The sequence below is a fragment of the Coregonus clupeaformis genome, chromosome 7 (assembly GCF_020615455.1).
Source record: "Coregonus clupeaformis isolate EN_2021a chromosome 7, ASM2061545v1, whole genome shotgun sequence".
NCBI classification, from domain to species: domain Eukaryota; kingdom Metazoa; phylum Chordata; class Actinopteri; order Salmoniformes; family Salmonidae; genus Coregonus; species Coregonus clupeaformis.
Genome location: NC_059198.1, coordinates 71,616,437 through 71,688,525, shown reverse-complemented (window position 1 = coordinate 71,688,525; position 72,089 = coordinate 71,616,437). Strand labels below are relative to the sequence as shown.

The 72,089-nt window shown below is 44.9% G+C and overlaps 1 protein-coding gene across 2 annotated transcripts; it reads left to right on the top strand.

Annotated features, from left to right (window-relative positions):
- Window positions 1-21,397: 21,397 nt before the first annotated feature.
- gfod1 (glucose-fructose oxidoreductase domain containing 1) lies at window positions 21,398-58,525 on the top strand. Of its 2 annotated transcripts, none has more exons than XM_041879801.1 (2): window positions 21,398-22,162; window positions 55,965-58,525. In XM_041879801.1, the coding sequence occupies exons 1-2, from the start codon at window positions 21,910-21,912 to the stop codon at window positions 56,885-56,887; spliced, it is 1,176 nt and encodes a 391-aa protein (XP_041735735.1). In that variant the 5' UTR covers window positions 21,398-21,909; the 3' UTR covers window positions 56,888-58,525. The 2 variants fall into 2 exon arrangements, with proteins under 2 accessions (XP_041735735.1, XP_041735736.1); XM_041879802.1 differs by lacking the exon at window positions 21,398-22,162 and adding an exon at window positions 51,203-51,280.
- Window positions 58,526-72,089: the final 13,564 nt, after the last annotated feature.

The window sequence follows — 72,089 nt, the reverse complement described above, 5'->3', positions numbered from 1 at the left end:
CAAATACTTTCGAAAGGCAGGGCAGGATGGATATAGGTCTGTAACAGTTTGGATCTAGAGTGTCACCCCCTTTGAAGAGGGGGATGACCGCGGCAGCTTTCCAATCTCTGGGGATCTCAGACGTTACGAAAGAGAGGTTGAACAGGCTAGTAATAGGGGTTGCGACGATTTCGGCGGCTAGTTTTAGAAAGAAAGGATCCAGATTGTCTAGCCCAGCTGATTTATAGGGGTCCAGATTTTGCAGCTCTTTCAGAACATCAGCTGTCTGAATTTGTGTGAAGGAGAAGCGGGGGGGGGGGGCAGGCCACGGACAATGGTGAAAAACCGCTAACGGTAGCTGATAGCAAGTAGCTAGTTAGCTGGCTACTCCCGTCCGGTAGACCGAGAGGTAGCTAGCCGGGATATGGGCCTGGCTCTAGGCTAGCTCGAGGCTAACTGGTGCTTGCATCGGGGGCAGTGGTGATTAGCCAAACAGCAACATCCATTCGGTTGCGGCTAGCTAGTTGCGATCCGGTGATTAATGTCCAATGATTAAATTATTCCGGCAGAAAAATCCAATGTTCTGGGTGAAATACCGCTAACTGTGGTGTAGTGTATTAAGGATTATGATTTGATAAGGTTTCAAGTGGAACCTGAGAGGATGTTTATTTAGTGTCAAAGGGAATGGGTTTAGTGTGACGCCCCATATAGAACAGAGGGAGTGTGTTGTAGACAGGGGATTGGACAGTAGAGGGCGCCACCCATATTTTGGGGAATAGTATAAGTACTGGGTTTAAACGAAGAAGAGCAGAGCAGACATTGTAATTTGGAGGACACTGCTCTCCGGGTGATCATGACATCCGTAAACTTATGCTGAAATCTTGTGATATGAATAAAACTTATGATCAAAGTTCAGTATGAGCGGACTTTGTTTAACAGCAATAATTAGCAACTTTGACTCGACACTACAGTGGCTAATAGCAAGTAGCTAGTTAGCTGGCTAGCTAGTTTCAACTGGAGATTCTAGATAAAAGGTAAGTCAATAATAGAATCCGTTCCACATTGAGTGAGGCGGGTTGCAGGAAAGTATATTTTGTAGAAGGATGAAAAGTCTGATAGGGAAATATGTATGAAAAATACAAAAAAACAGGGTATTTACAGGCTATTTACAGACGCACAACAAAAACAGGACTGCACTACTACGCCATCTTGGATTTACGGGCGACACAGTAACCATCTCCAGCCATTATGACAAATTCTATAGGCATCATATTAAGGAATGGTGTAGGGGCAAAAAATCGTCACTTGTGAGCGACTGGCTGACACCCAAGGTTTCAAGAGGGATGGCCGTTTTGCTATCAGGGACGACCGATCGGCGGGGATTCTCCATGTCACTATGAGTAACCTCACGGCAGAGGACAAGTACTAGTATTTGTGTGTTGTATCCTGGTCCGTCTACAAGGACATCTACTATCCAGTTCATCTCTATGTCAAACCAGGTGAAGGTTTTTGGTGTGTGTTTGTGTGTGTGTGCTGACACTCCTATATTCTCATGTTGATGGACAGAGAAAATGTTTTGAGAGTGCATTCAGGCTTCTATGCTTGTGCTCCTAACACTGGACTTCTATCACCAACAGGTCCCAACCAGAGCCAAGGAGAGCCATGGTACATGGAAGTCCTTGCCCTCATCCCTACCTCTGTACCTCTGGTCACTCCTCCTAGCCAGCCAGACAGACCGACCAGACACCCCAGTCAAATGCCACCCGGTCACATGGCCCACAGTAGGACATGACCGACGTCTGTCTGCAGTAAATCAACAGCACGAGCATCTCATACATACAGTGGGGAAAAAAAGTATTTAGTCAGCCACCAATTGTGCAAGTTCTCCCACTTAAAAAGACGAGAGAGGCCTGTAATTTTTATCATATGTACACGTCAACTATGACAGACAAAATAAGAAAAAAAATTCCAGAAAATCATATTGTAGGATTTTTTATGAATTTATTTGCAAATTATGGTGGAAAATAAGTATTTGGTCAATAACAAAAGTTTCTCAATACTTTGTTATATACCCTTTGTTGGCAATGACACAGGTCAAACGTTTTCTGTAAGTCTTCACAAGGTTTTCACACACTGTTGCTGGTATTTTGGCCCATTCCTCCATGCAGATCTCCTCTAGAGCAGTGATGTTTTGGGGCTGTCGCTGGGCAACACGGACTTTCAACTCCCTCCAAAGATTTTCTATGGGGTTGAGATCTGGAGACTGGCTAGGCCACTCCAGGACCTTGAAATGCTTATTACGAAGCCACTCCTTCGTTGCCCGGGCGGTGTGTTTGGGATCATTGTCATGCTGAAAGACCCAGCCACGTTTCATCTTCAATGCCCTTGCTGATGGAAGCAGGTTTTCACTCAAAATCTCACGATACATGGCCCCATTCATTCTTTCCTTTACACGGATCAGTCGTCCTGGTCCCTTTGCAGAAAAACAGCCCCAAAGCATGATGTTTCCACCCCCATGCTTCACAGTAGGTATGGTGTTCTTTGGATGCAACTCAGCATTATTTGTCCTCCAAACACGACGAGTTGAGTTTTTACCAAAAAGTTCTATTTTGGTTTCATCTGACCATATGACATTCTCCCAATCCTCTTCTGGATCATCCAAATGCACTCTAGCAAACTTCAGACGGGCCTGGACATGTACTGGCTTAAGCAGGGGGACACGTCTTCCACTGCAGGATTTGAGTCCCTGGCGGCATAGTGTGTTACTGATGGTAGGCTTTGTTACTTTGGTCCCAGCTCTCTGCAGGTCATTCACTAGGTCCCCCCGTGTGGTTCTGGGATTTTTGCTCACCGTTCTTGTGATCATTTTGACCCCACGGGGTGAGATCTTGCGTGGAGCCCCAGATCGAGGGAGATTATCAGTGGTCTTGTATATCTTCCATTTCCTAATAATTGCTCCCACAGTTGATTTCTTCAAACCAAGCTGCTTACCTATTACAGATTCAGTCTTCCCAGCCTGGTGCAGGTCTACACTTTTGTTTCTGGTGTCCTTTGACAGCTCTTTGGTCTTGGCCATAGTGGAGTTTGGAGTGTGACTGTTTGAGGTTGTGGACAGGTGACTTTTATACTGATAACAAGTTCAAACAGGTGCCATTAATACAGGTAACGAGTGGAGGACAGAGGAGCCTCTTAAAGAATAAGTTACAGGTCTGTGAGAGCCAGAAATCTTGCTTGTTTGTAGGTGACCAAATACTTATTTTCCACCATCATTTGCAAATTAATTAATTAAAAATCCTACAATGTGATTTTCTGGATTATTTTTTCTCAATTTGTCTGTCATAGTTGACATGTACCTATGATGAAAATTACAGGCCTCTCTCATCTTTTTAAGTGGGAGAACTTGCACAATTGGTGGCTGACTAAATACTTTTTTTCCCCACTGTACATACAGTTGAAGTCGGTAGTTTACATACACTTACGTTGGGGTCATTAAAACTCGTTTTTCAACCACTCCACAAATTTCTTGTTAACAAACTATAGTTTTGGCAAGTCGGTTAAGACATCTACTTTATGCATGACACAAGTAATTTTTCCAACAATTGTTTACAGACAGATTATTTCACTTATAATTCACTGTATCACAATTCCAGTGGGTCAGAAGTTTACATACACTAAGTTGACTGTGCCTTTAAACAGCTTGGAAAATTCCAGAAAATGATGTCATGGCTTTAGAAGCTTCTGATAGGCTAATTGACATCATTTGAGTAAATTGGAGGTGGACGTGTGGATGTATTTCAAGGCCTACCTTCAAACTCAGTGCCTCTTTGCTTGACATCATCTGAAAATCAAAAGAAATCAGCCAAGATCTCAGGAAAACCACCACATTCATCTGTACAAACAATAGTATGCAAGTATAAACACCATGGGACCACGCAGCCGTGTTTACCGCTCAGGAAGGAGATGCGTTCTGTCTCCTAGAGATGAACGTACTTTGGTGCGAAAAGTGCAAATCAAACCCAGAACAACAGCAAAGGGCCTTGTGAAGATGCTGGAGGAAACGGGTACAAAAGTATATATATCCACAGTAAAACGAGTCCTATATCCACATAACCTGAAAGGCCACTCAGCAATGAAGAAGCCACTGCTCCAAAACCACCATAAAAAAGCCAGACTACGGTTTGCAACTGCACATGGGGACAAAGATCGTACTTTTTGGAGAAATGTCCTCTGGTCTGATGAAACAAAAATATAACTGTTTAGCCATAATGACCATTGTTATGTTTGGAGGAAAAAGGGGAATGCTTGCAAGCCGAACACCATCCCAACTGTGAAGCACGGGGGTGGCAACATCATACTGTGGGGGTGCTTTGCTGCAGGAGGGACTGGTGCACTTCACAAACTAGATGGCATCATGAGGAAGGAAAATTATGTGGATATATTGAAGCAACATCTCAAGACATCAGTCAGGAAGTTAAAGCTTGGTCGCAAATGGGTCTTCCAAATGGACAATGACCCCAAGCATACTTACAAAGTTGTGGCAAAATGGCTTAAGGACAACAAAGTCAAGGTATTGGAGTGGCCATCACAAAGCCCTGACCTCAATCCTATAGAAAATTTGTGGGCAGAACTGAAAAAGCGTGTGTGAGCAAGGAGGCCTACAAACCTGACTCAGTTACACCAGCTCTGTCAGCAGGAATGGGCCAAAATTCACCCAACATATTGTGGGAAGCTTGTGGAAGGCTACCCGAAACGTTTGACCCAAGTTAAACAATTTAAAGGCAATGCTACCAAATACTAATTGAGTGTATGTAAACTTCTGACCAACTGGGAATGTGATGAAATAAATAAAAGCTGAAATATATCATTCTCTCTACTATTATTTTGACATTTAACATTCTTAAAATAAAGTGGTGATCCTAACTGACCTAAAACAGGGAATTTTTACTAGGATTAAATGTCAGGAATTGTGAAAAACTGAGTTTCAATGTATTAGGCTAAGGTGTATGTAAACTGAGAGAGAGAGAGAGAGAGAGAGAGAGAGAGAGAGAGAGAGAGAGAGAGAGAGAGAGAGAGAGAGAGAGAGAGAGAGAGAGAGAGAGAGAGAGAGAGAGAGAGAGAGAGAGAGAGAGAGAGAGAGAGAGAGAGAGAGAGAGAGAGAGAGAGAGAGAGAGAGAGAGAGAGAGAGAGAGAGAGAGAGAGAGAGAGAGAGAGAGAGAGAGAGAGAGAGAGAGAGAGAGAGAGAGAGAGAGAGAGAGAGAGAGAGAGAGAGAGAGAGAGAGAGAGAGAGAGAGAGAGAGAGAGAGAGAGAGAGAGAGAGAGAGAGAGAGAGAGAGAGAGAGAGAGAGAGAGAGAGAGAGAGAGAGAGAGAGAGAGAGAGAGAATGTTTTTCAGTCTGTTTGTGATACTGTGTCATACCACACACAGATGACTCACCTTGACATGACCCTGCTGGGCTGGGCCTCTTGCTTAGACATGAGAATGGGTAGTCATGAGTGTGAAGCTGCACGTAGCCTATGTGGACTGCTTTGGTCTCTGTTACTGTAGGTGGGTTAACTTGTAAACTATGCCCTTTACTAGTCTGTCTTCCTATACCAACAGGTTTATATGGACGGTCACCAGATGGATTATTTTTGCCATCCTGCTATTCTGCACTGTGACTGCTTCAAGGTGGAGAAGAAGGGAGACACATAACAACCCCAAGCCCTGCACCCCTCACTCCCGAGTTGAGTTGCCCTTACCACTTGTCTAAAGTCAGGTATTCTCCTTTCCCCATAAGATTAAGGTTTGGATTGGGGTTAGGGTAATCTGATCCTACATCTGTGGTTAGAGGCAACTTTTCAAATTCTCACTACACTGGACCACGAAAGAACCATAACCTTGAACTTTGGCCTTGAATGACCTTTGGCCTCCTCTCTTACTGTATATCAATTGTCAGCACAAGCTGGGCAAAGTACTGCCACTGTTTTCCACCTTAGTTTTCTCTGTTGTTTACAGAATCAATGACACACTCTGCCAAAGACAAACTGATATAGACACTGTGGATTATGTCAGCAAGTCCACAGTGGTTACAAAATAAATGGAAGATGTGGTGCTGAAGGCTGAACTAATCTGTATATTGACTTATTAGGCTTATGTGACATTCAGCTTTTTCCATTCAGACAGAGAAACGATTTGATTGTTGTTGTTGACTTGTGTCAATTCCACAGCTTGTCAGTTCAACATAGAGATAGTGGTCAAACTATTCAACATCTGCCAAAGCAGACATCTCTGTGCGCTTGCTCGGTAGGCCTAGAAATACACTTTATATACAAAGGTATGTGGACAACCCTTCAAATTAGTGGATTCAGCTATTTCAGCCACACCCGTTGTTGACAAGTGTATAAAATCGAGCACACAGCCATGCAATCTCCATAGACAAACATTGGCAGTAGAACAGCCTTACTGAAGAGCTCAGTGACTTTCAATGTGGCACCGTCATAGGATACCACCTTTCCAACAAGTCAGTTCGTCAAATTTCTGCCCTGCTAGACCTGCCCCGGTCAACTGTAACTGCTGTTATTGTGAAGTGGAAACGTCTAGGCTCACACTTCACCATCTGGCTGTCTGACGGACTAATCTGGGTTTGGCAGATGCCAGGAGAACGCTACCTGCACAAATGCATAGTGCCAACTGTAAAGTTTGGTGGAGGAGGAATAATGGTCTGGGGCTGTCTTTCATGGTTCAGGCCCCTTAGTTCCAGTGAAGGGAAATCTTAACGCTACACCATACAATGACATTCTAGACGATTCTGTGCTTCCAACTTTGTGGTAACAGTTTGGGGAAGGCCCTTTCCTGTTTCAGCATGGCAATGCCCCCGTGCACGAAGTGAGGTCCATACATAAATGGTTTGTTGAGATCGGTGTGGAAGAACTTGACTGGCCTGCACAGAGCCCTGACCTCAACCCCATCCTGCCCTGCCTTTCGAAAGTATTTGAAAGCCAAGTTAACAAACAGATCACCGACCATTTCGAATACCACCGTACCTTCTCCGCTATGCAATCCGGTTTCCGAGCTGGTCATGGGTGCACTTCAGCCACGCTCAAGGTCCTAAACGATATTATAACCGCGATTGATAATAGACAGTACTGTGCAGCCGTCTTCATTGACCTGGCCAAGGCTTTCGACTCTGTCAACCACCGCATTCTTATTGGCAGACTAAATAGCCTTGGTTTCTCAAATGACTGCCTCGCCTGGTTCACCAACTACTTCTCAGATAGAGTTCAGTGTGTCAAATCGGAGGGCCTGTTGTCTGGACCTATGGCAGTCTCTATGGGGGTGCCACAGGGTTCAATTCTTGGGCCGACACTTTTCTCTGTGTATTTCAATGATGTCGCTCTTGCTGCTGGTGACTCTCAGATCCACCTCTACGCAGACGACACCATTTTGTATACATCTGGCCCTTCATAGGACACTGTGTTAACAAACCTCCAAACGAGCTTCAATGCCATACAACACTCCTTCAGTAGCCTCCAACTGCTCTTAAACACTAGTAAAACTAAATGCATGCTTTTCAATCGAACGCTGCTGGCACCCGCCCACCCGACTAGAATCACCACTCTCGACGGGTCTGACCTAGAGTATGTGGACAACTACAAATACCTAGGTGTCTGGTTAGACTGTAAACTCTCCTTCCAGACTCACATTAAGAATCTCCAATCCAAAGTTAAATCTAGAATCGGCTTCCTATTTCGCAACAAAGCCTCCTTCACTCATGCTGCCAAACATGCCCTCGTAAAACTGACTATCCTACCGATCCTTGACTTCGGCGATGTCATTTACAAAATAGCCTCCAACACTCTACTCAGCAAATTGGATGTAGTCTATCACAGTGCCATCCGTTTTGTCTCCAAAGCCCCATACACTACCCACCACTGTGACCTGTACGCTCTTGTTGGCTGGTCCTCACTACATGTTCGTCAGTCAAACCCACTGGCTCCAGGCCATCTATAAATCACTGCTAGGCAAATCCCGCCTTATCTTAGCTCATTGGTCACCATAGCAGCACCCACCTGTAGTCTGCGCTCCAGCAGGTATATCTCACTGGTCATTCCCAAAGCCAACACCTCCTTTGGCCGCCATTCCTTCCAGTTCTCTGCTGCCAATGACTGGAACGAATTGCAAAAATCTCTGAAGCTGGAGACTCTTATCTCCCTCACTAACTTTAAGCATCAGTTGTCAGAGCACCCTACCGATCACTGCACCTGTACACAGCCCATCTGAAATTAGCCCACCCAACTACCTCATGCCTATATTGTTATTTATTTTGCTCTTTTGCACCCCAGTATCTCTATTTGCACATAATCTCTTGCACATCTAGCATTCCAGTGTTAATACTAATTGTAATTATTTTGCACTATAGCCTATTTATTGCCTTACCTCCATAACTTGCTACATTTGCACACACTGTATATATATTTTCTGTTGTATTTTTGACTTTATGTTTTTTTTTTACCCCATATGTAACTCTGTGTTGTTGTTTTTATCGCACTGCTTTGCTTTATCTTGGCCAGGTCGCAGTTGTAAATGAGAACTTGTTCTCAACTGGCTTACCTGGTTAAATAAAGGTGAAATAAAAATCAGTGCCCGACCACACTAATACTCTTGAGGTTGAATGGAAGCAAGTCCCCGCAGCAATGTTCCAACATCTAGTGGAAAGCCTTCCCAGAAGAGTGGAGGCTGTTTTAGCAGTAAAGGGGGGACCAACTCCATATTAATGCTCATGATTTTGGAATGAGATGTTCAATGAGCAGGTGTCCACATACTTCTGGTCATGTAGTGTACCTCATATTATAATTTCAGAGTGAGTAGCAGTGAAATAAAGCGAACTGACAGAATCCGGGAGATGACGCCCGCTGTGTAGTGTCCATGCGTAGGAGCAATGCAGCGTACAGTGAACTCAGTCATGATGAAATTCAAATCCTCGCTGGCTCCCAGGGCATTGTGCTCTGCAAAGAATTCAAAGTAGCTCAAGTCCGTCATATGATAAGATATGCCAACTGCCAATGAGGTTCTAAGCTTTTGCTTTTTTTGCTTTAGCCTGTAGTATTATCCAGCATGGCAGCATCACATGGTTTATCAGTCTCTCTGAGACATCCAATAACTTCAGAACAAAGTTGACTACAAATACAAAGTTGCCAATGTCTTTGCAATTGTTACAGACAAGCGACGCATAAAAATATGCTTTAAATGAAAATCGAAATGACTGCATTAAAATATTAACAGTAGGCTATTGACCTATTTCAATCATATTGAAATATATTTCATGTTCAATCAATTGAGTTCTATTTTGCTACTTGTAGGCATGTTAGGCTACATGATGTGTAGCCTAACATGTGTGCAATGACATGCCAAATCGGTGATTTAGTGCATTTTTATTGGGTAAGCATTAGAATAAGCCGCCTCAATATTTGCAGCCATAGGTGGTAATATCTCTCTAGGAGCTGATCCGTTGTCAGTATTGTGAAACAGTTATAATGTTAAGGAAATATTTGAATGGAGACAGCTGATCCGAGAGCAGCACTCCCTTTCAAACATGTATGTGTACATTTATTTTGTGTGTACATTTATTTTGCAACTCTTGCGCACACAATGCAGGCGGTCTGGTGAGCATGTTAGGCTTACGAGTGTTTTAACAATGCATCTTTCCTACAACAGCCAAAGATGTAACATTCGTTTCCCAAAACACCCCACATAGAGAACGGTCGCTAGATTAAAATATTACTATAACATTATAATTATTTCGCAATACTGATGACGGAACAGCTTCTAGAGAAATACAGTCCAGTGGCTTCAGAAAGGATTCACACCCCTTGCTTTGTTGCAAACAGGGTGCATATTTTGGAATATTATTATTCTGTACTGGCTTCTTTCTTTTCACTCTGTCAATTAGGTTAGTATTGTGGAGTAACTACAATGTTGTTGATCCATCCTCAGTTTTCTCCTCTCACAGCCATTAAATGTGCAACCAGAGGAAAAAAAACTCTAGACCACCTTTCCTCCATACACAGAGACGCATACAAAGCTCTCCCTCGCCCTCCATTTGGCAAATCTGACCATAACTATATCCTCCTGATTCCTGCTTATAAGCAAAAACTGAAGCAGGAAGCACCAGTGACTCGGTTAATAAAAAAGTGGTCAGATGACGCAGATGCTAAGCTACAGGACTGTTTTGCTAGCACAGACTGGAACATGTTCCGGGATTCTTCAGACAGCATTGAGGAGTACACCACATCAGTCACTGGCTTCATCAATAAGTGCATCGATGATGTCGTCCCCCACAGTGACCGTACGTCATACCCCCAACCAGAAGCCATGGATTACAGGAAACATCCGCACTGAGCTAAAGGGTAGAGCTGCCGCTTTCAAGGAACGGGACTCTAACCCGGACGCTTATAAGAAATCCCGCTATGCCCTCCGACGAACCATCAAACAGGCAAAGAGTCAATACAGGACTAAGATTGAATCGTACTACATTGGCTCTGACGCTCGTCGGATGTGGCAGGGCTTGAAAACTATTACAGACTACAAAGGTAAGCACAGCCGCGAGCTGCCCAGTGACACAAGCCTACCAGACGAGCTAAACCACTTCTATGCTCGCTTCGAGGCAAGCAACACTGAAGCATGCATGAGAGCACCAGCTGTTCCGGATGACTATGTGATCACGCTCTCCGTAGCCGATGTGAGTAAGACTTTTAAGCAGGTCAACATTCACAAGGCCGCAGGGCCAGACGGATTACCAGGACGTGTACTCCGAGCATGTGCTGACCAACTGGCAAGTGTCTTCACTGACATTTTCAACATGTCCCTGACTGAGTCTGTAATACCAACATGTTTCAAGCAGACCACCATAGTCCCCGTGCCCAAGGACTCTAAGATAACCTGCCTAAATGACTACCGACCCGTAGCACTGACGTCTGTAGCCATGAAGTGCTTTGAAAGGCCGGTCATGGCTCACATCAACAGCATTATCCCAGAAACCCTAGACCCACTCCAATTTGCATACCGCCCCAACAGATCCACAGATGATGCAATCTCTATTGGACTCCACACTGCCCTTTCCCACCTGGACAAGAGGAACACCTACGTGAGAATGCTATTCATTGACTACAGCTCAGCATTCAACACCATAGTGCCCTCTAAGCACATCACTAAGCTAAGGATCCTGGGACTAAACACCTCCCTCTGCAACTGGATCCTGGACTTCCTGACGGGCCGCCCCCAGGTGGTAAGGGTAGGTAACAACACATCTGCCACACTGATCCTCAACACGGGTGCCCCTCAGGGGTGCGTGCTCAGTCCCCTCCTGTACTCTCTGTTCACCCATGACTGCATGGCCAGGCACGACTCCAACACCATCATTAAATTTGCCGACGACACAACAGTGGTAGGCCTGATCACCGACAACGATGAGACAGCCTATAGGGAGGAGGTCAGAGACCTGGCCGTGTGGTGCCAGGACAACAACCTCTCCCTCAACGTGACCAAGACCAAGGAGATGATTGTGGACTACAGGAAAAAAAAGAGGACTGAGCACGCCCCCATTCTCATCGACGGGGCTGTAGTGGAACAGGTTGAGAGCTTCATGTTCCTTGGTGTCCACATCACCAACGAACTATCATGGTCCAAACACACCAAGACAGTCGTGAAGAGGTCACGACAAAGCCTATTCCCCCTCAGGAGACTGAAAAGATTCGGCATGGGTCCTCAGATCCTCAAAAAATTATACAGCTGCACCATCGAGAGCATCCTGACTGGTTGCATCACCGCCTGGTATGGCAACTGCTTGGCCTCCGACCGCAAGGCACTACAGAGGGTAGTGCGTACGGCCCAGTACATCACTGGGGCCAAGCTTCCTGCCATCCAGGACCTCTATACCAGGCGGTGTCAGAGGAAGGCCCTCAAAATTGTCAAAGACTCCAGCCACCCTAGTCATAGACTGTTCTCTCTGCTACCGCACGGCAAGCGGTACCAGAGTGCCAAGTCTAGGTCCAAAAGACTTCTCAACAGCTTCTACCCCCAAGCCATAAGACTCCTGAACAGCTAATCATGGCTACCCGGACTATTTGCACTGCCCCCCCACCCCATCCTTTTTACGCTGCTGCTACTCTGTTAATTATTTATGCATAGTCACTTTAACTCTACCCACATGTACATCTTACCTCAACTACCTCAACTAGCCGGTGCCCCCGCACATTGACTCTGCAACGGTACCCCCCTGTATATATAGCCTCCCTACTGTTATTTTATTTTACTTCTGCTCTTTTTTTTCTCAACACTTTTTTTGTTGTTGTTTTATTTTTTGTTAAAAATAAATGCACTGTTGGTTAAGGGCTGTAAGTAAGCATTTCACTGTAATGTCTGCACCTGTTGTATTCGACGCATGTGACCAATAAAATTTGATTTGATTTGATTTGATTAAACTCTGTAACTGTGTTGGGCTCATGAGTGGTCTGTATCTTTGTAGTGACTGGGTGTATTAATGCACCATCCAAAGTGTAATGAATAACTTCACCATGCTCAAAGGCATATTCAATGTCTGCTTTTTATTTATTTATTTACTACCAATAGGTGCTTTTCTTTGCAAGGCATTGTAAAACCTCCCTGGTCTTTGTGGTTGAATCTGTGTTTAAAATTCACTGTGCGACTCAGGGATCTTACAGATAATGTATGTGTGGGGTACAGAGATGAGGCAGTCATTTAAAAAAGGAATGTTAAACACTATTACTGCACATGGAGTGAGTCCAAGCAATATTTTATGTGACTTAACAAAAGGGTTGACTACTTATTGACTCAAGACATTTCAGCTTTTCATTTTTAATTAATTTGTAAACATTTCGACAAACATAATTCCACGTTGTCACGGTTTCGGCCGAGGCTGCTCCTCCTCCTGGTTCGGGCAGGCTTCGGCGTTCGCCGTCCCCGGAATACTAGCTGCCACCGTTGTATGTTTCGTGTGTTGATTGCTTTGGTCTGTCTGGTACACCTGTGTCTGTTTGTGTCCTAATTACGTGTCCTATAAGTTCCCTGTTTTGTGTTAGTTATATTGTGTGTTGTTGTCCGCGTGTCGTTTGAGCTGCGTGTTTTGCGCTCTACATGTTTTGTTTTACGCATGTTGCGTACTGTTCTCGCCTCTGTATTTCGAGGTCGTGTAGTGATTATTGTTCACTTTACTATAGTAAAGTTTGTTGGACTAAACCTCTGTGTCCTGCGCCTGACTCCTCATCACATCCACATCGGTGCCAAATTGACAGAACAACACACCATCTATGGAGTCAGCAGGATCAGCGACGACAACCTGGTCGCTAGAAGAACGGCTCAGTCAGCAGGACTCCATGATCCGGCAACTGGAGGCCGTTCTGGGCGAGGTGTCCAACACTCTGCACCGGTTGGCTAATGGAGAGGTGCCCACGTCCTCATACACCATCCCATCACCACCGGTCAGTCCTCCTCTCTCAGCGCCGGAACCCAGTGGTATTCGGCTCTCGCTCCCGAGGGCATATGACGGTTCTGCAGCCGGGTGTCAGGGGTTCCTCCTGCAGGTAGAACTATACCTGGCTACTATACACCCAGCGCCCTCGGGATACGAGAGCGTCTCCGCCCTCATCTCCTGTCTATCCGGAAAGGCGTTGGAGTGGGCCAACGCCGAATGGAGGAGAATAGACGCAGCTACCATCACCTACGCTGAGTTCTCCCGCCGCTTCCGGGCAGTCTTCGATCACCCACCTGAAGGGAAAGCGGCGGGGGAGCGTCTGTTCTACCTCCGACAGGAGAAGAGGAGCGCACAGGAGTTCGCACTGGAGTTCCGGACGTTAGCTGCGGATGCAGGATGGAATGAGAGGGCCCTCATCGACCAGTACCGGTGTAGCCTGCGAGAGGACGTTCGTCGTGAGCTGGCCTGCAGGGACACCAACCTATGCTTCGACCAGCTGGTGGACATCTCCATCCGGCTTGACACCCTGCTGGCCACCCGCGGACGTCCCGAGTGGGGGTCGTCCATTCCATCCTCCAGCACCTCCGAGCCAATTCCTATGGAGCTCGGGGGTGCTGGCGCTAGAGAGAGGAGGAGGGAGAACCTGAGGGGGGCCACCCCCTGCACCAACTGTGGCCGTGGAGGACACACCGCGGCCAGGTGCTGGGGAGGGTCTTCTGAGAGAGGGGACAACAGGTCACGCACTGGGGAGTCATTTCAGGTGAGTAGGCGCCCCACTTACCCAGAGCTCTCTGTTGGTCACATGAGTATTCCTGTGCGTTTTCCACAGGTGGCACCTCATTCCCAGCATAAGGCGCTAGTAGATTCAGGCGCAGCTGGGAACTTTATTGATCGGGCATTTTGTGCTAGGTTAGGAATTCCCCTTCGGCCGGTAGAAGTTCCATTCCCTGTCCACGCATTAGACAGCCGGCCGTTGGGGTCGGGTCTGATCAGGGATGTCACAGCACCGCTGACGATGACGACGCAGGGGGGTCATGAGGAAATCATTCAGTTCTATCTGATTGACTCTCCTGCGTACCCAGTGGTGTTGGGGCTTCCCTGGTTAAGCACCCACGATCCTACCATAGCGTGGCAACAGAGGGCTCTTATGGAGTGGTCTGCCCAGTGTGTAGGGAGATGTCTAGGTGTTTCCATAGGGGCGACCTCGGTAGAGAGTCCGAACCAAGTGCCCGCACTGCGCATTCCTCCCGAGTATGAGGATTTAGCACTAGCGTTTAGCAAATCGAGGCAGCACGGCTACCTCCTCATAGACAGGGGGACTGTGCGATAAATCTCCAGACCGGAGCAGCTCTTCCCAGGAGTCATGTGTATCCCCTGTCTCAAGAGGAAACTGCGGCTATGGAGACTTACATAGCCGAGTCCTTGGCACAGGGATACATACGGTCCTCTACTTCTCCGGTCTCCTCGAAGTTTCTTCTTTGTGAAGAAGAAGGACGGGGATTGCGCCCGTGTATTGATTACCGTAGTCTCAATCAGATCACAGTAAAATACAGTTACCCACTTCCACTGATTGCGACGATGACGGAGTCATTACGCCGAGCGTGGTTCTTCACAAAGTTGGATCTCAGGAGCGCGCATAATTTGGTGCGCATTAGGGGGGGGATGAATGGAAAACAGCATTTAGCACCACCTCGGGTCATTACGAGTATCTCGTCATGCCATACGGGTTAATGAATGCTCCTTCAGTCTTCCAATCCTTTGTTGACGAGATTTTCCGGGACATGCATGGGCAGGGTGTAGTGGTGTACATTGACGACATTCTAGTGTATTCTTCTACACGAGCCGAGCATGTAGCCCAGGTGCGCCGAGTATTGAGACGACTGTTGGAGCATGACTTGTATGTCAAGGCAGAGAAATGCCTGTTCTTCCAGGAGTCCGTCTCCTTTTTGGGTTATCGGTTGTCCGCGTCTGGCGTGGAGATAGAGGTAGATCGGGTAGCGGCTGTGCAGAATTGGCAAACTCCAACCACCGTAAAAGAGGTGCAGCGGTTCTTGGGTTTTGCTAATTACTACCGGAGGTTTATCCGGGGCTTTGGACAGGTTGCAGCTCCCATTACGCCCTGCTAAAGGGGGGTCCGATGCGCTTGCGGTGGTCAGCTGAGGCGGACAGGGCATTTGTCAAGCTGAAGAACCTGTTCGTCTCGGCCCCGGTGCTGGCGCATCCGGATCCCTCTTTGCCTTTCCAAGTAGAGGTGGACGCGTCCCGAGACCGGTATTGGGGCAGTCCTGTCACAACGGTCCGGCACGCCACCTAAGCTCGCCCCTGTGCGTTCTACTCTAAGAAGCTCAGCTCGGCGGAGCGCAATTATGACGTTGGGGACAGGGAGCTGTTAGCTGTAGTCCAGGCCTAAAGGTGTGGAGGCATTGGCTTGAGGGGGCTCAACACCCTTTCCTCATTCTGACTGATCACCGTAACCTGGAGTACATCCGGGCAGCTAGGAGATTGAACCCTCGTCAGGCTAGGTGGAACATGTTCCTGACCCGGTTTGTTTTTAAGATCACATACATCCCTGGGTCCCAGAACGGTAAGGCAGACGCCCTGTCCCGGCAGTATGACACGGAGGAGAGGTCCATTGAGCCTACTTCCATACTGCCGGAGTCTTGTCTGGTGGCTCCGGTAGTATGGGAGGTCGATACGGAAATCGAGCGGGCGCTGCGTACCGACCCTACTCCCCCCGAGTGTCCTGTGGGGCGGACGTACGTTCCGCTCGAGGTTCGTGATCGGCTTATTTCTTGGGCTCATACATCACCCTCCTCTGGACATCCTGGTATTGGTCGGACGGTGCACTGCCTTAATGTGAAATACTGGTGGCCAACGTTAGCCAGGGATGTGAGGGTTTATGTCTCCTCCTGCTCGGTGTGTGCCCAGTGTAAGGCACCTAAACATTTGCCCAGGGGTAAGTTACATCCTCTGCCCGTTCCACAACGACCATGGTCCCACCTCTCGGTGGATTTTGTGACCGATCTACCCCCGTCCCAGGGTAATACCACCATTTTGGTCGTTGTGGATCGGTTTTCTAAGGCCTGTCGTCTCCTCCCACTGCCGGGTCTCCCTACTGCCCTACAGACCGCCGAGGCCCTCTTTACCCACGTGTTCCGGCACTATGGGGTCCCCGAGGATATTGTGTCCCGACCGAGGTCCCCAGTTCACCTCCAGAGTCTGGGGGCGTTCATGGAACGCCTGGGGGTCTCAGTTAGCCTTACCTCGGGTACCACCCAGAGAGCAATGGGCAGGTTGAACGTGTGAACCAGGATGTGGGTAGGTTTTGAGGTCCTATTGCCGGGACCGGCCGGAGGAGTGGTCGAGGTATATCCCCTGGGCAGAGATGGCCCAGAACTCTCTCCGCCACTCCTCCACCGGATTAACACCTTTCCAGTGTATTTTAGGGTATCAGCCGGTCCTGGCACCGTGGCACGAGAGCCAGACCGAGGCCCCTGCGGTGGACGAGTGGATTCGGCGCTCGGAGGAGACGGGGACGCTGCCCATGTCCATCTGCAGCGTGCCATCCGTCAACACAAGGCGAGCGCCGATCGCCACCGCAGTGAGGGGCCGTGTACGCACCGGGAGATCGAGTCTGGCTCTCGACTCGAAACCTGCCCTCCGCCTGCCCTGCCGGAAGCTGGGTCGGCGGTTTGTGAGGCCCTTCAAAGTCCTGAGAAGATTGAACGAGGTGTGTTACAGATTACAACTGCCTATTGAGTACAAAAATATTAACCCCTCGTTCCATGTGTCTCTTCTCAGGCCGGTGGTAGCTGGTCCACTCCAAGAGGAGGAGATAGGAGAGACCCCTCCACCCCCCTTTGGACATCGAGGGGGCACCGGCGTACAGGGTCCGGACTATATTGGACTCGAGGCGCCGGAGGAGTGGTCTCCCAGTATCTCGTGGAGTGGGAGGGGTACGGTCCGGAGGAACGGTGCTGGGTGCCTAGGAGGGACATCTCGACCCATCCCTCCTGACAGAGTTCCACCGTGGGCATCCCACGCGCCCGGGTCCGCGCTCCTCCTGGCCGTCCCCGAGACCGGGGTCGGCGCACGGCTGGAGCCGCAGCGTCAAGGGGGGTACTGTCACGGTTTCGGCCGAGGCTGCTCCTCCTCCTGGTTCGGGCAGGCTTTCGGCGTTCGCCGTCCCCGGAATACTAGCTGCCACCGTTGTATGTTTCGTGTGTTGATTGCTTTGGTCTGTCTGGTACACCTGTGTCTGTTTGTGTCCTAATTACGTGTCCTATAAGTTCCCTGTTTTGTGTTAGTTATATTGTGTGTTGTTGTCCGCGTGTCGTTTGAGCTGCGTGTTTTGCGCTCTACATGTTTTGTTTTACGCATGTTGCGTACTGTTCTCGCCTCTGTATTTCGAGGTCGTGTAGTGATTATTGTTCACTTTACTATAGTAAAGTTTGTTGGACTAAACCTCTGTGTCCTGCGCCTGACTCCTCATCACATCCACATCGGTGCCAAATTGACACACGTTGACATTATGGGGTATTGTGTGTAGGCCAGTGACAAAAAGTGTGTGTGAATACTTTCTGAAGGCACTGTATTACCAGCTACAAATATTGAGGTGGCTTGTTCTAATGCTTACCCAATAAAAATGAACAAAATCACAGATCTGGCACATCATTGCTGCTGCGCACATTAGCCTACACATCATGAAATATAGAGACAAATTACAGACAGCCTACAAGTAGAAAAATCAAACTAAATTTATTCAACATTAAATGTATTTCAATATGATTGAAATAGGCCTACTGTATGTGTATGTGACTATTGCCCTCCAGGTTCCCTTGGAGAGTTCATCAATGAGCTTGACGCCTTGATAAGTTCCTTTCCTGAGGATGGCTCACCCTTCACAGTTTTGGGGGATTTCAACCTCCCTACATCTACATTTGACTCATTTCTCTCTGCCTCCTTCTTTCCTCCTCTCCTCTTTTGACCTCACCCCTCTCACCGTCCCCCTACTCACAAGGCAGGCAATACGCTTGACTTCATCTTTACTAGATGTTGCTCTTCTACTAATCTCACTGCAACTCCCTCCATGTCTCCGACCACTACTTTGTATCCTTTTCTCTCTCGCTCTCCTCCAACACTACTCACTCTGCCCCTACACAGATGGTAACGCGCCGCCGCAACCTTCGCTCTCTCTCTCCCACTACTCTCTCCTCTTCCATCCTATCATCTCTTCCCTCTGCTCAATCCTTCTCCCTCCAATCTCCTGATTCTGCCTCCTCAACCCTCCTCTCCTCCCTTTCTGCATCCTTTGACTCCCTGTGTCCCCTATCCTCCCGGCCGGCTCGGTCCTCCCCTCCAGCTCCGTGGCTTGATGACTCATTGCGAGCTCACAGAACAGAGCTCCGGGCAGCTGAGCGGAAATGGAAGAAAACTAAACTCCCTGCCGACCTGGCATCTTTTCACTCCTCCCTCTCTACATTTTCTTCATCTGTTTCTGCTGCTAAGGCCACTTTCTACCACTCTAAATTCCAAGCATCTGCCTCTAACCCTAGGAAGCTCTTTGCCACATTCTCCTCACTGCTGAATCCTCCCCCCCCACCCCCTCCTCCCTCTCTGTGGATGACTTCGTCAACCACTTTGAAAAGAAGGTTGACGACATCCGATCCTCGTTTGTTATGTCTAATGACACTGCTGGTCCTGCTCACACTGCCCTACCCTATGCTTTGACTTCTTTCTCCCCTCTCTCTCCAGATAAAATCTTGCGACTAGTGACTGCAGGCCGCCCAACAACCTGCCCGCTTGACCCCATCCCCTCCTCTCTTCTCCAGACCATCTCCGGTGACCTTCTCCCCTACCTCACCTCGCTGATCAACTCATCCTTGACCGCTGGCTATGTCCCTTCCGTCTTCAAGAGAGCGAGAGTTGCTCCCCTTCTCAAAAAACCAACACTCGATCCCACTGATGTCAACAACTACAGACCAGTATCCCTTCTTTCTTTTCTTTCCAAAACTATTGAGCGTGCCGTCTTTAGCCAACTCTCTTGCTATCTCTCTCAGAATGACCTTGATCCAAACCAGTCAGGTTTCAGGACTGGTCATTCAACTGAGACTGCTCTTCTCTGTGTCACGGAGGCTCTCCGCACTGCTAAAGCTAACTCTCTCTCCTCTGCTCTTGTCCTTCTAGACCTGTCTGCTGCCTTTGATACTGTGAACCATCAGATCCTCCTCTCCACCCTCTCCGAGCTGGGCATCTCCGGCGCGGCTCACTCCTGGATTGCGTCCTACCTGACCGGTCGCTCCTACCAAGTGGCGTGGCGAGAAGCTGTCTCCGCACCACGTGCTCTCACCACTGGTGTCCCCAGGGCTCAGTTCTAGGCCCTCTCCTTTTCTCCCCTATACACCAAGTCACTTGGCTCTGTCATATCCTCACATGGCCTCTCCTATCATTGCTACGCTGACGATACACAACTAATCTTCTCCTTTCCCCCTTCTGATAACCAGGTGGCGAATCGCATCTCTGCATGTCTGGCAGACATATCAGTATGGATGACGGATCACCACCTCAAGCTGAACCTTGGCAAGACGGAGCTGCTCTTCCTCCCGGGGAAGGACTGCCCGTTCCATGATCTCGCCATCACGGTTGACAACTCCGTTGTGTCCTCCTCCCAGAGTGCGAAGAGCCTTGGCGTGACCCTGGACAACACCCTGTCGTTCTCTGCTAACATCAAGGCGGTGACCCGATCCTGTAGGTTCATGCTCTACAACATTCGGAGAGTACGACCCTGCCTTACACAGGAAGCGGCACAGGTCCTAATCCAGGCACTTGTCATCTCCCGTCTGGATTACTGCAACTCGCTGTTGGCTGGGCTCCCTGCCTGTGCCATTAAACCCCTACAACTCATCCAGAATAACGCAGCCCGTCTGGTGTTCAACCTTCCCAAGTTCTCTCACGTCACCCCGCTCCTCCGCACACTCCACTGGCTTCCAGTTGAAGCTCGCATCTGTTACAAGACCATGGTGCTTGCCTATGGAGCTGTGAGGGGAACGGCACCTCCGTACCTTCAGGCTCTGATCAGTCCCTACACCCAAACGAGGGCATTGCGTTCATCCACCTCTGGCCTGCTGGCTCCCTTCCTCTGCGGAAGCATAGTTCCCGCTCAGCCCAGTCAAAACTGTTCGCTGCTCTGGCACCCCAATGGTGGAACAAGCTCCCTCACGACGCCAGGACAGCGGAGTCACTCACCACCTTCCGGAGACATTTGAAACCCCACCTCTTTAAGGAATACCTGGGATAGGATAAAGTAATCCTTCTACCCCCCCAAAAAAATATAATAAAAAAAAACATATATATATATATATATATATATATATTTGTAAAGTGGTTATCCCACTGGCTATAGGGTGAATGCACCTATTTGTAAGTCGCTCTGGATAAGAGCGTCTGCTAAATGACGTAAATGTAATGTAAATGAATGCAGTCATCTCGGTTTTCATTTGTAGCATATTTTCATACGTCACTTGTTTGTGTCAATTGCAAAGACATTGGTAACATTGTATTTGTTGTAGGCAACTTTGTTCTGAAGTTATCGGCGGTCACAGAGAGACGGATAAACCATGTGAGTTTAGCGGAGATCTTCTGAGTATAAATTGACGCGGGAGGACAAAAAACCATCGAACGACGCATTTAGCTGTTCTACGAGTGGTCTGAGGCAGGCGTTAGATTACTACCATTTTCAAGTGCAACGTTAATAACGATGGTTTTCGTTAACAGCTCGGAGATTGAACGAATTTAGCCTTAAGATGCTTTTGGGAAACCGGGCCCTGGTCTTTAAACTATACTCCTTCGTTGCACCTGCTGAGACTATGGTGGGCGTCAAACTCCAACAGCTTCATGCCAGGAGCGAGAGGGTTAAAACGGGGAGGGGATCACTCTCCGGAGCCTGACGTATCCAGCACAGTCCATGCAGAACTGGGTTGCAACGTCAATAAAAGCGGCATAATACCGCTGGATCATCGGGGTTGGATGTGTTTAAATACAGTGATCCTCCCAGGCCTATTGAAGGCGACTGGAATGCTTTTTCACACCCCTACGATGCTAACAGGAAATTCTGAATTATTTTCTTGGTTTCTTTATCTGTACAGCGGGCGTTGCAGGAAAGACAGAAGGTGACATGCCCTTCATCGGCGAGTGCGGGGCGCGTTATTAGCCGGACGCGGATAATTCAGAGTGGTGCATTTGAATGTGTATATCTACAATACGCGGATTTTCGTTTAAGTGTTGTAATAACGGCGGATAGGACAATATCTATGACAAATCGAGCAAAACGGATGTTAAAATGCGAGGTGCCCTGTCGATTTGCGCGGGTGGATGGCCAATCTGATGTTAAAAATTGCGTTTCTCCCGGCGTCTGCCGCGTTGCTATGCTGTGAAGCTGGTCGTGAATACCGGGCACTCGAGCCATGCTTCCCGGGGTCGGCGTGTTTGGCACCAGCTTGACCGCGCGGGTGATTATCCCTCTTCTGAAGAACGAAGGATTCGCTGTCAAGGCTCTATGGGGACGGACTCAGGAGGAAGCAGAGGAGCTGGCCAAGGAAATGAACGTACCGTTTTATACCAATAGAATCGACGACGTTTTGCTGCATCAGGATGTGGATTTGGTGTGCATCAACCTGCCTCCACCTTTGACGCGGCAGATTGCTGTCAAAACATTAGGTGAGTCGGGGATGCTGTGACATGCGCTTCCTTGGTGCGATAACCTATATATTGCGTTTGAAGTATTCGCCATTTATTTCACAAGGACAGTTATACAGCTTTTTACAACATTGACATTTATTATTCTCAATGAACAGACGTCGAGTAGGGTATGCTATTTGCAGAGAAGTGTATCTGATGTTGCCGACAGCTGTGGCAGTCTCTCCCAATCAGCTGTAATCTAAATGAATGAAAATGAGCAGCCTATAGACATGTCACTAATGAAAAATCACTTTAAAATCGCTTACAAATAGGCCAGGGTATTTTGAGTAAAATACTACTCCATCCTAGCATTGGGACACAATGTCCGTGCTATCTTAATTACATCTTCTTCAACATGAACCAGTTGACATTTGGTAGAGCAGGAACTTTTGCAATTGAGTCTACAGTTATTACATAATTATGACAGCAATGACTGGCTGACTATTTGAGAAGGGTGCAACTGCAGCCCGCAATTATGTGTGTTCCTGCATGTGGGCATTCCTGCATATGCAGGAACCCCTCTTTATTCTTGTCAATTTTTTTAAGCTACACTACATGACCAAAAGTATATGGACACCTGCTTTTCAAACATCTCATTCCAAAATCATGGGCATTAATATGGAGTTAGTCCCCCCTTTGCTGCTATAACAGCCTCCACTCTTCTGGGAAGGCTTTCCACTAGATGTCGGAACATTGCTGCGGGGACTTGCTTCCATTCAGCCACGAGCATTAGTGAGGTCGTGCACTGATGTTGGGCAATTAGGCCTGGCTCGCAGTCGGCCTTCCAATTCATCCCAAAGGTGTTCGATGGAGTTGAGGTCAGGGCTCTGTGCCAGTCAAGTTCTTCCACACCGATCTCGACAAACCATTTCTGTATGGACCTCGTTTTGTGTACGGGTGCATTGTCATGCTGAAACAGGAAAGGACCTTCCCCAAACTGTTACCACAAAGTTGGAAGCACATAATCGTCTAGAATATTGTTGTATGCTGTAGTGTTAAGATTTCCCTTCACTGGAACTAAGGGGCCTAGCCCAAACCATGGAAAACAGCCCCAGACCATTATTCCTTCTCCACCAAACTTTTTACAGTTGGCACTATGCCACTATGGTGAAGCGTGATTCATCACTCCAGAGAACACGTTTCCACTGCTCCAGAGTCCAATGGCGGCGGCGGTGGCTGCTTGGCCATGGAAACTCCTTTCATGAAGCTCCAGACGAACAGTTTTTGGGCTGACGTTTCTTCCAGAGGCAGTTTGGAACTTGGTAGTGAGTGTTGCAACCGAGGACAGACGATTCTTACGCGCTACGCGCTTCAGCACTCGGTTGTCCCGTTCTGTGAGTTTGTGTGGCCTACCACTTCGTGGCTGAGCTGTTGTTGCTCCTAGAGTTTCCACTTCACAATAACAGCATTTACAGTTGACCGGGGCAGCTCTAGCAGGGCAGAAATTTGACGAACGGTCATGAAGGAACCAATGGGATACTCGTGGGGGGGTGTTCCTGCAGGTGCCCACATGCAGGAATACCCTGAATTGCGGCCTGCTGTTGCACACTATTGAGCCAGCAGAGGGCAAAACAAATCACAAATTTGCCCTAATATAAAATGTATCAATCATTATAATCCACATAATGATTCACATTTCCTGTTGCTGCAGGATTCTTTTCCTGCTATAGCAAACTGGCTCAAATTAAAATCCAACATCTGTAGCTAGCATATGGGTCAGAGGAAATTACGGACTTTAAGGGGGAGTTGAGCAGAGTACTCTTGCTTACACTAAAACTAGTAGTAATTACAGTGTAACAGTGGCGTTTGGTGCCATTTTAAGATGAGGGAGGTTTTTTTTATGAGCATGGCCTTATTTCTATTACAGCATATTGGGTGAATGTCATTCATATTCGATTCACCCAGGTCAATGTAACATCAATAGGTTTAGGCTACTATACCCATCATGAGGTTGCTACAACCAAGCCTTTGAATGAAAGTTTACAACGTAGGTGCACAGGTCAATATACTTTTTTGTAATCAAGATGACAGACAGTGACACATTCAATACCGCCTTGCACACTCTTGCCTGCATCTAGCTGATCTTGAGTGTAATCATTAGTCCAACAGTTGCAAACGAGAGTTTCTATTGGACAAATTCAGGTGTGTTTATCCACGTTTTGTTACGTTTGCTTCCATTTAAGAAACGTTTTTCAACAGAATCGGTGGAATGAATAAACCCCTGATCACACGCAGTTCACTTTCATAGGAGCCACATACAAACAGCATGATCACTTTGCTCTTTGTAGCTAACATAGCACCCCTCTCTGTTTGAGGAGGCTAAACTACAGTCGTGGTCAAAGGTTTTGAGAATGACACAAGTATTGGTCTTCACAAAGTTCGCTGCTTCAGTGTTATGAGATATTTTTGTCAGATGTTACTATGGTATACTGAAGTATAATTACAAGCATTTCATAGGTGTCAAAGTCTTTTATGGACAATTACATTACATTTATGCAAAGAGTCAATATTTGCAGTGTTGACCCTTCTTTTTCAAGACCTCTGCAATCCACCCTGGCATGCTGTCAATTAACTTCTGGGCCACATCCTGACTGATGGCAGCCCATTCTTGCATAATCAATGCTTGGAGTTTGTCAGAAATTTTGGGTTTTTGTTTGTCCACCTGCCTCTTGAGGGTTGACCACAAGTTCTCAATGAGATTAAGGTCTGGGTAGTTTCCTGGCCATGGACCCAACATTTCGATGTTTTCTTCCCTGAGCCACTTAGTTATCACTTTTGCCTTATGGCAAGGTGCTCCATCATGCTGGAAAAGGCATTGGTCATCACCAAACTGTTCTTGGATGGTTGGGAGAAGTTGCTCTCGGAGGATGTGTTGGTACCATTCTTTATTCATGGCTGTGTTCTTAGGCAAAATTGTGAGTGAGCCCACTCCCTTGGCTGAGAAGCAACCCCACACATGAATGGTCTCAGGATGCTTTACTGTTGGCATGACACAGGACTGATGGTAGCGCTCACCTTGTCTTCTACGGACAAGGTGTTTTCCGGATGCCCCAAACAATCGGAAAGGGGATTCATCAGAGAAAATGACTTTACCCCAGTCGTCAGCAGTCCAATCCCTGTACCTTTTGCAGAATATCAGTCTGTCCCTGATGTTTTTCCTGGAGAGAAGTGGCTTCTTTGCTGCCCTTCTTGACACCAGGCCATCCACCAAAAGTCTTCGCCTCACTGTGCGTGCAGATGCACTCACACCTGCCTGCTGCCATTCCTGAGCAAGCTCTGCACTGGTGGTGCCCCGATCCCGCAGCTGAATCAACTTTAGGAGACGGTCCTGGCGCTTGCTGGACTTTCTTGGGCGCCCTGACACCTTCACAACAATTGAACTTCTCTCCTTGAAGTTCTTGATGATCCGATAAATGGTTGATTTAGGTGCAATCTTACTAGCAGCAATATCCTTGCCTGTGAAGCCCTTTTTGTGCAAAGCAATGATGACGGCACGTGTTTCCTTGCAGGTATCCATGGTTACCAGAGGAAGAACAATGATTTCAAGCACCACCCTCCTTTCTGTTATTCTAACTCAGTCAGCATGACAGAGTGATCTCCAGCCTTGTCCTCGTCAACACTCTCACCTGTGTTAACGAGAGAATCACTGACATGATGGCAGCTGGTCCTTATGTGGCAGGGCTGAAATGCAGTGGAAATGTTTTTTTGGGATTAAGTTCATTTTCATGGCAAATAGGGACTTTGCAATTAATTGCAATTCATCTGATCACTCTTCATGACATTCTGGAGTATATGCAAATTGCTATTATCAAAACTGAGTATTTGTGTCATTCTCAAAACTTTTGACCACGACTCTAGCTAGCTACGCTAGCTAAGTGAGTGAAAGTGAATAAAATACCATGAAATATAGCTAGCTCTCTCTCTTGCTTCTCCTTCATTTTTGAAGAAATGTATTTGTTCAAAACTGTTTAACTATTGTCTTTCTCTCTCTTTGAGTCAACTACTTACCACATTTTATGCACTGCACAGATAGCTAGTTGTAGCTAATGCCTTCAGTACTAGATTCATTCTCTGGTCCTTTGATTGGGTGGACAAAATGTCAGTTCATGCTACAAGAGCTCTGATAGGTTGGAGGACGTCCTCCGGAAGTTAATTACTGTGTAAGTCTATGGAAGGGGGTGAGAACCATGAGCCTTGTACCCAGAGGAGTATCAATGTACCCAGAGGAGGACGGAAACTAGCTGTCCTTCGGCTACACCATGGTGCTACCCTACAGAGTGCTGTTGAGGTTTCTGTAGACCTTCATTGCAGAACAGTATGTTTTAATCATTTATTTGGTGACGTGAATATATTTTGTATAGTTTTATCTTAAAATGATAGCTTTTTTAAATGTTTCACTTTTTATTTGTATGAAATTCACTGAGGAGGATGGTCCACCCCTTCCTCCTCTGTCCTCTGAGGAGCCTCCACTGCAGTGTAAGCTACTACACAGGTATAAGAGCAATGTGAAATGTGTTTGGTTATCGTTGATGTGTGAAGATTACATTTTACTTGTCATTTACCTTTCTTTGCACTGTTGCCAAAGCAGCAGCAGCAGCTGACAGGAGCACCAGATGGCAGCCTCAAGTATACAGCAGTGGTAGAACTGGATGGTGGCGTCTCTTGGGTAGAAAATGCTTGGGGTCGTTAAGGTACATTGACCTTAGTAACACAGATGGAACAATGAGACAGATGTTTCACCGGATGTATAAATCTGAAGCATCCGGTTGGCATTTCCACACCACCAAATATGGTGATGAGAGGAGGCCCAGTGGCCGGCAGTGGGAGAAGATGGAGCGAGATGGATTTTGGCCTACATTCTGCACATTTTCTTATTGATGAAACATTTGATCTCAATACAGTTTTCTGTTCCCAAAACTAGGATCTGTTACGAACAAAGTGGACTAAGTTTTATAGACTTTACCCTTTGCCAAAGTGTGTTGTTTAGAAGGAGTGCAAGGGCCAATTTAGTTATTGCACACGCGCACTTCACAGAGTAGGCGTTCCCTACCCTTTTGGTGGTACCTTAAGTTGTCATGCTGGCCACGTTAGACAAGTATAACCAGAGCCTGAAGATATCAACAGTCACTACGCAGCTGAGTCATCAATGTGTCCTCATTGTAACTTTTGGAGTGAATTGATTGTACTAATTTGTTAAAGGTGTGTCGATATGCATGGTCTGTCATAACTTGAACTTTATTCTGGCGTGTGTAAATAAAGTTGCAACCAACTGTGACCGCTCACATGTAAACATGTCCTCTAGCTTCTGTTTTGACATTCTTTCGTATAGCCCCTATTCCATTTCCCACCCCAGTTCTGTTGGTTTGGGTAAATGTAGTGACAGTGCTAGCAGATTATTGATGAGAGCAAGGTAAGCCTCTGTTTACTCCATGACTGGGCTAATGTGAATTAATAGAAAGTCTGCACGCACACCACCTAGGATTTTGTTCCATTTATAGCTGTGGTGACTGTCCTCGTGTTCCCTCCCCACCTGAACAGGTACAGACATTTTGAGTTACTTTACATTCTTGTTTCTCAAGTTCGGATGCAGCCCTGTAGGAAAATGTTGTAACTGGCTACATAGTTTATGCTATGATGTCAACCTGGAACGCTGTAGCCAGGCCCCTCCTTGACCAGTTTCCTCCATGTCTCATTGTGTCAAACATTCTTGCTGGAACTCTGTCTCTCTCTCTCTGACATGAAGAGGAGGAGGGTCAAGATACAGGTCCTGTGACAGTGGCCCATGATGGCTCTGGAAAGTTCTGTGGCCACCAACCATGCTGGCATGGAATAGTGGCCGTTGAATGTAAAGCTACTTCCCCTTTACAGGGTGTGTGACAGGGCAATGCTTATCGCTCTCACACCGGCTTGTTTACCTCGTGCGTCGTGTCGATAAGCCCTAATCAGACTGTCGGAGAACTGGAATTTGCACTTGGAAGGCATTTACTGACTCTGTCTAACCCAAACCATAGATGGGGCCGGCCTGACGATGGACATTGAACCAAACTAAGGGGACCAGGGTAAAACACTGGCATGAGCCAAGTGATGTTTCCCAGAGCAACCGGTATTGTTATGCGGTTTTACCCTTCAGTGTAACAATTTGGTCACATTACAGCAAACTGGTCTAACCAACAAGGCCACATCTCTTCTTCAAAAGTGATTTCTTCTTTGTTTTTTCCTTTCCTCCTTCATACTATAGCATTCCTAAGGCATTTGAGGTCGGGAGTCTGAGACATTTCTCAGGGAATTGGCGCTCTGGCGTGCAAATGCGCTGGTTGGGATTAGTAGCTCATCTTCCAGTCTGCGTTTAAAGGACTAGCGTTAGCATCTAGAATTTATTGGCCGTTAAGGATTAGAACTTCCTTGCTCACTCAAGTTTTACCCAAATTGATTAGCATTTCTGCTGCACTCAAGCCCAAAGAATTTCAATTTGCTGCTGTGCTTTCTAGGGAGGAGATAGAGGATAAGATCAGATTGTGTGAATGTAGGACAGATGCTAGAAGCAATCGGAGACTGGAAGCAAATGTAATTTGAGGAAGAGGTGCAGGTGCACTTTCCCTCCCTTTTGCAGATTTGTTTTGTAGGCGGGTAGAAAATATAGGCGGGAAGATATTTAAACCTGTTTTGATGCACACTCCCCTTCTAGCACATTAATCTAGTGTAGAGTGCGTGTGACACAGGTATCTGAGAGCCTTGAGCCTTTCTGTGCAATTCATGAATGAACACAAAGAACACAAAGCCAAGTAGTGAAACCACAGTGTTGACTTGGTACAAGAATTAGCCTACAAATGACATCTTATCAGTACGTTGACCAAAGTATCACCTGTTAATCCTTTGGCCTATCTGTCTCCTCTCTATGGCATGTCAACCTGTCCGTCTATTTCTAAGTGTCTCTGGTCAGTTTAGACTGCTCACTCCCACTATGAAGTAGTGTCAGAGGAACAGAAACCCCATGGAGACGTGATGGGTGAGGTGAACTAGTTGGGCCTGGGAGGGAGGAGGTGGTTGACAGACTTATAGTCTCCTCCACATCTCATTTACGGTGCAGAGCATTCGATTTGACTGCGGGAGGGCAAGGAGACCCACAGCTCCGCTAAAACCATTGACAACTACACTTCCCATACATCTGGTACCTACCAACTCTGCCTGGAATGGATATCATCATGTACCTTGCAGTTACCTCACGTGCGTGTGGGTTACGCCAGCTGCAACCAGCAGACCTCCGTGACACTTTCTGTCGGCCTCTTTCAGGCTAAAAGCCGTGCAATTGCTCATCCTAGTCTGGTGGATATACTCCACTTACCTATCATGCTGTGGATAAGTCTGAAGGAGGTCTTTCTAGGGAGCTTGGTTATGTGACTGTACTAGAGCAGCCCTCCACATGATATCTTCCTCTGAGAGAATGATGATGTCCAAAATGTAAAACGGGTGTGACAAGCCTTCAGGGCAGCCAGAACATTGTGGTCTAGATGAACTATTGGTCTTCGACTTCCTTCCATGCCCCTCTGTTCTAGGTCCCTATTGTGAAGACTCAAGCTGTGTTGTGTGTTCATTAGCTTTTTTGGCTCAGTGCTAGCCGGACGTATAGGAGACCGAATGACAGTTCCATTCCCATGCTTTTCCTCAATGTCACCACTTGTTCGTTGGGAGTTTCCCACCCCTTCATGTTCACTCCTGTTGGATGTCCATTTACATGCTAATAGAAGCTGCAGAGAGAGAGTGAGAGAAAGAGAGAAAGGGCCCTGGTCTTAAGGTCCTGTGAAATTGCCTTTGTTTGCTAACTGAATTGCAGAACAGGAGCTCTTTCAGCATACCTTCTCCCGGTGCTGAAAAGTGAGCATTACTCAATTGGGGGAAGAGTTTACTCATCGAAGCCCGTCCATCTCTATGAAATGAGGGTCTGTTCTTTCGCTGCTTTGTGCCTCCACTTGTTGTTCATGTTTTTGAAAATGCCTCAATGGCTACATTTGGCCATGCATCCCACAAACGCAGTGATGCCTAGATGCATAATGACTTATTTTGCTGCTGCCACTCATTAGTTCTATTCATGTTGTGACACGCTGCTCAAATTGCCAGAAGTTGTGCCCGTCATCCAAATATCCATCTAAAGATGTTCTGCAGCATTGCCTTGTTGCCAAATACTGTATCTGCTGACTGTTGTGGGGGCATCTTGATTGATGTTCCTTGACCAGAAGTGAAGCGTAGGCATTTGCCCTAAACCACTCCTTCTAGGTGAGGTTAAACAGGGCTAATCTTGTCTACACAAAGTACAGACTTGCAGCTACTGTACCAGTCAGTAAGAAATCAGGGAGGATATCATTTTTCTGCACACACTCATAGACACAGAACCTATTGTTATAAGCTATTGAAAAGTGATTTATTGTTGATAGGGATCTCTCTTTTTTTATTCCTGATATTATCATTACCAAGGTGGAATCCTCACATAACGGCGATTCCATGCCTGCATAGGCCAAAAATATTTTGGGTATCTCCGATTGTATTCAACATAAAAATGTTAATATCTCAAAGGTACTGTTAGTTTTTGTCATTTTAAGACATTCTTTTGAACAATATACTCTACAAGTAAATTACATTTCCAGAGTGGGCTCTCTGCTAAATCTAATCAATTTAATGGGAAAATGGTTTCAAATGGAACTCCCTCTGCTGGTGATTTGCTGAATGTGCAATCCTAAAGGAGGGCTGTGATTGGTTAATGACCTATAAAGTAAATTTCTATTTATAAACTGGGTGGTCAAGCCCGGAATGCTGATTGGCTGAAAGCCGTGGTATATCAGACCGTATACTATGGGTATGAACCAAAAATATTTGTACTGCTCTAATTACGTTGGTAACTAGTTTATAATAGCAATAAGGAACCTCAGGGGTTTGTGGTATATGGCCAATATACCACGGCTAATGGCTGTATCCAGGCACTCTTGAGTTGCGTCGTGTGTAAGAACAGCCATATACCACACCTCCTTGGGCCTTATTGCGTAAGCATGGGTCATATAATTAAAAAGTACCAGAAAGCCCACTCTGGAAATCTTACTTGTTTGAAGAATAAATTGTTACAATGTCTAAAAAATAAACAACAAAAAGGGTACTTTTTGAGACTTTTTTTATTTTAAGTTGAATAAATGAATGTGATATTGGATTTCAGAATCTACACATACTCTATATTTTAGAGCACACTATAAGGAGTATAATGACACCAATATGTTGTCTATTATGTACGGTTCACAGATCATAAGGTCTTACAGGAGGCATGTATAGGTCTAAAAGGGCCTAAAATGGCCACGTTCATCATGAAAAGATTTGGCATGGGTCCTCAGATCCTCAAAAAGTTATACAGCTGCACCATCGAGAGCATCCTGACTGGTTGCATCACTGCCTGGTATAGCAACTGCTCGGCCTCCGACCGCAAGGCATTACAGAGAGTAGTGCGTACGGCCCAGTACATAACTGGGGCCAAGCTTCCTGCCATCCAGGACCTCTATACTAGGCAGTGTCAGAGGAAGGCCCTAAAAATTGTCAAAGACTCCAGCCAACCTAGTCATAGACTGTTCTCTCTGCTACCGCACGGCAAGCGGTACTGGAGTGCCAAATCTATGTCCAAAAGGCTTCTTAACAGCTTCTACCCCCAAGCCATAAGATTCCTGAAAAGCTAATCAAATGGCTACCCAGACTATTTGCATTGACCCCCCCACCCCCTCTTTTACGCTGCTGCTACTCTCTGTTTATTATCTATGCATAGTCACTTTAACTCTACCTACATGTACATATTACCTCAATTACCTCAACTAACCTTATCTATTTTTTTTTATCTAACACAAATTTTTCTTAAAACTGCATTGTTGGTTAAGGGCTTGTAATTAAGCATTTCACTGTTGTATTCGGCGCATGTGACAAATACAATTTGATTTGATTTGACTAAAACAAATGTAAAAAGCATGTCAAACATCCTTTCTCCCAATTAAGTTAATTACAATGTGCAAATTGCCAGAACAATCTGAGATACCAAAAATATTTTCGGGCTACGCTGGTGTGGAATCGCCCATAAATGTCTGAAATATCCTTTATGTGCATTTGCACGGGAGCAGCCGCACTCGTGTTTCATAATTGGACAATGGGGAATAGAGACAGGTGGCAGGCCCATATGGGGCAGTCCCATGAGGGGAGAGCAGACTTCACTACTCTGGAAGGCCCCCAACATTCACCTGCATTAGTAAAGGGCCTTAACATAAAATTTGGTCTGACAGTGCAGTACCCCAGTCAGATTAACAATTATAGGATGGTATTAGTAATGCGTAATTAATAATGTGTCTACAACTGTGTTTTAATGCTTATACGTGGGGTTTGTAACACCACTGAAAGAAGAGACTTCTCTTAACACCTACTGTAAGAACAGGAAGGCCATGTTTGTATCAAATCTAGCCGCAGTACATATCTCACTTCCTGTTTGTGTGTTCATGCTCCACTATTTATTTGAGAGACGTGAATTCAAGTGCACCTTTGCAGGGTGTCTTGCTAGCAGCAATGAACAACAGGAAAAAGGAAGTTCCCTGCTATGACAATGCAGATTATGGCCACAGCCTACATACACCATTGGCGGCTGTCGATGAGAGCCTATTCAGGGTGCGACATCAGAACAACAATGCTTCAGTGCCGTACTCAAAACTGAGTGATTCGTATTTGCATACCCTGATCTTGCTACTTGGGCCTAGACGTTTTCTTCCAATCTACCAGCAACACAATTTTTCAGAACATCCACTTATATTCTATTTCTACTCCTTGTCACCCCCAAGCCATTCATTTCCATCCTACATGGACCAGTAGTTGTGGTAAGTTTCTCTCATTGAGGTCAAGCATCCTGGCAGTCCTGCATTGTAGCAGGATCGTGATTTCAGGCCTCCATTGTCTCTATGCTTCCTCAGAATGCAGGTGACCACAAAACCCCAGGCAGTGATAAGCAGCCAGAGACTTCCATCACAGAAGACCAGTCTCCGGGTCCTTCGATGTCTGCTCTATCTCTACAGCACTGTCTGACCCAAGCAACCTGCAGTCAGCCCCAAAGCTGAGAGTGAAGCTTCTGTGCTCACATCACACACGTGCCCCCCTCTCCCGTGAAAGACAGACATGTGTTTTCCCCCTCAAAAGAGATTGTCTTCACGGGGGGGGTTGTCCAACATTATATATGCAGATAGATTTTCATTTCCTGCCATTGTGGGATGCAAAATAATCATGACATTTTGATTTTCTATTAATGGTATTCAGCGACTATGTAGGCGCTGACTCTAGAAATGTCCTACATTCGTCATTGCCATTGATGCAGAGTCACTTCACTTTTTCCTCTGTCTCGTTCATGGAGTGTTATTTTAATGTCAGGCCTTTTTGAAGGGTACCCATCTCCAATCCTCCGTACTACCATTTTCCATGAAGGGCTTAGTAATGAAGCAGTCCTAAGCTCTGTCCTCTGACACACTGACCTGCTGTGCATTGATATCATTCAGCAGACCCTGATTAACATTCGATAGAAGTAGTGCAGGCCTCTTATATAGACAAGGGAGGATGCAGTCCAACACAGACCCTATAGAAATGGTAGATTCTGTTTAGAATAGAAAGACTGTCCATGCTGCAAGCTTGAAACACATTTCCTTTTTTTTTTTTTGTACCATCTAATTTACTTACCACCCTGACATGGACTTTTTCTTTAATTGTGTGGTCTGTGGAATGACTGTGTGTCCCACAGTAACAGCAGTTGAGTCAGGTTGACATCCTCTTAGCAGGGAAAATTGAATTGCATTTAGTTTCTGTGTGCTTCGTTTTTGTCTGCATAGTTCTCTGTCAGAATGAATTGTGGTCCGTAGGCATTTTAGACATTCAAGAAGAGTGATTGGTGCTGTAGTCAGTATATGAGCAGTATTTTTTTCTCACAGCCTTCTGGGTTGGTCTGCATTGGAGTTGGAAGGCCGAATTTACACAGCAGCAAATAAATCAGGGCCGTATCCTAGAGAACCCACTAGAGAGGTGGCCAAGCCTGTAATTCGAGTGTGTGATTGTTTTTATTTTCACTCTGCTCTGTGACACTGAGCACGGTAAAGGCCTCTCTGCTGTCACAATGGAGGCTGTAGAGTAGAGAGATGCTACTGCAGACTGGAACTGTAGAAGAGATAATGCAGTAGCGAGGAGGGTTTTCTCATGCTGGCTATTTATCTTGCTAATGGATTTTCTAGCCGTTCAAATGCACAGCGTTTCTTGAAGATAAGAATGTTTTGATATATATGTTGAAGACGAGGCATTTTCTAGTGTTGAGCCCTCTGTGCTGAAGAACTGCTGCATAACCCTCAAATAATGTTGTTTGTTTGCTCATCTGAATGATCCTCTCCCTGAGGTGCAGTGCATATGTCATTGTGTTTATCCGACATCTTGAGGCAGGAACCACACAAATTATTCATTGTGGCATTCCTGTCAGCAATGCTTTTCTTTCACACAAACGTGCGGCTATCTGCTGAACTCTGTGCCATAACACTCAGCCAAGGCATTTTAAGAATGGATCATCCTGATTAAATTGTTGCTGTAAATTACCAAATGGCCAAAGCAAGAAGAGCATTTAAACCCAACCTATAGTATATAAATGCCTTGCAATGTGTCAAGGAGGTTATCTGGGGTCATTTACATCAAAATCAAAGCTTATCTTGTAGGGCCGGGAATTGCCAGGGACCTCACGATACGATATTATCATGATACTTAGGTGCAGATACGGTTCTCAAGATTCTATATGTATTGCAATTCGATACTGTGATTTTATTGCGATTCGATGTTCCAAACATATTGCTCACCATATGTCTGCTGCAGAGGGACAAGAGAGAGCCATGAGAAAACAACTTTTGATCAGTCATGGAGATCAAAGTGCTGAAAACGAATTGGCTCCATATTTAAAAAGAAGATGGAGTACAAGCTATGAAGGACAAATAATGGAGTTTTGGTGCAGGTACAGCCAACTAGCACAAAAATAATATTGCGATATTGTCAAAACTATATGTTACGATATATCGTCAAAAAGAATATCCCAATATGTAACTGTAGATTTTTTTCCACCATCACTATTATCTTGTAACCTTGTCTTACATTTAGCCTGTGACAGAATAATGTCTCTATGTTCTCTTTGTGGTAGTAATCAGTCATCCTAAATGGTTGTTGTTCTCCGCACTGATTGTCCATAGAGGCTGAAAGATTGCCAACCCTCTTTCCTGTAGAGATATGATATCTGTGTACTCTCACTCTCTTGCTCTTTAACCCCCCTATGTTCCTCTCTCTCTCTCTCCCTTTTGACCCTGAGTGGCAGGATGACAGAGGGCATCACCATGCCGACAATGACAACCCCCCCCCCCCCCCATCCCCGTACCAACTGACTCCTCTTTCCCAGTTACCCAGCCGAGCGTTCGTTGTGTTTCTCTCCTCCCTTTTTCACTGAGAAAGAGGAAGTTCATTTGGAGTCGTCTTTGCAGAAAGGACTGGCAGTGAGGCGTACAAGGCAAGTGAAGCTGTATTCACCCACAGCTGTTATACTGCCTTTTCCCTGCAGTCACTGTGAGTCGATGGAGATGTCTGGCTCCATTAGCCAGACCTTGCTGTTTTCATTCAGTTGCCTGTAGGCTTTTGACATTGATGGTTATTAATGAATGTCTCCATACTTTCATTAGATGGATTTATGAGAATGATTTGTATTGAACTCTGTAAATATCACTCTGAGGGTGAGAAGGTTGAAGGGCACTGTTGTTAGTGAACCGTCACTGTGGGATCTGTCTTATAGGATGATCCAATTTCTCAGGAGCCTGAATATGTTCCTCCCTCTCGCTGGACTGGACTGTCCCCCCTCTCTCCTCCTTTGCCCCCTCCTGTAGTCCGACTACTTTTCCACTGCTGCTTTTACCATATTTTAAAATGAGTTTAGGATTGAAGTGAATGACAGTCACGTGTGAAGGGGCAAACAGAGTCACATGTCCAACCAGCCCTTGTCTAAGGAGAAGGATGGGGGTCCTAAAAGGTCACTTTTGTTTTTCTTTTAATCTCATTACCTCCAGCCATGTTTGGAGGACAAATGTACTGTTGGTTGTATTTTATTAAGTTAAATAGTATAGTACTACAAGTTTTTGTTACTGGAAAAAGTCACTCTCTGGCTGTGAGGGACCAAAGATATTCCCGTAGTCCATAGTTCATCTTTGCTTTAGCATTCAAATCACCACTCTTTCACCTCAGACACCTTCATTTATTTCTGGAACAGTTTTGAAAGCCGTTCCACTACAAAGGCAATGTCAAAACGAGGGTTGAGTTAACTTGAAGTGACAGCACGGCTTGTCCCAAAAGTTGGGCCTTATCGTGCACACTGGACTGTATCCTTAGTTGACCTGACATGCTCCTTGTCTAGCCTGTTCTCTAATGGTGAGCAAGCTGCTCACCATCATCTCCTGTGAAAGGATGGGCACCATTTCCCAGTAGACAAAGGAACTGATCAATCCCCTAAATTGTTCAAGACGACCGGCAACCACCACACCACTATGTATTATTTTCGACATGGGGGTTATGTGCTAGGCTGTTCCCCCCCTCCCCAATGTTGTGGCCAATTACTCACTCTCTGCTGGGCCATAACAAACACTAAGTAGCCTATAATTGTTATGATATTTATGCTGGCAGATTAATTAAATGGAGAGTGCTTAAGGCCAATATAGATAGCTAATTTACATAGTTAGCGCCTGCCCGACATGCGTTCATTAGCATGAAAATGGACAGAGTGACTCACTGAACAGTAGATATATTAGAGCATCATTAATTGCCTTTGTGTGGTTCCATGTTTTATGGGACACGTGTAATGCTGTTCCACAGGAGATGGCATGAAGGGAAGTCTAATGATTACAGTGGCTTGCGAAAGTATTCACCCCTTTGGCATTTTTCCTATTTTGTTGCCTTACAACCTGGAATTAAAATTGATTTTTTGGAGGTTTGTATCATTTGATTTACACAACATGCCTACCACTTTGAAGATGCAAAATATTTTTTATTGTGAAACAAACAAGAAATAAGAAAAACAAACAGAAAATGTTGAGCGCGCATAACTATTCACCCCCCCCCCCCCAAAGTCAATACTTTATAGAGCCACCTTTTGCAGCAATTACAGCTGCAAGTCTCTTGGGGTATGTTTCTATAAGCTTGGCACATCTAGCCACTGGGATTTTTGCCCATTCTTCAAGGCAAAACTGCTCCAGCTGGATGGGTTCCGCTGGTGTAAAGCAATCTTTAAATCATACCACAGATTGTCAATTGGATTGAGGTCTGGGCTTTGACTAGGCCATTCCAAGACATTTAAAAGTTTCCCCTTAAACCACTCGAGTGTTTTTTTTGTTTTTTTGGGGGGGGGGTAGATCAGCTTAATATTGCAGATAGATTGTAACTTCCATCAATGTAATTGTCTGCATCACTTCCAATCCCCCATGTTTTTTATATATATACTCCCCTTTATTACTTTTCAACCCCGCCATCCTTTCCCTACTTGGGGTAAATTAGTGAACAACAATGCCCAGGCCTCTACTTCCAGCCTATACTTACTATCTACACCTTATGGACACAGTCAATTTTACAATAATTCTATTTTATTTGTTTTTTTTTGTTTTTGCTCCTGAACTACTTCTACTCTCAACCTCTCCGATCATTTTCATGATGTCCATCCGGTTTGCTTCTATATGCCATATCTTTCTAACTGTGCTCTTTCCCAAAAGCTCCCAACATACAACCTATATACTTATTATGGACACAGTATGCTTACATTATTAGTTATCTTGTTATTATTTGTTATTTGTTATTAGTCCCATCCTTCAACTCCATTCAATACCTCCCATCTATCTCTTAACACCATCCATATAGGATTTCTATTTGCCATATATATTTCAACCGTACTGTGATGTTCTGAACCTTTCTATTCTCATTGCTTCTACAGATTGTGAATTAAAAATAAACATTTTTGCTAAAACTATTATTATATTATTGATCGATTGACTATGACTTTTCAGATCACCCAGTAATGCTATCTGCAAGGTTAGCTCCAGGTAAATATTGCAATCCTTTAGCCATTCCTGGACCTGTGTCCAAAAACAAGCTACAAATGGACAGAACCAAAACAAATGATCTAATGATTCTGTCTCTTCACAGCAAAATCTGCAGAGCTGGGAAGATTGTATCCCCCATATAAATAACATTCTATTGGTAGCAATAATTTTATATAATCATTTAAATTGAAAGATTCAAATTTTTGAATCCGGTGTCGTTTTGCGTGTCAGTTCATAAACACTATGCCATGGGATCGGTACGTCAAAAATCTCTTCCCAACTATTTTGCAATCTATATGGGACGGCTGTCAATCCTTTGGTCCTTAAGTGAAACTGATATACTTATTTATTTATCACAGATTTCCTTAACCAATTATGTTCTTTAATGCAAGGCCGACAGACAAGTTCCTTACTTTCTCCCCCTTCCACTTTCCTCTTCCACTTTTGCGGTAAGGCTGCAATTATTTGGTTGTAATTTTGGGTAGAGCAGACATTTCCATATGTTTTTGTTAGCTGCATGTGCGACATAACTCCACCAGTCCTACCGATGATATCATTTATGAAGATTATACCTTTTTTAAACATTCTGTCAAAAAATAAAGGTTTTTTGTCAATTAGTATATTTGAATTTAACCACAATATTTGTTGCATTATTTGTTCTGTCGTTTCTGGAGAATTAAATTGAAATTGCAACCAACTTTCTATGGCTTGTTTTAGAAATAGTGATATTTGGGAGATTATTTCCTTTTCAAATAACTGAAAATGAGTTGTTGTAATCTGAATAAAGGGAAAAAGGCCTTTCTTGAACATTGGGTGAGACAATCTTACTAATTTGCTTGAGAACCAGTTCGGATTTAAGTATAACTTTTGTATGACTGAAGCTTTTAGTGATAGGTCTAATGCTTTAATATTTAATAATTTCTGTCCTCCGAATTCATATTCATTATATAAATAGGCCCTTTTAATTTTGTCTGGCTTGCCGTTCCAAATAAAATTGAATATTTATTTCTCATATAATTTAAAAAAGTGTTGCTTTAGCAGTATGCTTAGGGTCATTGTCCTGCTGGAAGGTGAACCTCCGTCCCAGTCTCAAATCTCTGGAAGACTGAAACAGGTTCCCCTCAATAATTTCCCTGTATTTAGCGCCATCCATCATTCCTTCAATTCTGACCAGTTTCCCAGTCCTTGCCGATGAAAAACATCCCCACAGCATGATACTGCCACCACCATGCTTCACTGTGTGGATGGTGTTCTCGGGGTGATGAGAGGTGTTGGGTTTGCGCCAGACATAGTGTTTTCCTTGATGGCCAAAAAGCTCAATTTTAGTCTCATCTGACCAGAGTACCTTCTTCCATATGTTTGGGGAGTCTCCCACATGGCTTTTGGCGAACACCAAACGTGTTTGCTTATTTTTATCTTTAAGCAATGACTTTTTTCTGGACACTCTTCCGTAAAGCCCAGATCTGTGTAGTGTACGGCTTAAAGTAGTCTTATGGACAGATACTCCAGTCTCCGCTGTGGAGCTTTGCAGCTCCTTCAGGGTTATCTTTGGTCTCTTTGTTGCCTCTCTGATTAATGCCCTCCTTGCCTGGTCTGTGAGTTTTGGTGGGCGGCCCTCTCTTGGCAGGTTTGTTTCTAACCCAACCCTGATCTGTACTTCTCCACAATTTTGTCCCTGACCTGTTTGGAGAGCTCCTTGGTCTTCATGGTGCTGCTTGCAGGGTGGTGCCCCTTGCTTAGTGGTGTTGCAGACTCTGGGGCCTTTCAGAACAGGTGTGTATATATACTGAGATCATGTGACAGATCATGTGACACTTAGATTGCACACAGGTGGACCTTATTTAACTAATTATGTGACTAATGAAGGTAATTGGTTGCACCAGCTCTTATTTAGGGGCTTCATAGCAAAGGGGGTGAAAACATATGCACGCACCACTTTTCCGTTATTTATTTTTTTGAATTTTTTGAAACAAGTAATTTTTTTCATTTCACTTCACCAATTTGGACTATTTTGTGTATGTCCGTTACATGAAATCCAAATACAAATCTATGTAAATTACAGGTTGTAATGCAACAAAATAGGAAAAACGCCAAGGGGGATGGATGCTTTTGCAAGGCACCTTAGGTAGGCAGGGGGGGTTAGCGCACATGTCTAATTGGTCCCTCAGGATAAATCAAATCACATTTTATTGGTCGCATACACATATTTAGCAGATGTTATTGCGGGTGTAGCGAAATGCTTGTGTTCCTAGCTCCAGCAGTGCAGTAATATCTAACGATTCACAACAATACACAGATGTAAAAGAATGGAATTAAGAAATACAGTGAGGGGAAAAAAGTATTTGATTCCCTGCTGATTTTGTACGTTTGCCCACTGACAAAGAAATGATCAGTCTATAATTTTTATGGTAGGTTTATTTGAACAGTGAGAGACAGAATAACAACAACAAAATCCAGAAAAACACATGTCAAAAAATGCTTTGAATTGATTTGCATTTTAATGAGGGAAATAAGTATTTGACCCCCTCTCAATCAGAAAGATTTCTGGCTCCCAGGTGTCTTTTATACAGGTAACGAGCTGAGATTAGGAGCACACTCTTAAAGGGAGTGCTCCTAATCTCAGCTTGTTACCTGTATAAAAGATACCTGTCCACAGAAGCAATCAATCAGTCAGATTCCAAACTCTCCACCATGGCCAAGACCAAAGAGCTCTCCAAGGATGTCAGGGACAAGATTGTAGACCTACACGAGGCTGGAATGGGCTACAAGACCATCGCCAAGCAGCTTGGTGAGAAGGTGACAACAGTTGGTGTGATTATTCGCAAATGGAAGAAACACAAAATAACAGTCAATCTCCCTCGGCCTGGGGCTCCATGCAAGATCTCACCTCGACTTCAACTGTATATATACAGCAATAGTTGAATTGGATGACATTGACTAGAATACAGTATATACATATAAAATGAGTAAACCATTATGTAAACATTATTCAAGTGACCAGTGTTCCATTATTAAAGTGACCAGTGATTCCATGTCTATGTACATAGGGCAGCCGCCTCTTAAGGTGCAGGGCAGAGTACTGGGTGGAGGCCGGCTAGTAATAATAATAATAATTAGTCATTTAGCAGACGCTCTTATCCAGAGCGACTTACAGGAGCAATTAGGGTTAAGTGCCTTGCTCAAGGGCACATCGACAGATTTTTCACCTAGTCAGCTCGGGGATTAGAACCAGAGACCTTTCGGTTACTGGCACAACGCTCTTAACCACTAAGCTACCTGCCGCCTAGTGATGGCTATTTAACAGTCTGATCACTTACAAAAGAAGATAACAGTTTTGAAACTGCAGTAAAAGTGCAGTAGCTGCAGTCGACTGTGGTAGTTTGGATGCAGTAATTGCAGAATAACTGCAGTGTACTGCAGTTGAACTGCAGTTATACTGCAATGTAACTGCAGTATAAAAAACATTGTTATTTTGGACCCAGTATTTGCAGCTTACTGCAGTTATTCTGCATTCTAACTACAGTTATACTACAGTGTAGTGCAGTTATACTGCACTCTGACTGCAATCTTTTTTCGTAAGGGGGGCCTTGAGATAGAAGCTGTGTAGGCTGCGGAACTAAAATCGTTTCACCTTCTCCACTGTGGCCCCGTCAATGTGGATGGGGTCGTGCTCCCTCTGCTGTCTCCTGAAGTCCACAATCAGCTCCTTCGTTTTGTTTACGTTGAGGGAGAGGTTATTTGCCTGGCACCACTCCGCCAGGGCCGTCACCTCCTCCCTGTAGGCTGACTCGTCATTGTTGGTAATCAGGCCTACTATTGTTGTGTCGTCTGCAAACTTGATTGAGTTGGAGGCGTGCATGGCCACACAGTCATGGGTGAATATGGAGTACAGGATGGCGCTGAGCACGCACCCTTGAAAGGCCCCTGTGTTGAGGATCAGCGTATTGGAGGTGTTGTTTCCTACCTTCACCACCTGGGGGCGGCCCGTCAGGAAGGGCGGGGTTCAGACCCAGCCCCGAGCTTAATGATGAGCTTGGAGGGTACTATGGTGTTGAAGGCTGAGCTGTAGTCAATTAACAGCATTCTTACATAGGTATTCCTCTTGTCCAGATGGGATAGGGCGGTGTGCAGTGCGATGGCGATTGCATCGTCTGTGGAACTATTGGGGTGGTATGCAAATTGAAGTGGGTCTAGGGTGTCAGGTAAGGTGGAGGTGAAATGATCCTTAACTAGCCTCTCAAAGCACTTCATGATGACAGAAGTGAGTGCTATGGGGCGATAGTCATTTAGTTCAGTTACCTTTGCTTTCTTCGGTACAGGAACAATGTTGGACATCTTGAAGCAACTGGGGACAGCAGACTGGGATAGAGGCAAGTGGAAGTTTGATTGCACACATGACACCTTGACAGGACATCAATGTATTTAGCTGACCTCTAAAAGGGAGCTAAGCATAGGACCAAGACTGCAGATTGTTTAAAGTGTTTAAACGTAGATCTATTGGTATCAATCAAATGGATTTATAAAGCCCTTTTTGCATCATCAGATGTCACAAAGGGCTTATACAGAAACCCAGTCTAAAACCCTAAGAGCAAGCAATGCAGATGTAGAAGCACAGTGGCTAGGAAAAACTCTAGAAAGGCAGGAACCTACTGTATGAAGAAACCTAGAGACGAACCAGGCTCTGAGGGGTGGCCAGTCTTCTTCTGGCTGTGCCCGGTGGAGATTATAAGAGTACATGGCCATTAAGGCCAGATCATTCTTCAAGATGTTCAAACATTCATAGATGACCAGCAGGGTCAAAACCTGCACCACTGTATGCTGCTACTAAATGTGAAGGCAGATGTTGTGGTAGTACTGCATCTACTATCAAATCCACTGTCCTTTTAGATGGATCAGTATGCACCATCTATGATATCTATGCAATGTAATGGCTGCACTCTAAGCATGTGGGAAGGCTCTGTTAACGGCTCTGAGGCATTAGTGGGAGTAAAATCTGGCTAAGTATTGCTAATGTTTATGCCCTCGATCATCATCCAGACATAGGACTGCCCTTCACCGCTAGCTAATGGAGCTCCTAGCATCATCCATACCCTTTATGAGCACAGCCAGATGTAAATGGGTGGTACTTTTCAAAGCCCTCCTATTTGAATATTCTGTTCTAGCAGAAAATGTCCTAGACCTATTTAAATTGGAGGCTATTTAATTTGACCCATTTCATTTGTAATACAGCAGTAAGGTCCTGTGTGACTCAGTTGGTAGTCTAGCTCATGAGCATGTTTTCAGACTGCTCCCTGTTATTCTTTTGTTCGATAGGTGATGCAGATTTGGATTTCGGACTGACCACACTGTCCTCTATTAAATCAAATTTGACTGCCAAATGTGGGAAGGTGTTTTGTTTGGTTTATTTGGTTAATTGTGGTGGAAAAGCTCAGTTGGGCACAGACTAGGAGGGTCAGAGCCTGGGAGAAAGGAAAGGGGTTTATTGGGTAAGGTAACGTTTCCCACTGCCATTGGAGCTACCGTTTCTGCGTTGTTTTTTGTTTCAGGGCCAGTAAAGCAAACATTGTTCTGTCCCTGGAGATAGGCCTATCCATCACTCCTTGGATAGACCATTTAGATGCTAATGTCTGACTGCACACTGGACTGGAGGAGGCAAGCCTAATGGAACAATGAGAGCAAAATTAGTCAGCAGAAAGCTCTTTGTTTGATTCGCATCCGACGAAAAAGCAGAGGCTATAGCGAGAATAACTTGTTTTCATTCGCTCAGTAATACCTCCTCCCTCTAATTACTTTAAGAGAAATAAAATTTGGGCAAGCAGCAGAAAGATGAGCTTGTTGCTAGGTATCTGGTTTTCGTCTTTCTGTCGTATCCTTCCCTCCTTTGTCAGCTGATGTGTTTTCTAGACGTGCCTTTTTGTAAAATCCCCAGGATGATAGTGGTATGATGCCCAGTTACTCAGCATATCTCACACTTCCAGTGGAATACAGTGACTGGCCTGTGTGACTCTATACCATTCCACCTTTTATGATAAACATGGTTACTGCATAAGTTCGTAGCTCAACTCGGTTGATTTCTTTTCATTTCTGATTTCAGATAAATCCCTGTATCAGCATAGCCTTGCAAGCCGCCTGATCTTGCAAGCTTACACTACCAGAGAATGCCAAGAGTGTGCAAAGCTGTCATCAAGGCAAAGGGTGGCTACTTTGAATAATCTAAAATATAACATAGATTTTGATTTATTTAACACCTTTTTGGTTACTACACGATTCCATTTGTGTTATGTCATAGTTTGATGTCTTCACTATTATTCTACAATGTAGAAAATAGTAAAAATAAAGAAAAACCCTTGAATGAGTAGGTGTGTCCAAACTTTTGACTGGTACTGTACATGATTGTTCGCTGCACAGTGATCAGTCTGGTAATTACGAGGCTAGTATCAGCACTTGCTCAGCGAAATAGTTTTCTGTCCTACTGACCTAGAATGTTGCACATTCTTAGCATAACTTTGACTCAATTCAATGTCACCTACTGTTTGGCTCTCCATTAGCTAGCCTTTATATTTTGCTCATTCATGCAATCATAATGGATGTACTTTTTTTGCCTGCTTCTGCAACTTTTTATCGTTATCAACCGGTCCACTCAAAACAGCACATTATCTCCCATCCACCAGTATAAGTTGATAATGAGTTTTTGAGCTTCTGTAAAAGCCTTGGTTGATTAAACACTGATTGGGCGGAACATTGTGGCCTCCTTGTGTTCAATGGCTGGGCTAATTACTTTTCCACCGAGTTGCTAGCAGACGACACACTTTGATCTTTGGAAGCCCACTCATTCCCCTTAGTCCTGTACACTGCACCACCACACACACGGACAGATGAACAGACACGCACACACACACACACTGAGTCATATAGCACCCACAAGTGAAAAAGACTGCAAGGTAACAGCAGGTGATTTAGCTCCTGTACAACGGCAGCATAATTCCACTGGCGGCAGGTAGCCTAGCGGTTAAGAGTGTTGGGCCAGTAACCGAAAGGTTGCTGGTTCAAATCCCCAAGCCTGAAAGGTGGAAAAGTTGTCCGTTCTGCCCTTCAGCAAGGCAGTTAACCGCCAACGGCTCCCCGGGCGCCGATGATGTGGACGGTAGCCCCCCGCACCGCTCTGATTCAGAGGGGTTGGGTTAAATGTGGAAGACACATTTCGGTTGAATGCAACTGACCTGGTATAGCCTGTTCCACTCCATAAAAGCTGGCATTCACCTATCTGATTAGCAATCTGTCTCCCAGACAGACACGCCTCAGAGAAGCATGTGCACATGATAGCAGATCATGATTGACTGGTTTTTCAGCCACTTCTATTTTTGGCATCCTAAAGTGGAGGGGCATCCATTTTAATATTTTAATCCACCTGGATTTTCCACATTGGACCCTCAGTCAGTGCAGTTGTGTTAGCTAGGCTTATCCTCCAGCGCTACCCCTAGACGTTTAGCCTAATTTGGAGCTCTGGTTATTAACAGTGTGGAGGTGAAAACACAACTACCAGCTGAACTCCAACCATGGCTCTCTGTCCAGTATCCCAGAAGAGAGGTTGTTGACCTGACTTGTGTGTCTGGATATGGACACTCCTCTCTGGGTGTGTTTGCTGCTGCAGCTGGGTGTGGATCGATGGTGCAGGGTGGACTATGATAGCCTATGTTGCCTAGGGGGACCTGTAATTCAATACCACAGACACAGACTGCCTCCAGCTCCTGCTCTCTGTAACAAGCTTCCTCCACCACCACCTAACCCCCACTTCCCCTCCTCTACAGTAACCCTCCTCTGGCTTCCTTCCTCAGCCTTATTGTTAATGTTCACGAATGCCGGATATGTGTGAGGGTATGTAAAGTGTAATTGGACTGCAATGCATTTCGGTGTTTTGACATTGTATTTAGCTTGTGCATGACACATGCTTTTGCCTTATTGTGCATTTGCATAATTAATTTGCACTACATATTTGTCAATATACACTACATGACCAAAAGTATGTGGAGACCTGCTCGTTGAACATCTCATTCCCAAATCATGGGCATTAATATCAAATCAAATTTTATTTGCCACATGCGCCGAATACAGCAGGTGTAGACTTTACAGTGAAATGCTTACTTACAAGCCCTTAACCAACAATGCAGTTTTAAGAAAAAAAGTGTTAAGTAAAAAATAGATACAGTGGGGAGAACAAGTATTTGATACACTGCCGATTTTTGCAGGTTTTCCTACTTACAAAGCATGTAGAGGTCTGTAATTTTTATCATAGGTACACTTCAACTGTGAGAGACGGAATCTAAAACAAAAATCCAGAAAATCACATTGTATGATTTTTAAGTAAATAATTTGCATTTTATTGCATGACATGAGTATTTGATCACCTACCAACCAGTAAGAATTCCGTCTCTCACAGACCTGTTAGTTTTTCTTTAAGAAGCCCTCCTGTTCTCCACTCATTATCTGTATTAACTGCACCTGTTTGAACTCGTTACCTGTATAAAAGACACCTGTCCACACACTCAATCAAACAGACTCCAACCTCTCCACAATGGCCAAGACCAGAGAGCTGTGTAAGGACATCAGGGATAAAATTGTAGACCTGCACAAGGCTGGGATGGGCTACAGGACAATAGGCAAGCAGCTTGGTGAGAAGTTTTGGGTGAACAGGGAGTACAGGAAGGGACTGAGCACGCACCCCTGAGGGGCCCCCATGTTGAGGATCAGCGTGGCAGATGTGTTGTTACCTACCCTTACCACCTGGGAATATAGAATGGCGCCGGAGAAGATGGCTGCCGTTTTACAGCCCTCTAACCAATTGTACTATTATGTGTGTTTTTCCGCGTTATTTGTAATTTAAATTTTGTACATAATGTTTCTGCCATCGTCTCTTATAACCAAAAAGAGCTTCTGGATATCAGGACAGCGATTACTCACCTCGTATTGGATTAAGAATTTTTCTTCAACGAGGCGGCCGCGAAGGATATCCTACAGACACCTGACAAGGCCCAAATCCCTGTCATTCGCATGAGGAAGAGACGGAGATATCGTGGACGTAGGTCGGGGTGCCTTGTAAGGATCCGATGGCGAGCGAGTAAACTGCCGCTCCCATCAATCCTATTAGCCAATCTTCAATCATTGGAAAATTAATTGGATGACCTAAGATTACGGTTATCCTACCAACGGGACATTAAAAACTGTAATATCTTATGTTTCACCGAGTCGTGGCTGAATGACGACATGGATAACATACAGCTAGCGGGCTATACGCTACATCGGCAGGATAGAACGGCTGACTCCGGTAAGACAAGGGGTGGCGGTCTGTGTATATTTGTAAACAACAGCTGGTGCGCAAAATCAAATACTAAGGAAGTCTCGAGGTTTTGCTCGCCTGAGGTAGAGTATCTTATGATAAGCTGTAGACCACACTATTTACCAAGAGAGTTTATCTATATTTTTCATAGCTGTCTATTTACCACCACAAACCAATGCTGGCATTAAGATTGCACTGAATGAGCTGTATAAGGCCATAAGTCAACAGGAAAACGCCCATCCAGAGGCAGCGCTCCTAGTGGCCGGGGACTTTAATGGAGGGAAACTTAAATCCGTTCTACCTAATTTCTACCAGCATGTTAAATGTGCAACCAGAGGAAAAAAAACTCTAGACCACCTTTACTCCACACACAGAGACGCATACAAAGCTCTCCCTCGCCCTCCATTTGGCAAATCTGACCATAACTCTATCCTCCTGATTCCTGCTTATAAGCAAAAACTAAAGCAGGAAGCACCAGTGACTCGGTTAATAAAAAAGTGGTCAGGTGACGCAGATGCTAAGCTACAGGACTGTTTTGCTAGCACAGACTGGAACATGTTCCGGGATTCTTCAGATAGCATTGAGGAGTACACCACATCAGTCACTGGCTTCATCAATAAGTGCATCGATGATGTCGTCCCCACAGTGACCGTACGTACATACCCCAACCAGAAGCCATGGATTACAGGAAACATCCGCACTGAGCTAAAGGGTAGAGCTGCCGCTTTCAAGGAGCGGGACTCTAACCCGGATGCTTATAAGAAATCCCGCTATGCCCTCCGACGAACCATCAAACAGGCAAAGAGTCAATACAGGACTAAGATTGAATCGTACCACACCGGCTCTGATGCTCGTCGGATGTGTCAGGGCTTGAAAACTATTACAGACTACAAAGGGAAGCACAGCCACGAGCTTCCCAGTGACACAAGCCTACCAGACGAGCTAAACCACTTCTATGCTCGCTTCGAGGCAAGCAACACTGAAGCATGCATGAGAGCACCAGCTGTTCCGGATGACTATGTGATCACGCTCTCCGTAGCTGATGTGAGTAAGACTTTTAAGCAGGTCAACATTCACAAGGCCGCAGGGCCAGACGGATTACCAGGACGTGTACTCCGAGCATGTGCTGACCAACTGGCAAGTGTCTTCACTGACATTTTCAACATGTCCCTGACTGAGTCTGTAATACCAACATGTTTCAAGCAGACCACCATAGTCCCCGTGCCCAAGGACACTAAGATAACCTGCCTAAATGACTACCGACCCGTAGCACTGACGTCTGTAGCCATGAAGTGCTTTGAAAGGCTGGTCATGGCTCACATCAACACCATTATCCCAGAAACCCTAGACCCACTCCAATTTGCATACCGCTCCAACAGATCCACAGATGATGCAATCTCTATTGCACTCCACACTGCCCTTTCCCACCTGGACAAGAGGAACACCTATGTGAGAATGCTATTCATTGACTACAGCTCAGCATTCAACACCATAGTGCCCTCAAAGCTCATCACTAAGCTAAGGATCCTGGGACTAAACACCTCCCTCTGCAACTGGATCCTGGACTTCCTGACGGGCCGCCCCCAGGTGGTAAGGGTAGGTAACAACACATCTGCCACACTGATCCTCAACACGGGGGCCCCTCAGGGGTGCGTGCTCAGTCCCCCTCCTGTACTCCCTGTTCACCCATGACTGCATGGCCAGGCACCACTCCAACACCATCATTAAGTTTGCCGACGACACAACAGTGGTAGGCCTGATCACCGACAACGATGAGACAGCCTATAGGGAGGAGGTCAGAGACCTGGCCGTGTGGTGCCAGGATAACAACCTCTCCCTCAACGTGACCAAGACAAAGGAGATGATTGTGGACTACAGGAAAAAAAGAGGACTGAGCACGCCCCCATTCTCATCGACGGGGCTGTAGTGGAACAGGTTGAGAGCTTCAAGTTCCTTGGTGTCCACATCACCAACGAACTATCATGGTCCAAACACACCAAGACAGTCGTGAAGAGGGCACGACAAAGCCTATTCCCCCTCAGGAGACTGAAAAGATTCGGCATGGGTCCTCAGATCCTCAAAAAATTATACAGCTGCACTATCGAGAGCATCCTGACTGGTTGCATCACCGCCTGGTATGGCAACTGCTTGGCCTCCGACCGCAAGGCACTACAGAGGGTAGTGCGTATGGCCCAGTACATCACTGGGGACAAGCTTCCTGCCATCCAGGACCTCTATACCAGGCGGTGTCAGAGGAAGGCCCTCAAAATTGTCAAAGACTCCAGCCACCCTAGTCATAGACTGTTCTCTCTGCTACCGCACGGCAAGCGGTACCAGACTGCCAAGTCTAGGTCCAAAAGACTTCTCAACAGCTTCTACCCCCAAGCCATAAGACTCCTGAACAGCTAATCATGGCTACCCGGACTATTTGCACCGCCCCCCCCCCCACCCCATCTTTTTACACTGCTGCTACTCTGTTAATTATTTATGCATAGTCACTTTAACTCTACCCACATGTACATATTACTTCAACTACCTCAACTAGCCGGTGCCCCCGCACATTGACTCTGCACCGGTACCCCCCTGTATATATAGCCTCCCTACTGTTATTTTATTTTACTTCTGCTCTTTTTTCTCAACACTTTTTTGTTGTTTTATTTTAAATTTTTATAAAAAATAAATGCACTGTTGGTTAAGGGCTGTAAGTAAGCATTTCACTGTAATGTCTGCACCTGTTGTATTCGGCGCATGTGGCCAATAAAATTTGATTTGATTTGGGGGCGGCCCGTCAGGAAGTCCAGGATCCAGTTGCAAAGGTGATGAGCTTTGAGGGCACTATGGTGTTGAACGCTGAGCTGTAGTCAATGAATAGCATTCTCACGTAGATGTTCCTCTTGTCCAGGTGGGAAAGGGCAGTGTGGAGTGCAATCGAGATTGCATCATCTGTGGATCTGTTGTGGCGGAATGCAAATTGGAGTGGGTCTAGGGTTTGAAGCGTATATCCTGACAGCTGTATGTTATCCATGTCGTCGTTCAGCCACGACTCGGTGAAACATAAGATATTACAGTTTAATGTCCCGTAGGTAGGATTTCCTTGATCTTAGGTCGTCCATTTTTTTTCAAATGATTGTACGTTGGCTAATAGGATTGATGGAAGAGGCAATGTATATGCAATGTTTGTGTTTGTGCACTTGTGTGTCACCTTCTTACCATCATTAATGCCACACATGCTATTCCCACGGCTTATCTTGCTCTTGTCACGCCTGCCCTGGCTCCTTGATGTAGATCTGGTGGGGATGGGGTGGTCATTAGAATTTAGGGATGTATCTAGCACAGTAGAGCGGTGAGCAGAACAGCTAGCGCCACGGGAAGCCTGCTGGCCCTTTGTCATAATGATGCTGCTGCATTTCACCCTTCTCTTAGCACACAGTTAATTTATACGAACCTAATTATGTATTCTCCCATAATCCCCTTCTCTTTCAATCAGAGTGCAATCTGAGCAAGCCACTGTGATAGGCTTAGAGGCATCTAGTGTGCATCACACGTCTTCGTTAGCCCCATAGAAGAGACGGAACCAGTTTGACCTGCCTCTGTTCCAGGGGGAAATGGAATGATGATACGCAGGTATGTATTTTAAGCTCTGAGGTAATGCGGTCAGCAGAGGGACTTAGGAGGCCTGGGGTGTCTCACTATGGAGAGGTGTGGCGCTACTATCCTAGTCCCTGGCCACGCTTGTGACAGTGACACATCTGGGACAAGTCTAGGGATTGGGGGAGGGGAAAAACCCCATGTCTACTTTGCAGTCACTCTTCCTGGTCTGAGCACAACTCCTAGTTCCTCTTCCTAACCCATCAGCTCTTGCAGATCTGAATGAACTAGATGGGTGTAAATTAGGTGTAGCCATCAGTTTTCATGCTCTCCTCTCACGCTCTCTCTCTTTCCCCATCTCTTTCTGAAAAGGCAGTCATTTTCCTTTCCCTCAGGACTGATGACTCAGAGTAGAGATGGATGTGTAATTACCTCTGTGGCGTTAAGTGGGTTTTTCTCCCCGTCTTCTCTCCTCCATTTTCACGTTTAATTCCTCCCAGTGACAGATAATGGGTAATTGAGAATGAGGATGCAATTTTTGGAGCCCAGTGACAATTAGGCTGCTGATTCATATTAGATCTGTTTGAATGTTTTTATTTTGAAGAAGAATGGGCACAAAGCCCATTGGAAACCATGACTGATGTTGGAACTGTGTGGTGTCCACACGCCAGTGGCTTAATGCTAATCAGTAGTCTTACAGTGTTCGCTGCTAATTTTCCATACTTGAATTTGTGGTTTGTTGGCCCAGATTTTATTGAGGTTGTCTCTGCTGCCTCTCCTATTGAATATTCCTTTATTGGGGGTTTCTTCGGATGGGGCCACAGTGTCTCCGGACCGCTCCTGTCTCAGCCTCCAGTATTTATGCTGCAGTAGTTTGTGTCGGGGGGCTGGGGTTAGTTGGTTATACCTGGAGTACTTCTCCTGTCTTATCCAGTGTCCTGTGTGAATTTAAGTATGCTCTCTCTAATTCTCTCGTTCTCTCTTTCTCTCTGAGAACCTGAGCCCTAGGACCATACGTCAGGACTACCGGGCATGCTGACACCTTGCTGTCCCCAGTCCGCCTGGCCTTGCTGCTATTCCAGTTTCAACTGTTCTGCCTGCGGTTACGAAACCCCCTACCTGTCCCAGACCTGCTGTTTTCAACTCTTAATGATCGGCTATGAAAAGCCAACTGAGAGACCTGAGCCCTAGGACCATACGTTCGGGACTACCGGCCGTGGTGACTCCTTGCTGTCCCCAGTCCGCCTGGCCTTGCTGCTATTCCAGTTTCAACTGTTCTGCCTGCGGTTATGGAACCCCTACCTGTCCCAGACCTGCTGTTTTCAACTCTTAATGATCGGCTATGAAAAGCCAACTGAGATTTATTCCTGATTATTATTTGACCATGCTTGTCACTTATGAACATTTTTGAACATCTTGGCATGGTTCTGTTATAATCTCCACCCGGCACAGCCAGAAGAGGACTGGCCACCCCTCATAGCCTGGTTCCTCTCTAGGTTTCTTCCTAGGTTTTGGCCTTTCTAGGGAGTTTTTCCTAGCCACCGTGCTTCTACACCTGCATTACTAGCTGTTTGGGGTTTTAGGCTGGGTTTCTGTACAGCACTTCGAGATATTAGCTGATGTACGAAGGGCTATATAAAATAAAATTGATTGAATTGATATTGTGCTACTGTATGATGTAAGAAGTTGTCATTGCTTAAGTGCTGTTAATATTGAATGTGTAGAGTATGTCCAATGAGAGATGTTCCAGTATGAGCTTCCTTATCAACCAGAGCTATAAGACCTCATGACTCACTGTATGATTTAAACATGGATTTGCGTTAATGGCGTCAACATTTATGTGTTGGTGAACAGTAGTATTTTTTAAATATACACTACCGTTCAAAAGTTTTGGGTCACTTAGAAATGTCCTTGTTTTCCATTAAAATAACTTCAAATTGATCAGAAATACAGTGTAGACATTGTTAATGTTGTAAATGGCTATTTAATGGAATATCTACATAGGCGTACAGAGGCCCATTATCAGCAACCATCAGTCCTGTGTTCCAATGGCACGTTGTGTTTGCTAATCCAAGTTATCATTTTAAAAGGATAATTGATCATTAGAAAACCATTTTGTAATTATGTTAGCACAGCTGAAAACTGTTGTGCTGATTTAAAGAAGCAATAAAACTGGCCTTCTTGAGACTAGTTGAGTATCTGGAGCATCAGCAATTGTGGGTTCGATTACAGACTCAAAATGGCCAGAAACAAATAACTTTCTTCTGAAACTCATCAGTCTATTCTTGTACCCACTGCCAGCTTCCCCACCCTGTCATGTACAGCTAGTGGGCTCTTTGAACTACTGTATACCTAGAGCTTAACATGCATTCATTATTGATGTTGAGGGGCTGTGCTGCGATGCCAGAGGCTTTTTCTGCTCCATTACTGGACTCCCACTGGGACGTAGACCCTACCTGTGAGATGCGCACTTCACCCCAGCTAGCATTGGCTAACACGGTTAGCACCGACTCCCTCTATTTCTGCTAGGGACACTTCACCCCAGCTAGCGTTGGCTAACACGGTTAGCACTGACTCCCTCTATTTCTACTAGGGACACTTCAACCCAGCTAGCGTTGGCTAACACAGTTAGCACTGAAACTCCCTCTATTGCTGCTAGGGGCACTTCACCCCAGCTAGCGTTGGCTAACACAGTTAGCACTGACCTCTATTTCTATGTCTGTGAGTGACCCCAGAGTGGAAATGAGAGACAAAGAGGGAGACTGGGCCTGCTGTTAGCCATGTGCCCTGGCTATATGAAGCCTCTGTCTGCCTGTTGCAGAGCTCTAGTCATTAGCGCTAGACTGGCTTCTCTAATCTGCCAGCAGCACCCTGGGGACAACTGCAGGAAGTGTGTACCGCAGGCCACATAATGGAATAAGCTTTCCCTTTACTGTTACCACTTTAGCTCTCTGTCTCACTCACATGTGCACCTCCCTATTTCATTCTCTCCCCCTCTCATGTGCTCTGCACACTCTCATCCTCACACTCAATCCTACTCCCTCTAGCTTTCCTCTCATACACACACTCCCCTTTCCACTCAGGTGCGGTTGAGCTCGACTGAAGACTCATCAGTGTGACCTCCAGAAACTAGCTAGCAACCTTTCAGACAGGAAGCGAGGGGAAGGCCACTCATGACTTGAAGAGCTGTCTGCACAGTAAAGGCCTCAGACGTAACTCATCAACACAATAACTGTGGGTATAGAGCGTGAGCTTGTGTGAGAATGGATTTGTAACGGGGCGCTTTTCATAGGCGTGAGCAATCGTGACAGGAACATTATAGGCTAGGCTAAGAAGACTGCATGCTCAGCTTAGCTTTTCTCTAGCAGCCTGGCTGTCTGTCAGTAGCTCTCACTCACTGCAGGCCTATGTGCAAAGTTGTTTAATTTAGAGCCGGCGGTGCTTAACTTTTCTCAGGGGTGGAGACCCGGGGTCAGGCCTCCTCGATAGGGGTGCACTGTAGCCAGCCTCGGTGCCTTTGTCCAGGGGGAAGGTTTTTCCTGTGGCACCAGAGAACTGGGTCAAAGGGATTAATTTCCTGGCCTGGCTGGATCTAGTCGTTCGGCGCTAATGTGAGATTAGCTGGTGAGTTTCAGTTCCAAAACGTCTCTGGGTGCCGCCCGCCTGTTCTTCACATGGGGTGGGGGGATATTTAGGAAATGATTGGTGCCTCTAAATAGGGGTGGTTGGGATGTGGAATGGGCAATGGGGGGGGGGGGGTGGGGTTGGAGGTGGTGGATGTTTTCCCTCCCCTTCTGTTCATCATTGTGACTGGGGGAATTACAGGGGGAATTGTGTTCACGGGGGGCAGGCTGGCCAGGAATCAGGTGGTGTAGGGGGGCATCTTTGGCCTACTATTACCAGAACTCTGTCATTACCATTGGGTGGGGGAGGGTCTTTTTTTAAAACCTTTTTTGTATATACAATCTTTTGATTGGCCGCCCACAACTGCCCACTGCTTTTATTTTAGTGGCTGTCTGGTGTCCATTTTGCTTCTAAAAGTCACTGCAGAATCTGAGAGTTATGAATAGGGTAATTGCTCAGCTCGGAGTAATGTGCCCTTGAGCGTAATAGTGTAATGGGCTATTAGCAGCTCTATGTTAATTGTTTTAGCCTTTCTTGCGGCACAGTCAGGGCAGTGTGTGAATAGCCTCTCTCTCCCTCAGTTGCTCTGCTGTTACATGGTTCATATAAGCTATTTTTTGCCCAGCTTTCTTTTTGCAGCAGCTCTATTCCTCATAGATATCTGTAATGAGGTTATGTGAGCACAGCACCACTGGGGGTTTGGTAAGTAGTGGAATTAAAGGAGAGGGCTTAATGAGGTTTCTTTGATGTGCTTTGACTCTCTCCTCTCCTCTCCTCATCCCTTTGCTCCCCACAGCAGTCTAAAGTCAACCCTATCTGTACAGTATGTACACTCATGACAGACAGTGACTCTTTCCTCTCAGAACAACAACAGTATTGACAAAGCTTCTAGAATGTTTTCTCATGTTTCATTTTAAGAATCACTTGTTGACCCGTGGGTTTAAAATAGTTTTGGAGAGGCTGTTGGAATATTTGGGGGGAGGGGTAGCCATTTTTTGCACTGATTAATGTCTCTTCAAGAATTGTTTTCATGGAGAGGAGGATATTATGTCTACGTGTGAGTAACATTGGACTCTCTCTCTCTCCAACTACCTAGGTATTGGTAAGAATGTGATCTGCGACCGCACCGCCACCCCGCTGGATGCCTTTCGCATGATGTCGGCCGCCCAGTACTACCCCAAGCTGCTGAGTATCATGGGAAACGTACTGCGCTTCCTTCCTGCCTTCGTACGCATGAAGGAGCTAGTGGAGGAGGGCTATGTGGGGGAGCTGCTGGTCTGCGAGGCCCAGGTCCACAGTGGCAGTCTGTTGGGTAAGAAGTACAACTGGAGCTGTGACGACCTAATGGGCGGTGGGGGGCTGCACTCGGTGGGCAGCTACATCATAGACCTGCTCACCTTCCTGACGGGCCAGCGGGCGGCCAAGGTGCATGGCTTCCTCAAGACTTTCGTCAAGCAGACAGAGCACATCTGCGGCATCCGCCAGATTACCAGTGACGACTTCTGCACCTTCCAGATGGTGCTGGAGGGGGGCGCCTGCTGCACTGTCACGCTCAACTTCAACGTGCCTGGTGACTTCCGCCAAGAGGTGATCGTGGTGGGCACGGTGGGCCGGCTGACGGTCAGAGGCACGGACCTGTACGGCCAGAAGAACACCATGGAGGGAGGGCCAGAGCTACTGCTGAAGGACACCACCCCTCTGGAGAAGGCCTCCCTACCGGAGAAGGCTTTTAGTGACATCCCCTCGCCCTACCTGACAGGAACCATCCGTATGGTGCAGGCGGTGCGGCAGGCCTTTGAGGACCAGGACGACAGGCGCACGTGGGACGGAAGGCCGCTGACTATGGCGGCCACATTCGAGGACTGCCTGTACGCACTTTGCGTAGTGGACACTATCAAGAAGTCCAACCAGTGCGGCGAGTGGCAGAACATTGAGGTCATGAAAGAGGAGCCCGAGGTAAGCCCGGCGTACCTGATCAGCGAGGCCATGCGGCGCAGCAGGATGTCTCTCTACTGCTAGCACTGGCACCAAAATGGCTGCCTGGTGCTAGAGACTGGGGTGAGAGAGTTGTCACTGTGCCCTCATTGGTTCGCTTCCCCTAAAAAAGATGTGAACAGTGATGAACTCTCTCCGATCTAATTTTCCTCTCTTCTGCATGATCTATTCTGGATTACTATGCCTCACATCGTGGCTCTGAGAAAGGGGAGGAATAGAGAGCATCTCCAAAAAGAAAAAGGCGATGCTATGGATGCGACACTCGGGACAACCGAGTGGTTTTACTGCACCTCTAGAGAGGTGAATGTTTAAACCCCAGGGGGCTTCGCTTCCTGTCTCTGTGTATGTGTGGGAAACCAGAGAAGGAAAACGCAGAAAAATCGATTGTTTGTCTGGTAGGGCTTTTAGTAAGGTCCCCTCCGGTTAAGTATGCAATAAATCTGCAGGCTAGTGGAATTGTGTCATCCTAAGCAAAAAAAGTGTGATGGGTCCGCACTCATCCGCACTCAGAATTATGTCATCCTGCCTGAATCAAGGGAATACCTTTTTTGCCTGCTTCTCGTTTTTGTAGTAACGTCCATATGCAATAGACCGACACATAATCTGTGGATGGTGGTGCAATCCCATGCTATGCTGTGAGTAAAGCCTAGGCACATGTTTTCTATCCCCATGTTTTCAATCTCAAGGTCATGCCTGTTGCTAAGCTAATAGCCTTAGCTTAGCCAGCTAGGTTAGCGGTGCATGCGCTAAAGCTTCTTACACATTTACATTTACATTTTAGTCATTTAGCAGACGCTCTTATCCAGAGCGACTTACATGAGCAATTAGGGTTAAGTGCCTTGCTCAAGGGCACATCGACAGATTTTTCATCTACACAGCAGCAACGATGTAGAGTAAAACAATCAGTAATAGCATCCCTCTGGGTTAGTGCATGGATGGGACACTAGCACACATGAAACCTTCAGATTAGGATTTAAGAATTCCCATAGGAACTCTCTGATTGTAAAGGCTAGTGTTTTGTGACTCTTTATAGTTTGTGTGAATATGTAGCTTAGTGCTACTAACAGAAGGGCAAGTAGAACATGGTCTAATTAGTATTATTTCTTTGTTGAGAAGACCACTGATTTTCACCTCGTCATTTACTCATCACTATCCACACAGGTTACATGAGAGAATAGTTGCATAAATTACCATGCAAAACATTGATTTTTGTATTTTATTCAAGCTTGATCTTTGTTTCCCCAATGTTGATTGTGTTCTCAAATGATGCTACTGTACATCACCATCTGCATACACCTACTTTTCCATAGTCTTGTATAATACAAAAAAGTTCAAATGGTTTCAAATGTGTCATGATATAAATGTACTGTATGTATTTTTTTGTTTTTAATCTATCTGCGAAAAGACAGGAACACACTGTTCAGTGTAAAAGTATTAATTTTTCATTTTGGACTGATTCATACTGTATCGGGAGAAGAGTCTAGTTCGTGGGTGACAGTTGAGGTAAGAGAGGTCTTTAAGCATTCAGTTCCTCTGTGTGTTGGTCCATACTGTGGGATGTCTGAAGACAATGACTACTTTTGTTGGAGTATAGAGACATTTTTGAATCATGTGGTCCTAATTTGTATTAAATGTTGATAGGTGCAGCCATTTTAAGAATTCTATTAGCTTCCTCCACTTTGCAGCTAATTAACAGTTATCGTCTGTCCAGTAACCCATTTTGCCCTGTATTCATGTTTCACTGATGTGGTATATTGTGTTTGACAGTGGGTTTTGGAACATTTTATATTTTTCTGACCATGCTTATTAGGCATTCCACAAAGAGGTCTGAAGTTAGCTTTGTTTGGTGTGTCCTGCAAGTTGTTTTTTCAGTAGCTTTTCAACCAACAAGACAAGCTTCTCACATGCTGCTGACCTTTCCCAAGTTCTGTAAACACTATCTCACTCTCAGATTGGGTGACGTGTTCTGCATAGAAACATGATAAGAAGTCACCTGTTATACCACTGTAGATCGTAATAGCTTATCAATACTGTAGACTTTGCCCCTTGTCCACTGAGGACCTTTGCACCATAAATATGCCTTGATCTTTTCAATGAAACCTGGAAAACATTGGATTGGAATAAACTCTCCAAAGTTGCACACTATGGTATAAGAATCCCCAGTTACTTGATGGACTTTGCCATCTAAAGGAAAGAGACAGAGGGCAATGTCTAAAGATGTGCTCTTTCCAACTCTCTCTGTTAGTACCCTATATTCCTAAGCCGGGTCTATGGCCTTGTTCCAAACAATGCTCCTCTAAAGATGCACCCAGAGCATAGGAGAGGAAGTCCCCTGTTGAGGCCTTATAGGGAGGACGTAGGAACCGTGGTTTAGTCCCCAGTCTTCCAGTCTGGATAAAACTCATAGGTTTACATATGACAGGAAATAAATAAGGACTAAATTAAATCAAACACTTGAAGTAAACCCTTGAACACTTCACATTAAATGTATTTCTCCATGCTGAATCAAACATTATCAGGTAATATCAATGTAGGAGAGAAAGGATCAATGTAAAGCAGAGAGGAGGACCTTTAGTGGTTTGATCCAGCACCCATGTGTAGTTAGGCTTAATCCTACATCTTGCTAAGGTGCTGTAGAGCAGCGCTTCTCAAACCTCTCCTCTGGGACCCCCAGATGTTTTCCTGATTTCACCTGGTCAAGGGGTGTTTCTCTGCCCAGACATTGCTGACGCATGCCAGAAATTACAACGTCTGGATAGGTATTTTACGTATCAGCTAACCACATATGTTAGAGCAATCTGGTGCCCGACGGTTCAGTCGATGAGGTGGCACTCAACCATTGGTTGATTCATGCAACTTCTGAGCAGGGGAATGCGACCAAGGGCTTGACGATTAGTTGACAAGTTGAATCAGGTGTGCTAGCTCTGGAATAGATCAAATACATGGAACAGCTGGTGGTCCCCGAGGAGAGGTTTGAGGATCACTGCTCTAGAGGCACCTTCCCATTTTCTTCTACACTGAAAAAAAATATAAACGCAACATGCAACCATTGCAAAGATTTTACTGAGTTATAGTTCATATAAGGAAATCAGTCAATTGAAATAAATTCACTGGGCCCTAATCTATGGATTTCACATTACTGGGAATACAGATATGCATCTGTTGGTCACAGATACCTTAAAAAAAAAAAATGCAGCGCAACACATCTCCTTTGCAGAGAGTTGATCAGGCTCTTGATTGTGGCCTTTAGAATGTTGTCCCACTCCTCTTCAATGGCTGTGCAAAGTTACTGGATATTGGCGGGAACTGAAACGCTGTCGTACTCGTCGATCTAGAGCATCCCAAACATGGGTGACCTGTCTGGTGAGTATGCAGGCCATGGAAGAACTGTGACATTTTCAGCTTCCAGGAATTGTATACAGATCCTTGCGCCGTGCATTATCATGCTGAAACATGAGGTGATGGCGGCAGATGAATTGCACAACAATGGGCCTCAGGATCTCATTGCGGTATCTATGTGCATTCAAATTGCCATAGATAAAATGCAATTGTGTTCGTTGTCTGTAGCTTATGCCTGCCCATACAATAACCCCACCGCCACCATGGGGCACTCTGTTTACAACGTTGACATCAGCAAACCACCCCCCTACACAACGCCATACACGCTGTCTGCCATCTGCCCGGTACAGTTGAAACCGGGATTAATCCGTGAAGAGCACATTTCTCCAGCGTGCCAGTGGCCATCGAAGGTGAGCATTTGCCCACTGAAGTCGGTTACGACGCCAAACTGCAGTCAGGTCAAGACCCTGGCGAGGACGACGAGCACGCAGATGAGCTTCCCTGAGACTGTTTCTGACAGTTTGTGCTGAAATTCTTCTGTTGTGCAAACCCACAATTTCATCAGCTGTCCAGGTGGCTGGTCTCAGACGATCCCGCAGGTGAAGAAGCCGGATGTGGAGGTCCTGGGCTGGCGTGGTTACACGTGGTCTGCGGTTGTCAGGCCTGTTTGAGGTATTGCCAAATTCTCAAAAACGACGTTGGAGGCGGCTTATGGTAGAGAAATTAACATTACAATGGCTCTGGTGGACATTCCTACAGTGGGCATGCCAATTGCATGCTCCCTCAAAACTTGAGACATCTGTGACTGCACATTTTAGTGGCCTTTTATTGTCCCCAGCACAAGGTGCACCTGTGTAATGATCATGCAGTAAGGAACTCCCCACACAATCAGCTTCTTGATATGCCTCACCTGTCAGGTGTATGGATTAGCTTAGCAAAGCAGAAATGCTCACTAACAGGGATGTGAACGAATTTGTGCACAAAATTTGAGAGAAATAAGCTTTTTGTGGAATGGAACATTTCTGGGATATTTTATTTCAGCTCATGAAACATGGGATCAACACTTTACATGTTGCGTTTTATATTTTTGTTCAGTGTAAATATATCTGGGCCAGTTGATGCAAATTGGGTTGGGTATTTAAGTTGTTGAATATTTAATGTGTGCAATTATAAGATTTTATGCATTTGATGTCTGCTGACTGATTTGTAAATTTTTATTTAATCCAGCGGTGTCAAACTCATTCCACGGAGGGCCTAGTGTCTGCAGGTTTTGGTTTTTCCTTTCAATTGAGCCCTAGACAACCAGGTGTGGGGAGTTCCTTACTAATTAGTGACCATAATTAATCAGTCAAGTACAAGGGAGGAGCGTAAACCCGCAGACACTGGGCCGTCCGTGGAATGAGTTTGACACCTATGATTTAATCTTTGTCATTTTTTGTTACATTTTATAAAGTGGATGTTTCAGGTCACAGCTAATATTGGTTAAGTTTTATGATAAAATGGACATGGATTTGAATGGACAACTGCTGTATTACCGTCAAACTGCAACACCTGGAAAATTACTACTGTGGTCAGTACAACTGGAAAACGTGTATTACTGTACCTGAAGGTATTACCCTTAGAGCACTGTAGGTGTGCTTTGACTGTACACCCATTCTCTGAGACACTGTAGTCATTGTCTGTCTGTGGTATGAAAAAAAAAGACCAGTCAGATTGCCAATTACTTATTGTCATTGCTCACTTCGCTTGTGGCTTCTTAGGATGCGTCCAGCTCTTGGCTTAAAAAAAGAACAAAACTTGAAACACGGGGGAGATGTTACAGTTCAAAATGTTAAGTGTGTGTGTGCGCTTGTTCTGCTTTGTTTGCTGATATGTATATATTTTAGATCTCCTTGCTGTGCCAGCATTTACAAACACTTAAGGAGATTGGGGCTTCCTGCTTTAATATAGCTATATGTGATAGATTTGGGAAACAAGGACTCAAATGTAGTTTGGCCACCTGACTCTGCCATTCCCCTCCCCCTCTCCCTGCCCTCTGTGCCCTAAGGGGGTCACTCTGTTCATAATGAGAGAAGCAACCTCAAAGAGGTGCTTCTTGTGCACCCTCAGTTTGTTACCTAGCAACCACTGTGGCAGCCACTGTGCCACAACTCGGCCCATCTTGGATTTTTCCCCCTCATTTTGTCTCTGTTTCTCTGTCTGTGGTTTGTTTCTCTGTCACACTTTCTCTCTCGCCAGGTCACAGCCTGGAGGACAAACTCACTTGGTGCTTTTGCTAGCTTAGCATTTAGTTCACCATTCTGATTTTGAGCCTCTTAAATTGTAAGATGAAATAAGATATTGATAGATTTCCCCCACATTTCACCTACCATACAAAGTGTCCTTTTTCATTCATAATGTCACAGACAAAGCAACCACTGGGCAAGGAAGCTTACATTGAGCCTGCTTATTTTGATGAAAAGATAATTGTTGTTGAAATTGTATTATGATTATGGTAATTTGATATTTTATGTCCTATCTCAATACAGACATGATAGCAATAGTCAGTATAGCAGATTACTACTGCTGTTAGTTGGGTGACTTTCCCTTCACACTAAGGAAACCCTAAACTCTACTCATACTTGCCCTAGTGTCCATTTTCTTGACACCAGGCTGGAGTAGCCAATCAGGCAGTGATCTGGCCTGGTAGTTCCAGACCCCCTTTGTTTACTAGGCTCGTTAGGTCAGAGATGGTGACCGCTGAAAAGGGCAACACACACACACACAGGAACCCTACCCCAACAGGTTAGTAAATGCTGGTAATCACAGTTGCTGTACCGCTCAATTGCTTAGTTCATGTTGAAGGAAATGTCCATCTTGATGCTGTAATGACATTTGTTGACTATTTATTGTACTATATGTATATCGTGGATGCATGGACATTTTGTAAATATTTTCAATCAACAGGCTCATATTAATCAGTCTTAAACTAGAGAATGTACTGTTGGAATATATTTATATCTATATTTTCTATATATCAGAAAATGACAGTTGAGATTTTGGAGTTGGGTTGAGAAGATGTGGTGGGTGTCACATTAACTGTCCTCATTTCTCTGTTTGCTGTGTATGGAAAGGCATGATCATGTGCATCTGTTAAGGGAGTCCTCATTCATTCCTTGGGCTGGCTCTGTGAACCCTTTGTCAGTGTTCTACTGGTTGATCTCCCCGCTCCAGTGCTCTGCATTGCTATATTGTTTGTGTGTGAATATTAGAGGGTGTGTGTGTGTATTGCTAGGGGGAAATGTGTTTTGTTCTGAACACATCACCCTGGTGTTCATGAAAGCCTGCACATGGTTTACCGCTTTAAAACTTGTCCGATGCTGCAGTTTCTAGGGATAAAAAAAAAATGTATACCTACCTACACCTTGTAATGGTTTCCTTTCTTCACTGCATCACAGCCTTATCACTGCACATTGTCTGGAAATCTAGGCACTACCATGATGCATATTAGTACTCAATCAGACATATCAGTAGTTATACATTTACCATACATACATTAACCCACATTTACACATCATGCAACGCATGAACTGACCAGGATCAGGGAGGCAGGTAAGTGTGACGTGGTAGAACGTGTTTGTGGTCGACGTGTAATGTGTGTGTGTCGTATGTAGGCCATCTATGTGTCTTGGTAATTAGCTACGCTCTAGCGAGTTGCCCGGAGCACTGTAGAGTGTGACCCGTAGTGATTCTGAAGGACTGCTCAGGCCCTGCTAGACGCACTGTTTCATCACTCTCTTCCTCTCTCCTTCCATCTCCTCCCACACATTAGCCTTTTTCAGTTGCGGGAAACCAGAGTGATAAGATTAGCTTGAATACTGACGTACACATGGTCTTTACTGCTGTCAGGAGGTTAAAAACAATCTCTATGGAGACGCTGACAGAGGCCTTCTGCTCCCACCTAGTGACTGGAATAGAAACTGCCTGTTCTCTCCACAACCGCTATCAACATAATGCAGAACTATTTAATTATGGTATTTTAGGGCTTCTGGTTTTCCTTCCTTCTAATCAGGGGCTAAATCAGATATGGGACGTGTAAACAATGGATTCTATGTAAGCTGAAAGGTTTCTGCCTCCTTATTTGCAGCTCTTGTAAAAGTTGTCTCCCTCATGTTTCACCCCAGATAACCTCCTATTCAACTCAGTAGAAAATGTGAAGGGAAACAACCAAAAGGACTGAATTAAGGCCCAGGCCCACAGTTCCACCGAACAACATCAAACAGAAAGTTTACCCTGCAGAACGGCGTCAAATGTGGTTTCCATATGTTGGATGTGTTTGACACTGTTCCATTAATTACATTCCAGCCATTACAATGAGCCCAACCTCCTATAGCTCCTCCCACCAGCCTCCTCTGGTGTGCAATGCATAAGAAGCAGGTTAAAACCTGCTGTAACTTCATGTCAATGAAATGTGTGGCCGTGGTACTTTAAGGGGTTCATGGGGGGCTAGAGCAATGTGCGGGTAATGCAAGGTACATTTAAAATGCCAGTGATATGGAGAGAGAAAAAGAGAGAGCGAGAGAGATGGTTTGATGCCCCTACAGAGAACCGTGGCAGGGTTTTATATCCCCCCTCTCCTGTTTTATCAGAATGTTTGAATAGCCGCATCAATCTGGGTTAATCTCATCCTGTCAGAGAGAGAGAGATTAGGAGCGAGAGAAAGAGAAGAGAGAGACTGTACTGCACATCAAATGCGTAAATCAAACACAAAAAATTGTGATTGATTTACGCATTTGATGTGCAGTACAGTCTCTCTCTCCCCCCATGGGGCATCACTCTCCATATTAAAGTCGTCTCAATCCTCTAACACTATGACAGGATGAGATTAACCCAGATTGATGCGGCTATTAAAACATTCTGATAAAGCAGGGGGGGATATAAAACCCTGCCACGGTTCTCTGTAGGCGCATCAAACCATCTCTTTCTCACGCTCTTTCCATATCACTGGCATTTAAATGTACCTTGCATTACCCGCACATTCATTTTTCTACCTTTAGTTCCGCTCAACCACACACACACTCCTTTGAACACCCCCTCTCTCCTGTCACTGTGAGTGACACTCAGGTAGAGAGATACTGGTTCCAATTTTCTCCCCCTTGGTTTGAGATTGTGTGTGGCAAAGCCTGTGGGGATTATGATGTATTGTAGATGAAGACATGCCAGTGGTTCTGTGGTTATTCCCATGCTCAGGTAGATACTTTAATATTTATGCTTTAGCTAGGAGATTATAAAAAGATGCTGTAGAACAGAGGTGGCAAACCCTCCTAGAGATATAGTGTGTGTGCCGGGTTTTATTTCTGCCCAGCTACAACATACTGGATTCCACTTATTAGCTGCTCATCAGGACTTTGAGTGGCTTAAATCAGGTTTATTAGGGGCTGGCGCAAAAGCCTGCACATCCAGTAGTTCTCCAGGAAAAGGGTTGGCCACCACTGCTGTAAAATATTATTTCATCTTCAATGTGCTTATGACACATCTCCTTATAATGCTGTTCACCACTGTAGGAGTGTCCATGTACACTATGTTCATAAACGTTTTCAATTATTTGTAATAGAGGACCTCACACTTACATCTCATAACATTGATATTGAATCTCTTTTCATAGAAATTCCCTCCTGTTCATTTTTTGGTGGTAAAAGTGGTAATTGGATGCATCTATCGGCCACCAGATTCTGACAGTAGTTTCATTGATATCCTTGCATCAACCTTGAATTTGATTGATAATGAAGATAAAAAAAAATTCTATTGGGGGATTACAACATACATTTATTTAAAAGTGAGAACCACTCACTGACATCCGACTTTGAATACCTTATATCCAGCTATCCGTATCCCTTCATCTATTAGCCCACAAGAGTGACCAGTTCATCTGCCACCCTTATTGATAATATTTTTACAAATTCTTTGAATAAATGTGGCTGATAAGGTATACTTTATACTGACATTTCTGACCACTTTCCACTTCTCTTTGGCAGCTGGAAATTAACAGATGGGAAGGATTAGTAGTATTAAAATGTAGAATATTTAACAAAAGTAACTGAGCACTTTAAGATGTTGAAGATATTTAATGGGAAAATGTTTATAATCAGCCCGATGTAGAGTCTGCTTACCAGACTTCTCACATCTTTCAACTCTGTATTTCACCACTGCTTTCCCTTAGTTAAACCACGGAAGAGCAGCAGAAGGGTTCTGGAAACCTTGGTTTACAACGGATCTAAAATAAATCCTCAGTAAAAAAATGTTTTTATAAAAAGTTTCTCACAAATCCCTCTCCCCTGAGTTCTGCAAATTACAAAAAGTATAAGAACAAATTTACTCACTTCGGATATCCCCCAAAATATACATTTACTAACAAATTCCAAGACTCCTTAAATAATATTAAGTCAACTTGGAAAATCATCAAATCAACTGTTAAATAAGAAAAAGGCATCTACAACTATCCCATCTTAAAATAAGGGACATTTCCCTTCTCTGCTTCAGTTTGATCCTCCTGATGTAATTTAAAGATATCAGCAGCAGGTCATGATGAGATTGGTGCCTTTGGTGAAATTAATGTATTTCTCGATCACTGAGCCTCTAACGTATATCTTCACCAAATCTATGCAAACTGGTATTGTTCCTAAAGATTTTAAAATTGCCAAAGTTATCCCCCTCTATAAATCTGGGGATCCAAGATCTTTTACAAATGATCGCCCAATATCTGTCCTACCATGTTTCCTAGAAAATTGGTGTATAATAGAATGTTGAAACATTTAAATCAACACTGTATTCTATATGAGCACCAATATGGTTTCCGTAAAAACTACTCCACAGATATGGCTCCTTTGCAACTCTTTTTAGATTTATCCAAAATGTTTCACACGGGTGATAATAAAATATTACTTTCTAAATTACATTATGGTTTTCATGATTATACATATAATTGGTTGTATAGTTATGTTTATGATAGAGAACAATTCATTTATGCAAACGGTTGTGCATCTACCAGGGCCAAGATATCCTGTGGCGTCCCACAGGGTTCGATAATTGGACCTGTGTTATTCCTAATCTATATCAATGACCTTGCTGCTGTGTCTTCTACCATTCTCTTTGCTGATGATGCCAATTTGATTTTATCACAAGAATTTTGACTCACTAATTAATGAAGCCAACTCAGGCATGGCCAATTTTTCTAAATGGTTCCAGATAAATGATCTTTAAAATGTTAAAAAATCCAACGTCATTGTATTCATTAGTAAGAATAAGAAATATTGTGAAAAAAAGAGCCAGAGTCTCAATTGGTGGGAATTAAATGGAACAAGTCACATCCACTAGATTCATTGGAGTTCTAATTGCTGAAAAGTTATCCTGGAAAAATCATGTTCAATTTGTCTGCAGCAAAGTGATGAAATCTGTACACCAATTATGCACTTATCTACAAATACTCATACATCCCAGACAGTTTACCTAAACTCTGTCAATTGATTCTTCCAGGTTAATTCTGAAATGCACATATGCGCACACACATTTAAACAAAACATATGTTTATTTTTGGTGTGATTGCTGATCGGTTCATTTGTAAATTTTATGATTGGGTTTTGTTATGTTTTAACAAACCTTTATTTCTGTACTTATGTATTGTATATTGTATTTATTTGTTATTATCTGTATTGTTGTTTATCACCTTTTTTCTTTGGCGCAAATAAATTAAACCTTAAACCTATGCCCGATGGGGCTCCACAATAGCGTAATATTCAAAAACATAGATTAAAATAATACACATTTAGAGAGAAACTAAATGTCAAGGTGTTTGATTGACAGAACCAGCAAACATATTTCATGAAGCCTTTTCCTGAGCCCTCAGCTATCCCACCAAGAGCCCAGGCTTCTCAGTCCAAGGCCCACATTGTAGACAAGCAGTGAAGTAGAGAGACCACCAACGCATGTAGGCGGATCCCTTTTTTTTTTTTTTTTTTTTTTTGAAGGAGGATGCCGTGGTGGGGAACGGCAGCTTCAGGTACCACTGTTTGAGTTGCCACGGCAATAGCAGAGCAGGACTTTCTCTGTGAGGAAAAGCAGTGCTTCCTGCATGGCCGGTCGAAGCAGCTGATTGGCTGGCATGGAGAGGACAAGGAGACAGAACTTCTTCAGAGAGAGACAGGGTCATGTTCATTAGGGCCCAAATGGAGAAAAAAAAACTGGCTGAAGCAGGGTTCTTGTCCTGTAAGAACCGCTTGTTTCGTGTTTCCATTACAAAACGTTTTTCTACGGTGTGCGCTAATGAATACAACCCAGGTTGAGTGTTTCTGTGTCTTCTAGGAAGGGGGAACCTTTCAGAATGTTGTAGATAGAAATGCCATGCATAGATCGGACACAATTGCCTATGACACAGACAAAGACCTGTTCTACACTGCGTATTTCTATATGAACGTTCTGTAAAGTTCCATACCTTGGAGTAGGGGACCTTTTTGTTGGAGAAGCTTTGAAACGCTGAGATCTTCTGCAGTATGCTGTTGTATTTGGGGTCTCTGTCTCCAGACAGTTCTGTGGCCTCACTCTGCAGTGTTGTAAACCTGTTCATATATGATTATCATAAAAACATTTTTGATATAGAATTCTATTCCATTTTCTTACAGGAAGTGAAGATGAAGAAAAGCAGACAAGGAGTTTCAAGCAACTTGAAATTATTGAGTTACACCACGTTGTTTGTATGAGAGAGGAGAGAAGGGGCCTACCAGAGACCAGTGGTGGATTTGGGCTCCTTCAGGTCACTCTTCAGACAGACCAGCATCGGTCTTGGAGGCCATTAGAGCATCGAAAAGAGTTCTCATCCTCTCCTCACGGTTCCTGAGAACAGAGAATACAATGAGTCGCTGAGTGGGGCATCTTGACAACAAAGTATCACTTTTTGGTCATTACATTTTAATCCATACATTTGATTCCCAGTGAAAAGGGTGGGTCTGAATCCAACTCCTTTTGTTGTGTTTGTACTTCCTGTCATTGCCATAGGGAAGAGAGAACTAACAGATTGCACCTTTTAATGGTTTCATATTCATATACCCTGTATGTCAACAGGTGTGGTCCTGTGTGGCTCAGTCAGCAGAGCATGGCGCTTGCAACACCAAATGTTTTGGGTTTGATTCCTGCTAGGGCCACCCATACATAAAATGTATGCACGCATGACTAAGTTGCTTTGGAGAAAAGCATCTGCTGAATGGCATGTATTATATTAACAGGAACATCATCCAGAACAAACAATGCCCCAGAGGGCAATTGTTTTTTGCAGCAAAGGGGCATAAAAACAACATTGAACATATCAAATCCACATGGATCACAATGATGCATAGTTCTACTGAATACAATGAGTTAGTACATCAAGTCATAGGGCTGACAGTGTCCTCCTCACTATCTTTTCAAACACTCCTGACTCGATCTGGATGTTTAGAACCTTCTTCACATCCAGGTATTGGGCCTTGGCTCTCTCCAGCATGCCTGACTGGTCTGCTCTAGGCCTAGGTGAAGGAATGAAAAGACCAGCTTAATCTTTACATCTCAAATATGTGAATAAATGATCCATTTTACATACAGAAATCAATCAATTTTGTTGGTTTGTTTCACACTCACTTGACTGTTTTCTTCTCTAGGGATGCTGTCGGAAAAGAAAACTACAGGTGAGTATAGAAGCAAAACGTGAGAGAAACTGTATTCACAACAGTGAATGGATTTATCTTTGTAGAACACATTGTAAAAATGCTATGGTTGAAACGAAAGCCTTGCCATTCCTAAAGCAAACATATCATTTTGCCATTTCAAGGGATTTGTACTGAAGTGATGTTTGGCAAAGGGTGGTACGTAGTTGGTGAGGCACACAATGCCACAATCCTTCAGGAATTCATGCTGTGGCAGAGTCCAAAACCCACAATGCCACCAGGGTGACGCTGCACATGGAGTCTAGTCTCAACATTGATACTGTCGGCTGTCTGTATTTCCTGTGCCTTAGGGCATTAATCACATCATTAAGTGTTACAACGCCACAATGGCTATGTCTGCTAAGTGGGAACATGGCACATCATTGTTGGGTGTGTGTAGTATTGTGTAGACTGACTGTTCTCATCCAGCAGCAGCAGCAGCCATGGGGGCATGTCTCCATCTGTCTGGCTCTCTGGCCAACCTTACACCTGGGCCCAGACTGCAAAGCTTTATATCTGGGATTATAGACAAGCAATGGATTATAGTATGGAGGGCTAGATCAGCAATAGCATATTTTCATGTCATTTATTGTTTATCATTCTCTTACCCTGTGGTTCGGATGGTGGTTACCTTTGAGGCCTCTGAAATTCACAAGAGTCAGTTTAATCATAGGGTAAGACACACTCAAAGCTATTTGGATATCGGAATTCATGTGACACGCAATAGGTGGTCCAATTGATTAGGTCAGCATGTTAGTTTATTTAATTTATTTGCACACAAAAAAACAAGTGACAGACAGTGCAAATGAAAACAATGTAAAAAGGTGTGCAGGTGAGGTTGGAAACACGAGGACTTATATGAAAACCACAAAACAATATACTGTATATACAAAAGACGGTCACCTGTGGCATCCTGGTGGCCGATGAAGGTGTCCCACACGTCAGGGGTGATGTTGTGACAGTCATCGGGGGCCAGAGACACCAGACGTCCGGTGGCATTCACTGGAGGGTTGTAGTAGCTGTGTGACTGCTTCAGGAGGATGTTGGTCTTCTGTGTCCTTCATGATGATGTTCACATAGCTGCTGTTGAGAGGAACCTGGAAGACAGGCTGTTAGTATTAAATCAACAATCAATAAAATGTATTTTATAATGCCCTTTTTACATCAGCAGTTGTCACAATGTGCTTTACAGACACCCAGCCTAAAACACCAAAGAGCAAGCAATCCAGAGGCAGAAGCACAGTGGCTTGGAAAAACTCCCTATATCAAAAATACAACAATAATACATAGGGTTGCAAAATTCCAGGCACTTTCAATAAATTCCCTGGTCTTCCAGAAATCCTGGGTGGCATATCCAGGGATGTAGCTCAGTTGGTAGAGCATGGCGTTTGCAACGCCAGGGTTGTGGGTTTGAAAAATAAAAAAATAATGTATGCACTAACTGTAAGTCGCTCTGGATAAGAGAGTCTGCTAAATGACTAAAAGGTAAATGTATTACGGATTATTCCCTCCTGTTTCCGGGATCCTCCAACCGGGATTTCGTAAAAACCAGGGAACTTATTGAAAGCTCCTGGAATTTTGCAACCCTATTAATACATCACACACATATTTAGTTGTTTATTTAGTTGTTTTTGTTGTATTAGCAGAGTCTCAGTGTCTTCAGGTCTTTGTTTCTCATGTGAGAGATGCCACAGGACCATATAGATCCACTGCAGTTTCTCTGAGAACAGCTTCTGCTTCCTGTACTGTATCCTCCTATGAAGAGAGCAGGGAAATACAGTATGTTGTATGTCAAGCATGGGAAAAGGCCAACATCAAGTGCCAGACAGAACTATGAGGAACATTTCTTATCAATAAGAAACATCCAGCATTGTATGGGAGTACGATCGATATAACTGCAGCAATCTGTTTTGTAGCAGTATTGGGTTTGATTTAAAACTTTATTAACAAGAAATAGACAGGGACAGTGCACAACATACTGTAGGTTCTCCTCTTCCTCTGGGTCCAGTGTTTGTTGGTTCATGGACATGGGGGTTGGTGGCACAGTCTCTTTATCAGCTGAAAAGAAAGATAGATCAGAGGGTATGCATGGGGTGAACATAGTAGAGCATTGTAATTCCTTCTGCATTGTGCTTTAGGTGACCAACCTGACATGGCTCGGTGACATGGTGTCATTAGTG

Coding starts and splice junctions, on each gene's coding strand:
- gfod1 (XM_041879801.1), top strand. CDS start 21,910: ATGCTTCCCGGGGTCGGCGTGTTTGGCACCAGCTTGACCGCGCGGGTG. Junction 22,163..55,964: donor GATTGCTGTCAAAACATTAG/GTGAGTCGGGGA, acceptor CCAACTACCTAG/GTATTGGTAAGAATGTGATC.